Source organism: Podarcis filfolensis (genome assembly GCF_964270895.1).
Source record: "Podarcis filfolensis genome assembly, chromosome: 1".
Taxonomy (NCBI): Eukaryota; Metazoa; Chordata; class Lepidosauria; order Squamata; family Lacertidae; genus Podarcis; species Podarcis filfolensis.
This window is the reverse complement of record NC_139604.1, coordinates 4,807,741-4,879,829: the sequence shown is the minus strand read 5'-3', so window position 1 is coordinate 4,879,829 and position 72,089 is coordinate 4,807,741. Positions and strand designations below refer to the sequence as shown.

At 41.3% G+C, this 72,089-nt stretch overlaps 2 protein-coding genes across 15 annotated transcripts in view; one reads left to right on the top strand and one right to left on the bottom strand.

The window, feature by feature from the left end:
* The window catches only part of POFUT2 (protein O-fucosyltransferase 2), a 14,647-nt gene extending 1,734 nt beyond the window's left edge, over positions 1 to 12,913 (top strand). Inside the window, exons 2-10 of the mRNA XM_083631482.1 lie at positions 259 to 509; positions 1,509 to 1,653; positions 3,020 to 3,127; positions 4,257 to 4,326; positions 7,207 to 7,332; positions 7,959 to 8,139; positions 8,899 to 9,022; positions 10,701 to 10,936; positions 12,652 to 12,913. Of these exons, the coding sequence (XP_083487608.1) occupies positions 259 to 509; positions 1,509 to 1,653; positions 3,020 to 3,127; positions 4,257 to 4,326; positions 7,207 to 7,332; positions 7,959 to 8,139; positions 8,899 to 9,022; positions 10,701 to 10,854 (1,159 nt within the window). The 3' untranslated portion in view covers positions 10,855 to 10,936; positions 12,652 to 12,913. The remainder of the gene's footprint in view (positions 1 to 258; positions 510 to 1,508; positions 1,654 to 3,019; positions 3,128 to 4,256; positions 4,327 to 7,206; positions 7,333 to 7,958; positions 8,140 to 8,898; positions 9,023 to 10,700; positions 10,937 to 12,651) is intronic.
* Positions 12,914 to 14,739: 1,826 nt separating this feature from the next.
* ADARB1 (adenosine deaminase RNA specific B1) lies at positions 14,740 to 71,106 on the bottom strand. 14 transcript variants are annotated; one of them, XM_083628976.1, is made up of 14 exons: positions 70,143 to 70,359; positions 55,399 to 55,470; positions 52,453 to 52,488; positions 48,267 to 48,340; positions 44,291 to 45,163; positions 43,122 to 44,031; positions 41,178 to 42,832; positions 36,620 to 36,734; positions 34,338 to 34,506; positions 32,353 to 32,498; positions 31,748 to 31,916; positions 28,253 to 28,434; positions 19,710 to 19,888; positions 14,740 to 18,650 (listed from the first exon to the last, which is right to left on the bottom strand). In XM_083628976.1, exons 7-14 carry the CDS (start codon positions 42,069 to 42,071, stop codon positions 18,474 to 18,476), a joined length of 2,031 nt encoding a protein of 676 aa, XP_083485102.1. In that variant the 5' UTR covers positions 42,072 to 42,832; positions 43,122 to 44,031; positions 44,291 to 45,163; positions 48,267 to 48,340; positions 52,453 to 52,488; positions 55,399 to 55,470; positions 70,143 to 70,359; the 3' UTR covers positions 14,740 to 18,473. The 14 variants fall into 14 exon arrangements, with proteins under 14 accessions (XP_083485102.1, XP_083485101.1, XP_083485113.1 ...); XM_083628975.1 differs by lacking the exons at positions 43,122 to 44,031; positions 44,291 to 45,163 and having other exon boundaries at positions 32,353 to 32,501; positions 41,178 to 42,106; positions 70,143 to 70,368; XM_083628987.1 differs by lacking the exons at positions 43,122 to 44,031; positions 44,291 to 45,163 and having other exon boundaries at positions 32,353 to 32,501; positions 41,178 to 42,152; positions 52,433 to 52,488.
* Positions 71,107 to 72,089: the final 983 nt, after the last annotated feature.

Genomic DNA, 72,089 nt, shown 5'->3' with positions numbered 1-72,089 from the left:
GCAATGGGCATTTCCTTGTTTCCTGCTCTCCCACACCTTCTATCCCGGCTGGCACAAGCAGATGGTGGTTATGACTCCACTGTTCTATTTAGTCCCCACTGTTTTTCACCAGGGGAGAAGATTGTACCCCAAACTTTGTATCCTCCAAAAGCACAGCTGACTGTGTATCTGCCTTATTCAGAACCAGGAAGTCACTGGAGATTACAAATCATGACTTTTCTTTAGCTTTTTCAAGTAACTTTATTTTGTTATTTCCAGGTATCTTTTGTATGATGTAAACCCACCGGAAGGTTTCAACCTCCGCAGAGATGTCTATATAAGAGTTGCTTCTCTTATAAAAACTTTGTTGAAACATGAAGCCTGGGTATTGGTTCTGCCTCCCTGGGGGCGTCTCTATCATTGGCAGAGTCCTGACATTCATCAGATCCGAATTCCTTGGTTTGAATTCTTTGATGTTCCCAGCCTCAGTAAAAACATACCAGTTATTGAGTACGAAGACTTTCTTGCAGGTAAAATATTACTATTAAATAATCAGTATTCTATGCAATCTTGAAGTAGTTTTGTGGTGGGCTTTTCTGCTTGCATTCAGTTAAATGAGGTGTTTGAAATTGATAACATTTCTAAAGCAGAACTCCAAATGAGGATATGTTACCTTCCTCACCACCACTATCTCTCAGGGGGTAGAGGGATATCTACTATTATGAAGGCTAAAATATATTAGTAGGTACATGCTAGCTGTTGCACAATTGCATGTGTATGCCATTTAGCAAATACTAAATTAAACAATAATATCTTATTTGGGCATGACCATAGTTGCTTGGAGAAACAGAAGATACAGATTTTTGTTAATGTGGCACCCATTTTTGCAGTTGGCATAATGGTGGTTTCTGCTCCGGTTGCATCCATGCACAGTTTTGTTCCTGCTGCTGTCTTGCAGACTCCTGTCTTATTTGAAGGGCTGCATCATACAGATGATGGAGCAGATTTGTGGGTAGGACTAGAAGCAATGGTTTAAATTACAAGGAAGGGGATTTAAGCTAAGCTAAACATCAGAAATAATTTTGTGATGGGATGAGTTGTGCGCAGTGAAACAGACTGCCTTGGAAGTAATGTTGTCTCTTTCGCTAGAGGTTTTTAAACACAGTCTGTATGGACACCTGTTGGGGATTGTGTCAGTGCATTTCTTGAATTGGCACAGGGTAGAGGTTCATGCCAACTTTATAAAATCAAAAGGTGGTTTTTATAGAAACATTTGAGATAACCTGTAGCTTTCTTCCGAATCTTCTCCGCATTATTTGTCTTTTTCTGAAGATGCAGTGACCAGATTCACAGGGCTCCAACTCAAACCCCCTTTCTATTAACTGACATTCTGGTTTCTGTAGATAATTACTTTGGAAGTAACTGTATGCAGCTAGATATAATGCTAGTTGCTCCACTTGATATCTGCTGTATAAAATGAAATACATATAGATGCTATACTCATGTGCTGATTTTTGTTCATTATTCAGAGTCAGGTGGACCCTTTATTGATCAGGTGTACGTTTTGCAAAGTTATGCTGAAGGATGGAAAGATGGGACTTGGGAGGAGAAAATAGATGAAAGGCCATGTATTGACCAACTAATGTATTCGACAGACAAACATAAATACTACAGGTAATCTTCTATAATAGTAGTTACATTATAATTACAGCTGGGCACCTAGAATGCAGATATTTTCCCCCCAAGTCCCTAAATGTCCCCCCTGAAAAAAACTTTCATTGGAATTTTTAACATTAAAACAGTTTTTCTTTTGTTCAATGAATATTTTATTACTGTTGCATCAGCATGCTCTTCCTAAATGAAAAATATTTATTTATTTTTAAAATGGACATCTTCCATTCTGTTTAAAATAAAACACAGAATGGTTAACAGCACAGAAATTTAAATAGTCCAAAAACATAGCCACTGCTGCTATTGTTACATAGTAAAGGGACCCCTGATCATTAGGCCCAGTCGTGGCCAACTCTGGGGTTGCGGTGCTCATCTCGCTTTATTGGCCGAGGGGGCTGGTGTACAGCTTCCGGGTCATGTGGCCAGCATGACTAAGCCGCTTCTGGCGAACCAGAGCAGCACACGGAAATGCCGTTTACCTTCCCACCGTTTACCTATTTATCTACTCACGGTGGTATGCTTTTGAACTGCTAGGTTGGCAGGAGCAGGGACCGAGCAGCGGGAGCTCACCCCGTCACGGGGATTCGAACCGCCAATCTTCCGATCGGCAAGTCCTAGGCTCTGTGGTTTAACCCACAGCGCCACCTGAGTCCCTATATTTGTTACATAAATTGTGACATATTGCTACCTATATCAATACTCTGGCCACATCAGCTGATTTTTTCTTACACTTTGGTGGGGATTGTTTAAGGATCAGTTAGCTAGTAACAAAACCACAGTTGGAGTAACTCATGGTTTCAGTTGTCTACACAAATGCAAAGAGTATGGGAATCAAGACAAATTGGAGCTTTTAATACGAAGTGGGTTTCATGATACAGATGCAAGGGAAAGCTGAGTACATTCAGACATGCACTCTCAACTTTAAGAAGGCCAATTTCAAAAAGTTTAAGGAACTAATGAGTGAAATTCCATGGTCAGAAATACTCAAAGAGAAGGGAGTCCAAGATGAATAGGAGTTTCTAAAATGAGAAATATTGAAGGCCCAAATGCAGACAGTTTCAACAAGAAAGAAAAGTGTGAGACATCTAAAGAAATTGGCGCAGCTGCATAAGGAGCTTACGGATGAGCTGGGATTTAAGAATGGTGTGTATAAGAGGTGGAAGAAAGGGAAAATCACAAAGGAGGAGTATACACGAGTAGCTAACAATTGCAGGGTGACAGGCAGGCTAAAACTCAGAATGAGCTCAGACTTGCTAGAGGATAAAATAATAAAAAGATTTCTTTGACTGTGTTCAAATCAGCAAGATTGTTTTAGTTTCTATCATATTGTATATGCCAATCTATTAATGATTTCCATCTTGTTTTATAGGGGATGGTTCTGGGGCTACGAAGAAACACGCGGCATGAATGTGGCTTGTTTATCTGTCCAGGGCTCTGCCTCTGTCATAGCTCCTCTCCTTTTGAACATCTCTGCTCGGTCAGACACATATTTTCTATCTCATATGTTTCCATATTTGCTTTGCGTAGAGAAAGGCAAGCTTTAAACCCACCCACCCCCCTTTCACTCTTAACAAGTATGAAGGTTCGTGTTTTTTGTAATCTCACATTGTAACCTATTGCAGCACCACTAAGACAGAGAAGGAGGAATCCATAAAAGCCCTCAGTTTGTAAATGATTCCCCTCCCCAAGAAATCTTGAACTGTGAAATTTTCCACTGAGGAAAATCCAAATCACCATATGCAAACTTTGGCTAATTTGGATAGGTTAATTTGCTTTTGAAAAAATATAATATCCTAGGTAAAGGTACCCCTGCCCGTACGGGCCAGTCTTGCCAGACTCTAGGGTTGTGCGCTCATCTCACTCTATAGGCTGGGAGCCAGCGCTGTCCGCAGACACTTCCGGGTCACGTGGCCAGCGTGACAAGCTGCATCTGGCGAGCCAGCGCAGCACACGGAACACCGTTTACCTTCCCGCTGGTAAGCGGTCCCTATTTATCTACTTGCACCCAGGGGTGCTTTCGAACTGCTAGGTTGGCAGGCGCTGGGACCGAGTGACGGGAGCGCACCCCGCCGCGGGGATTCGAACGGCCAACCTTTCGATCGGCAAGTCCTAGGCGCTGAGGTTTTACCCACAGCGCCACCCGCGTCCCTGTAATAATATCCTAGACTGAGAAATTAATGTAGCCTTTTATTTTACTTTCATTTGGTAAAGAAATGAAATGTTAACTGCTGAGCTCGTCTAATACTGTATTTACAATTAACATCCATGCATTCTTACCAATTAACTTACGAAACAGAAAATAAATAAATAAATAGAAAAACAAAGCACTGAAAAATTATCTCCCACATCGATGGTGCCCACCTGTCTTTAATTACAAGCCAGAAACAAGGTGTCCCCAAAGTACGTGATCAACATTTCCTCCACAGAACGCCAATTGTTGAGCTGTCAGGGTTTAGGATTTTCTGGGTTAAGAAAGGTTTCTCAATTTTCACCCAACCCAACCTCCGAAAAAGAAATTGCATCCATGGACATCTCTGATTCCTTAAACTATAAATTGATGTAAGCTATTTTGCAAGGGATTGTACACTTGGTTTTATCATTTTTAGTAGGTCAGTGATGCTAGACCGAGCTGAAAATCTTCTTCATGACCACTATGGTGGCAAAGATTATTGGAATGTAAGTATTTTCTAGCTGTCTTTCCCATATGATCCACTTATTTTTTGCCCCTCGGCAAACATCGTCTCAAGGCATTTTGTATGGCCTAGGTACCATTAAGAAAAGAGAATATATACAACCTGGCATTTTCTAGGCACTTCCACTTACTTCCAAATCCTTAAATGTAAACATTTACTGCAATTATTTTATAAATGATCCCAGAATATTATTTGAATTAAAGGTATGGTAATGCACCAAAAAGGAGACGGGTTTAATATTGGTTAAGAAAGTGAAGTACCTGGGGGTTAATATGACTGCCAAGAATGTGAACCTATTTAAAGATAATTATGAAAAATGTTGGATGGAAGTGAAAAGGGACTTAGAAATATGGTCAAATCTGAAGCTATCATTGCTAGGCCGAATTGCTGCGATAAAGATGAATGTATTGCCAAGGATGTTGTACTTGTTTCAAACATTGCAAATTTTGGACAAGATGGACTCTTTCAAGAAGTGGCAGAGAGACATTTCTAGATTTGTCTGGCAGGGCAAGAAACCCCGAATAAAATTTAAGATTTTAACTGATGCTAAAGAAAGAGGTGGATTTGCCCTGCCAGACTTGAAGCTTTACTATGAATCAGCCGCTTTTTGCTGGCTGAGAGAATGGCTGCTTCTTGAGAACACGGACATTTTGGATTTGGAAGGTTTTAATAATGTTTTTGGGTGGCATGCATACTTGTGGTATGACAAGGTCAAAGCGCATAAATCGTTTAAAAACCATATTGTCAGGAAAGCACTGTTTAATGTGTGGATAAGATATAAAGATTTGCTTGAAAACAAAACCCCAAGGTGGTTGTCACCAATGGAAGCTAAGGCTCTGAAAAAACTCAATATGGAGGCAAATTGGCCGAAGTATTGAGAAATTTTAGAGCAAGAAGGAGATAGATTAAAACTGCAGAGCTTTGATAAATTAAAAAACAAAGTACGAGATTGGCTTCACTATTATCAAATAAGGGAGATATATAATTTGGACAAAAAAAATAGGTTTCCAGGTGGAAAAATCAAAATTGGAAACAGAATTGTTAGAACCTAAAACTAAGAACCTGTCAAGAATTGTATAACTTGCTGTTGAAATGGAATACACAGGATGAAACGGTTAAATCTGTTATGATTAAATGGGCACAGGATGTTGGACACAACATTATGTTTGCTGACTGGTAACAGTTATGGACCACAGGTATTAAGTTTACGGCATGTAATGCCTTAAGAGAGAATATTATGAAAATGATTTACAGATGGTACATGACTCCAGTCAAACTTGCAAAAATTTATCACTTGCCCGATAATAAATGTTGGAAATGTAAAGAATGTGAAGGTACCTTTTTTCACCTTTGGTGGACATGCCCAAAGATTAAGACCTTCTGGGAGATGATTTATAATGAAATGAAAAAGGTATTTAAATATACCTTCCAGAAGAAACCAGAGGCCTTTCTCTTGGGCATGGTCGGCCAGTTGGTGTTAAAGGAGGACAGAACTTTCTTTATGTATGCTACGACAGCAGCAAGAATACTTATCGCAAAGTACTGGAAGACACAAGAGCTACCCACCCAGGAGGAATGGCAGATGAAGGTGATGGACTACATGGAACTGGCTGAGATGACTGGCAGAATCCGAGACCAAGGAGAAGAGTCGGTGGAAGAAGAGTGGAAGAAATTTAAAGTTTATCTACAGAAATATTGTAAAATTAAGGAATGTTAGAAAGATGTTGGAATTAAGCTATGTGGTTTTAGCAGAAAAGATATAAAGGATTAAGTAAAGACGAATTGATAACAGGTGAAAATGTAAAGTTATAATATATTAAGATAAAATATTAAGATAAAAGCAAAAAGGGTAAGGATTTGCTGAAACAACTACTGAACTAGGATACAAAAAAGGGAGGTGAGAGGAGGTCAGGGAAATAAGTAAATGAAAGATAAGAGATGGAAAGACTGATTTGTTTTTAACTGTTTTTATTTTTTTGTATTTTGTATTTTTTGTTCTTTTTCTTATTTTTTCTTTTCTTTTTTCTATTTTTGTAATTTCTATGAAACTTTAATAAATATTATTCAAATAAAAAAGGTAATGCACCAAAATTCCATTGAAGGAAGACCTATGCTGTTTTCTCTTATAATCACATTACACATTTTTAAAGTTAACTTGCAGTATATTACCTTCCTGTTATCCAATTGCAGTATGGCTTCCAATGAAATAAATAGGCCACAGTAGTCTGTATCAAATCATAGATTATCCTTACCTGACCAAAACCATCCTTTAATAATCCAAGCTAATCCATAAACTGTTCTCACACTTGGTGCTGCTAATGCATTGTCTTAGTTCTTTATACTTGTACAGTTTACCTGGATTTTTTCCGTCAGGGAGATCCTTAGGTACTTTGTTTTTTATATCCTGTTATATGAAGTAGTCTTGCCAGTTCTTGTTTTGAGGTCATATGCATATCCAGAACAACTAATCCTAATTTATTTAAATTGATTTTGGCAAGGCATTCTGAAGCTAAGAGAGCAAATTTAGCACAGCTTCTAAATCTTCACCTAGAATGAAGTATTTCAAATACTGCAGGATTAATATTTTAGGGTTTTGGTAGAGTGACTATCCCATCCTTTCAGTAATTAAATTTCAAACTGTATTACATAAAAACTGGATTATAGGGTGCTTCCGTAATATGCGTATAAAATCCATCCATTGAATTTTGCTTCTCCAGTAGTTAACTTGGTGTTGTTGGATACAGCTGGTTTAATCTGTGTGGCGCTAAATAACATTGAGACTGTGCCTTTAAAGAATTTTTGTTTTAGATCTTGGAAGAACTTTAATCCTTTATCATTTCATTTTACTTATTTTTTGTGACAGACTCGTCGAAGTATGGTTTTTGCTAAGCATCTTCGTGTGGTGGGGGACATGTTTAGGACCAAGTTCTTAAATTCTACTGATGAGAAGGATAGGACACAGTATTCTGAGGACTGGACAAAGATGAAGGTAAAATAGGTTTGCCTGAATATTTAAACCTGGCTATTTTCTGTTTTAACTGCATTTCTGTTGGGAGTGACTATATGAGGCTCATATAAAGGAATGGAGCCCATGTGTTTTCAAGTGTGATGAGATGTGCTATAGAAAGGGAACATTGGCTTTTCTGGGAATGCTGGTTCTCATCAGTGAATGGGGATTTAAAATAAAAATTAAAAAATCAACTCTCCAGTCTGGTAAACAGTTAAAAATCCAAAGGAAGGAGGATAAGGCAGCTGGGAATTTCTCAAGAGGAGCAAGACAACCAGTCACCCGGTGCAGCATTTTCTGCTGCTTTCCAGACAAAAGCCCCCAAGTGGCTTGCAGGTGTTAAAAATACAGTAATCAGAATCAAAAGAGCTGATGGTATCACCTTTTTATTTAAGAAAGTGTCACCAAAAAGCCTATTACTCTGAAAATAGATGGTTGGTGGGCTGGACTTGGAGCTTTGCAAAGTTCTGCTAAGCATTGACCAATTAGCTTCTTAGACTTCTTCCCTTAACAATGCTAGGGAACGTGTGTTTATCTGCAGGATGTTTTCCCACTGAATCAATGCCATTTTATTTCAGTTTCAGCATGTACTGGTTCTTCTGTGCTAGGTAAAGCTGGGTACGGCCATAGGGGGGTCCTATCTTGGAGCCCACCTCAGGCGCAAAGACTTCATCTGGGGTCACAGAAATGACGTGCCTAGCATCCAGGGAGCGGTGGAGACCATCCGAAGCCTCTTGAAGTTGCATAAACTTCAGAGAGTCTTTGTAGCCACTGACGCCATTGCGAAGGGTATGTAGCTTTTAAAAAAACAAAACAAAACCCAATACTTTAATCTTTTGTTGTAAACTGAATCTACGCAGGCGCTGCAGCTGCTGTGCATATTTATTTGTTCTCCAGTACCTTGGACAATAGGGACGCGGGTGGTGCTGTGGTCTAAACCACTGAGCCTCTTGGGCTTGCCGATCAGAAGGTCAGCGGTTTGAATCCCTGTGACGGGGTGAGCTCCCGTTGCTCGGTCCCTGCTCCTGCCAACCTAGTAGTTTGAAAGCACGTCAAAGTGCAAGTAGATAAATAGGTACTGCTCGAGCGGGAAGGTAAACGGCATTTCCGTGCACTGCTCTGGTTCGCCAGAAGCAGCTTAGTCATGCTGGCCACATGACCCGGAAGCTGTATGCCGGCTCCCTCGGCCAGTAAAGCGAGATGAGCGCCACAACCCTAGAGTTGGCCACGACTGGACCTAATGGTCAGGGGTCTCTTTACCTTTACCTTGGACAATATGTGGGAGGCTTTTGTAGGCCACTAGAAAGGGCTTTGTGAGCTGATGGCTTGCTCCTGAATTAAATGTTTTTACAGGACAGTGATCTACCGCAGTAGATCTTCTTCTCCGGACACCCTTAGACTCCCTTTTTTTACCGTGTGTGCCCATTTCTCTTTATTAAAAACATCAACACTTAAATAAGCAGGAAGAAAATGGTAGTTTTGCTTCTAGTGTGACCCCCTTTAGAGTGGGGACCAGCTGAAGGCCACTGACGTCGTGTCCCTTTTCAGAGACTGAAGAGTTGAAGAGACTTCTTCCAGAGATGGTGAGATTTGAACCGAATTGGGAGGAGCTGGAACTCTACAAAGATGGAGGAATAGCAATTATTGATCAGTGGATATGTGCACATGCCAGGTGACTATGGTTTGTGTGTTGTTTTTGTTTTGTTTTTTATAAATATTTATTGAATTTTCCAATTTTATACAAACACAAAAAGAAAAAGAGAAAGAAAAATATTAAAAACAAATCAATTTCAATAACAGTTTTTCAATAACATGTTTCTTTGACTTCCTCATACCTCCCCTTCTTGTTTTCTAGTTCAAATTGTTAATCCAGCAAATCCTAATCTCTTAACATTCTTAACTAACACCTTATTTTCCAATCAACTTTTTAAATTTTATGACTTAAACAATTTTAATCCCAGTTATTTTTATCATAACAGCTAGAGACCACATAAATTCAATCCAGCATCTTTCAGAGTTCATTAATTTTGTAGTATTTCTGTAAATAGTCCTTGAATTTCTTCCAATCTTCTTCTGCCGACTCTTCTCCCTGGTCGCGGATTCTGCCGGTCATTTCTGCCAGTCCCATACAGTCAATCAACTTCATCTGCCATTCTTCCAGAGTGGGTAGATCTTGCGTCTTCCAGTGCTTTGCTATAAGTATTCTTGCTGCCGTTGTAGCATACATAAAGAAAGTTCTGTCCTTCTTTGGCACCAAATGGCCTACTATGCCCAGGAGAAAGGCCTCTGGTTTCTTCTGGAAGGTATACTTAAATACCTTTTTCATTTCATTATAAATCATTTCCCAGAAAGCCTTAATCTTTGGGCACATCCACCAAAGGTGAAATAATGTGCCTTCAACCTCCTTACATTTCCAGCATTTATTATCAGGCAAATGGTATATTTTTGCAAGCTTGACTGGTGTCATGTACCACCTATATATCATTTTCATAATATTCTCTCTTAAGGCATTACATGCCGTAAATTTCATACCGGTGGTCCACAACTGTTCCCAGTCAGCAAACATAATGTTATGTCCAACATCTTGTGCCCTTTGTTTTACTTTTCTATTAGAGCCGTCTTCATGCATACGAATGTGCTTACGCTAAGGAAGAGGCTTATGGCCAGCTTGTGAGGGCGATTTGCAGGGAGCGAGCATTGTGCCTCCCTAAGCTGGGCAGAAGCTTCCTAGGCTTTGGGAAGGAGGCACTGGCGGAACATTTAGGAGACAAGCCTCGTTGTCCCCCGGTCCACTGACCGCATGCCACTGATTGAGAGTTATGTTTTATATCAAGTTAGGCCAACTTCACTCATACCGTGATACGCAAAAATAATTCACAGGAAAAAATTCAGATTGGCACCCATCTTTAAAATTTGCTTTATCAGAAGTGGCTTCTGCTGAGTGGAGCCACCGGCCCCTCTAGGCCAGGACTGTCTTTTCCAGGTAACAATATTTGTGTAACATTCTCAGCATTGCTGCCTGAGTTTCTTTGACCTGCAGGTGCTCAGGGTTTACCTGCTAATTTCTGCGTATGTCTGTGTTTGACTCAGCAGGCGTAGCATCTTAAATGGTTTACAGTGCAACTGTTTAAGCAACCAACTTTCCCCTAGCTTTGTGAATTAGTTAACATGGCTGTTTCAGAGAGGAGAGTTTGACAATTGGAGGTTTCTTTGCATGAAGCTGGTACTCTTCTCACGGCCCCCTGTGGACACATCGATAGCTGGTGTCAGAATGCAGCCTAACAATCTGATTTCCATATCATGAATGTGCAGCAGAAGCTTCTCTTACGTTTTTCTGTACTCCTTCACAGATATTTTATAGGTACCTCGGTCTCAACATTTTCCTTCCGCATTCATGAGGAAAGAGAGATTCTGGGTTTTGATCCCAAAACAACTTACAACAGATTTTGTGGCGATGAAGAGAGTACCTGTGAACAGCCAACTCACTGGAAAATTGTATATTAAAATATACTGGTCCGTGCAACTGTTGTCTTTAGGCTTATCAATGCAATTAAACAATCATTTTTGTAGAAATAAATTTATTTTGTTTTTTTTTTTTTTTTTTTTTAAATAATATTTATTGAAGTTTCCAAAATACAGAAAGAGAAGAAAAGAAATTATGAAGATACATTCAGAACCTTATTTTCAAACATCCACTTTCTGGGACTCCCCCCTTCCCCCACCCCTACCGTATTCCCCTTTCATATTGTTGTTTCCACAAGTTCTGTTTCTGATTTAAAGCACAATTTATATACCCCATTGTTCAAATTTAAATTTATACAAACCTTATGCAACACCCTTGATAAAAAAAAGCAAAAGATCTCTCCCCATAGCCCACCCCCTTTTCTTTCCACAATGTCCCCCTTTTTTCCCATTAAAGTAAAAGCACACAGAATAAAAGTATAAAAAAAATAAGAAATATATTAGAAAAAAGAAAACCAATTCAGAAAATAGTTGCAAGCCTTTGGATTCTAATTCTCCCTCCCCTTCCCCGGTTTAATTTCCCTTATCCTCCAATCTATGTTTCCAGCCTGGAAGTCTTAAGTCCATCAATCCCATTTTTCCCCCAACTCCTTGCAGAATTATTTCCCATTTTTAGGATTACTTTTTAAAAATTAATTCCTAAATCTTTAAAAATGTCAAATTATAAAATTCCCCCCATTGTTCTTTCAAGGTTATAGTCCAGCTTCCTCTTGTTCCGCTGCTAAAACTTTCTTATTCAGAAGTTTAGTAACTCTACATGGGTTGTTGTTATTCAGGAACAAAAACTTGCGTTCAGTCCCTTCCTTCTTCAGTAAAGTATTCTGTTGTCTCCTTTTAGTCTAAACACCCTGTAGACGAGATTCAGTTTCAGTTTTGCAGCTTTCCCAGGAGATAACCAGTTCTGTGAAATTCCGAAGTGTTGTATTTTTCCCGGCTTACGCCCATCTTTGTAATGTCCCGAAGCTCCTCTAGGGGGGTTGTTGTAACTTTGTTTCCAAAAATCCGATTGTTCTCCGTATTTTCGCCATTTTGTATTCAAGTCTTAACAAATTATATCAAGTTGTAACAAATTTGACCAGCAAGGTCCTTGTAATAAAATCCTCTTTAAAATTCCGACTTTGACAGCTACTTTGACAGCTGTCAAAATCACCGGCTCTTTTCACCAGGCTCACTCCTCAATCGCCCCGGTTCCCAGGGAGGGGGGTGCATTTTCCTTCTCCTTCAATTCTTCCTCCAGCACAATTCTTGTACTTTCCCATCATGGAATTCTTGATTTTAGCAAAGATACCGTTCTTTTTGGGCCTTGGCTTCCCAATCCTTGTTTTAAAATGTCTACAATAGGGAGGGGGACTGACTTCCTTTTTAGATCCCCCCCCGCTCGTCTCAAATCCAAAAAATTTTTCTTCTTTTAAACCCGATTTCCAATTTACTCACGGGTTGTTGTTAAAAGTCCAAATTCTCAATGGAAGAAGTCAGCGCTCTCCGCCGGATGGCATGCGGCTTCGCTCGGCAGGGATGGCAGAGGACTCAAAGCACCACGCTTCTCCCCGGCACCCGATCCGTAGCCTTTAAAAAGGCTCCTTCACGAGTCGGGAGGGCGCTAGCGGTGCTAGCCGAGTCTCCAAGTCCACGGCCCCCGTGGCCGTGGTTTCTAAGGGTCCCCGCATCGCCGGTGCGGTAAAACCCAGCCCCTGCCGAGCCGGCTCCCTCTGGAGCTCGGAGGGAGTCCGCCATTCGGCGATGGCGCCAACCCGGAAGTCCAGAAATAAATTTATTTTGAATGTTGGTTTTTACGTTCTGGTGCTAAGCACATATAAATGGTGGAAGTCAGGTGCATTCAGCTCACTCAGTATTATCAATGACAGGTCTTCTGACAAGATACCAGAATGTCTCCCTTTTAAAAATTGATCATATGATATTTTCTGATGTTAGAAATATTATTCTGGATACAGAACATCAGTTTGTATTATCTTCAAAGCAGAAGAGATATTTTCTGTTTGGCTTTCTATGTTTACAAGAAATAAAGGTTTCTTTGTTTTTATTTAGAGAGTTGTGTGCCTCTTGCCACTCTGTAAGAAGCCTTCACACTGTGGACTGGCAAGAAAATACATACCGTATTTTTCGCACCATAGGACGCACCGGACAATAGGACACACCTTGTTTTAGAGGGGGGAGAACAAGAAAAAAAAATTCTCCCCCTCTCTGCCCAGCGCCCCTTCAGCGAAGCGGCAGGAGGCGCTGCGCAGAGAGGGGGAGAATTCCCCCCTCTTGTTTTCCCGCTCTAAAACAAGGTTCAGGCGGCTACCTTGGAAGCCTGGAGAGCGAGAGGGGTCGGTGTGCACCGACCCCTCTCACTCTCCAGGCTTCAGGTTCCTTTCGACCTGCTCTTTGGGGCTGGCGGGGGAAGCCCACCACCAGCCCCAAAGAGCAGGTCAGGGAGCAGCGGAGAGGCTGCTGCCATAGTCGCGCGTCACCTCTCCAGCCGGGAGAGGGTCGCGGGGGGCTTCTTTTGCCCGGTGCGCGCTCTCCCGGCTGGAGAGGTGACGCGCGGCAATGGAGGCTCCTGCCATAGCCGTGCGTCACCTCTCCAGCCGGGAGAGGGTCGCGGGGGGCTTCTTTTGCCCCACGCGCGCTCTCCCGGCTGGAGAGGTGACGCGCGGCTATAGAGGCTCCTTCCATAGCCGCGTGTCACCTCTCCAGCCGGGAGAGGGTCACGGGGCTATGGCGTCTTCGCTCCATAGGACGCACACACATTTCCCCTTCATTTTTGAAGGGGAAAAAGTGTGTCCTATAGAGCGAAAAATACGGTAGTTGTGTGGTTAGTCTGGGAACTGATCTACCGTAGGTAAATCAAGGAGGTTATATGGATAATCCACCGTCAACTCTGCTTAATATTGTGTCTGCAAATGGAATTAGGTTTATCATACCTCCAGACCCAATACTAATGCATAAATCTCTTGTGTTTATGCTTCTTGCCACAGCTAGAACTGTGAGTGGCTTCCCACTGGAAATCCGACTAGCCTCCTTCTCAAAAGTGTGGGGCATTGCACTGTCAGAACACCTGATACACAAACGGTTAATGGTTAATCAAAAATAGACCACATTTATTTGACTTGGTTTAAGTTTTTCTCCTGTTAACTTATCCACACAGCCCACTAAATCCCCTGCTCAGCAGATAAAATATATGGAGCTTTTTCGATAATTAATTTGAATCACCTTTTTCTTTTTTGTGATCGATTGTATGTGGCATGTGCACTCAGTTGCCATCCGGTTTTCCCCTCCCGTCTAATTTCATTTCATTTTTCTATTTTTATTTGTTACACGCATTATTCTTACTGCATTTTGTATGTGCTTATGTCAATCACCATTCTGTATGAAAAATGACCATAATAATAGTAGTAACAGTTTCTAAAAAAGAAAGAAAGATACCTTATGCAGATTTATTAAGACTACTATTTTTCATGTGTTGCTTTAACAAAGTTCTAGTTATGGGAACAGTACTGGTTACCATCAGGTTTCACCTGCTTTGAAGACCAAGGAATCCGTTACATTGTAAAGCAGAATGAAAGTATGTTTGAAAGCTCACTTATTTTGAATGCTCAAATCATGCAGAAACAGTGAGGTATTAAGCATCAAAACCTAAAATACTTTAAAAACCAATTTGTTGGTATTTTAGGTCCTTTATATTTAAAATGCAACAGCAGGCTCCAATTATAGTTGTGTTCATTTTATTTGTAAGCTTGCTTCATTTAGACATTTGGATAACTTTCGTACATCCCTTTCCCACCTCCCAAAAGGAATCCAGGGGTTTCTCCCCAATCAAGAGTTTGTGCTTCAACTGCAAAGACATGAAAAGAGCCTTTAGAATGGCAAGAGCTTCCTTTGAGGGAAGGCAAAGATTTATTTTTCAAAGCCTGGAGAACCGTTATCACATTGTAACAAAAAACAAAAATAAACCTCCATGGCAGTTATGTGGCAACATCATTAGCTAGGTATTTCAATAGTCCAGTTTTTGTTCTATGAGGAAAGGGGCTGTTAGAGGGAGAAAAGGAAGAGAAACTTGTCCCCTCCTGCCCAGCATATGGAAGCATCCTTTTCATTGAGATGGTACAGCGTTTTTGCCCTTTTGATCACAGAAATGAACATAAAAACACATAAATGGGACTTGTGATTGCTGTTTATGTAAGAGTCTAGTTACAAGGAACTTTTCACCGCACATCCACTGAATTCTTTTCTTGACGGCAGGGGCGACGAACCCACAGACATCACTATGTTGCTGGACTTCAGCTCCTACCATCATGGCATGGGCTGGTGGGTGTTGGGAGTCTTAACACTATCTGGAGGGACCAAGGTCCCTTCCCCTGTTTTACAGGTAGGTAACATTGTTGGCTGTACAGTGCAGCCATAGGAACAGGCCTATTCGATCACAAACAAATAGGTTGCCCCAGTGAGAGATACCAGACGCCCAGGCAAAGAGGAGTTGTCTCTAGGAAAGCTACTAATTGCATGGTCGTGAAATCAGCAATTAGGCAGCTGTCGGCTCCAAATAGTCACATTATGTTCTTAATGCTCACGACCGTAGAGCGCTTTGAGGCACAGACATGGGTTGGAAGAGAAAAAGGAGCAAATCTGGCACACTCACAAATGAGTAAAGCAGCCCATAGGCTACCACTTCTTCCCTTCTTTCTTCCCCAAATAGGGCAGAATTTCCAAAGCATTCACTTTCTGTTTTAAAGTAACCAAAGTTTATGGTTATACCCATAATGGGGAAGTTGAGATTAATTTAAACACACTCTTTAACAAGCAAGAACCAAAAGCCACTGACTGATCTTGGCTTGTTTCAATAAACCATGGTTTAAACCAACTAGAATTTTCATAGGATGGACGTAACAATAGACTCTGGTTAGTTTAGGTAAGTGTGAAGGCTTGCAATCCCCTTGTCGCTGTGCTGGCGAGAGGAGGGCAGAGTGCATGAGGCTCGGGCTCACTTCTGCTCGCCCTGTGACTTGGTATTATGTTCCAAGCAAGCCACTTTGCTATTAGAAAAAACACGCAACACATTTGCTCTCAAGCTATGAAATGCAGCAAATTTGCTATACATTGTGCAATCTTCACACTTTGATTTCATTAAAACCGCTATAGTGAAAAACCTCTCAGCCAGCTCTTAATTAGGGTTGCCAATCAGCCAGAAGAAAGCAACAGTGTGGACAATTTTATTTATTTTTGCTTTTGAGCCAGGTGTCAGAAAAGACAAGGACAAAGCTGCTATTTTCCTCCTTACCTGTGCTGGTTTGGTTTTTAATTTAATCTTGGCTCTGCCCCCAGACCTCTTGACTTGGGTCCACCCTAAAAAACTGCCTCATCAGCGGACTCACTCTGGATTCTACATCATGTAACGGAGAGCTCCGCTCCCAGGCCCTGACCAGGTACCAGACTTTTTTTAATTCAACACTTGGCAAGCCTATTCATACTCTTATCTTTCTTCACAGTTGTCTACAAATTGGCCTTGATCCTCTGAACTGGAATGTGCTGCATTGGGACTATTCACGTGACCATTTTAAGCACGTGGATGTGTTGATTATGTTCTATATAATTCAGGCCACAGTACTGCAAGAAAATGCCTAGTAACAATTTAAAATGCCATATAAATTATTTTCCTTCACATAATAAAATTCTGATTTATTCTATTAAATTCTATATTAACTTATTGCTATCATGCCTTTTTCTCATAATATTTTTTAAGTGAACATATTATATATCTATTTCTTTTTAAAGGAAGAGGAATACCAATTACAGCATAGGGCTTTCTGGACATGCAAAGTAACTTCGTGAAGTTTTTGTAACACCACAATACTATGTAGATAGCAGTACCCAGACAATACCCAGAGGTGAGGAGCTAGCTACCGTGTCTACCTACTACATACAGTCGCACAAATATTTAAAAAATACTTTGAGCTGATGTGATACCTTCAATATGAACATCACATCATGTAGAGGCCAAGATATATGCGATATACATATAGTATTACAACTTTGATTTCTGGCACTGGTTTAGCAAAACATGTAACCATTACTTCGCTTTAAGCATATGGAAATTGTTGAATTTGCTAAACCTACAATACATGCTTTCTTGGAATGTAACTACTGAGATCAAGCCCAAATTTCTACCATGATTGTTATGAATTCCTTCTTACTTTTATTGGAATAATATGTTAGCAATATTGCATGTTTACAATTAATGCTGAGGTATTAGTCCCACCACCTATTTCATTAAGTGCAACTTGGCTTGCTGCATCCTATCACAAATTATCAGAAAGACAATACCTTCTGATACCTTGGCGATGGGCAGGAGGGTCAGATTTGCTGGCTACAGCACCTGGACATTTGCAGCACCCTGCCTCTGGGACAGCCCCTCCTGGCGCCAACTGGCTCTGAAGCGGAAGCAGCTGCCCACCAGGGTCCTGCGCTTTGGCTCAGCATAGGACCTAACTCTCTCAGCCAAGGACTGCTGTCCTTGAGAGATCAGATCCACGCAACATGCTCATTAATGGGAGATGTCATCAATATATATGAACAACGTTTTCAATATTTATTCCTATTATACTAGATCAAACAGATCATTTCAGAATAATTTGGGTTGGTACCCTTATACCAGTGTGTGTAAAAGAGCACAACAGTTTCGCCGAAAATAAGTTAGGTCTCTGAAGCGCACAATTTAAAAATTCTTTTGCCCTTAGTACTGTTCGTGTGTGAACTGGTTTTTGGCAAGGCAGCGTATTTCCTCACAAATGAGTGTTTTGAAATTGCCACATCACTGGTAATATTACTGTTGTACTCCACTGAGTTCCTGTGAAACACAATCCGCCTATTTCTAAGCTGGTTTTCATACATCAAAGTAAAAAGAATTTGTTAGCTTACAAATATTTAGTTTCCAGTTTACAATGGTAAAAAAACAATAACTTCACAATGTGTGTAAATGGGAAGTGAAGACAAGTACTTTAAAAATGGAATAAAAAGTGGTATGTTAAAAACTGGATCACACAATAATAAATACATAAATCAGAGAGACAAAGTTTTCAACAGTTTTTAAAGAGCAAGGAAGCAGGGAAAAATAGCTAGCCAAACTCCAGTCTGGTTTTGTGAGCTCAATTATTTAAAAAATAAAAATCTATAAGAAGCACATAAATAATCTGTCTCTTGGGCTCTAAAAGAACACAAAAACAAACCACTTAGTCAAAGTGTTGTGTAAAATCCTAGGTGGTTTACATTAATCATGCACCTGGTAACAATGCAGTAAAATAAAATTTAAATTATCCAGATGTATCACTTTGAATTGCATTGTGGGTTCCCCCACCCCCTGCAAACAATAGTTCCTTAGAAGGTAATGGAATTATTTTGTATTATTCTAGACTAGTTATTGTATTATCAGTTTTCCAAAGGTTTTAATACTTTAGCAAAAGGAAAAAATGGTTTCAAGTCAGCCTCTCCCCAACAGAAAACCACAATAAAAATCTAAGAGCTGCTGTTTCAGCTGTGTAGATGAAATGTTGACGTCAGGGTTTCCATCCTATCCCCTTTTCCAAGCAGAGGGCATCCATGGATCAGACTACAAGGGAAAACTGATCTTGTTCTATGGGCTTCTCCACCCAGGCGCCAAGTCCTGCCTTTGAAAAGGCTTTGAACAAACACTCCTTGGCCGTTTGATATTCGGCAGCTGCTTGCTTCGTTTCGTGGTACATGTTTGGTTTACTGACATTTGAACGAAGACTGGAAGAAAGCTGGAGAGATTAGAAAGAAAGAGAATCCTGTTACATATAGCAAATATTTTATCATTTCAATATATGATTTTTTAAACTGCGCAACTATAAAACAGTTGGCAAAATAATACCTAGGACGTGTTTTGTTTTCTTCTCTATTTATGAATCAGAATCAAAATCCAAAGCTACGAACCAAACTTCCCATCTCTCCTCTGCCCCATTTTGTGTTTTTTTTAAACTGTAATGCCTACCAACCAAGAAAAATTAATTGGATTTTAATCCCGCCTATTCAGTTGGGAGAATTGGGTATATTTAGCCTGGAGAAGGGCTGTCACATGGAAGATGGAGCAAGCTTGCTTTCTGCTACTCCAGAGGGTTGGACCCAACCAATGGATTGAAATTACAAGAAAGGAGATTCAAACTAACATTAGTAAGACCTTTCTGATGTAAGAACTGTTTGACAATGGAACAGACTATCTCAGGTGGTCAACTCTCCTTCCTTGGAGGTTTTTAAACAGAGGCTGGATGGCCCCCTGTCTGACATTCTTTAGCTGTGATGCAAGGGCCCTCTGGGTACCTTCTAACTCAACCATTCTATGGTTACAGAAAGCCAATGTATTCGGGCACAGTGGCCACCATTCCTGGAGGAACAGCAGCAAATATCCCTTCTTGGGTATGAGTTCTGGAAGATCTTCTCCTTGCCTGGCCTGGGATGGTAGGACCAGCTACAACAGCTGAGGCTGCTAAACAGACTCTTGGGCTGGGATGATGGGGGGGGGTTGAGATCTTGTAATCTTGTTGTGATTTATGTGGAAATTGTTCAGTTTGGTTGTGTATTTTAAAATATTTATTGTTTATGACTATTTTCATCGTAGGTATGCATTTTTCCATGTTCTAAGCCACCTTGAGCTTTGTTTGAACCATGGAAAGGTGGCATACAAATAAATTTATGGGTGCATCAAACTTCTGATACATTCAGCTCTGATACAGCTTGCCCAGTAAATGATAGACTCAAAGCCCAAATGCTTATGCCCTGTTGATACAGATGTGGTGCTGAATTACCCATTTGCCAAAATATACCTTTGCATAAGCTCGCATCCAGCGACTGTACAGAGCATGCTTACAAAGACGGGACGCACGGCCCATTTCGTCCTTGCCTGTTGTAGCATTAATCACTTCAAGACCAGCATCTCCTATGGTCCAGTTTACACTGAAATTAGGTGCTTTTCCTGGTTGGCGGGCTTCAGCATTACTGATACCTGTAAGAAAGAAGAGGGGCTCTCAACAAGAAGAAATATTCACATACCTTTTATAGCTTCTCTTTCCAAAGAAAATGAGTGCAATGTAACATGTCAATCATGTTATGTCACACTCCTTTAAAACAATGGCTGAAAAACTGGAACACTCCTCTTTTGAGGTAGGACATAAAGCCATGAACATTCTGCTTCCATTACTGGAGAATGTGTGGTCAAAATATTCCAACATCATTAAGGCAGGTGTGTTATAAATGGAGAAATGTATGTTAGAATAACATAACATAACCTTATTAGGAGGAGCATTTGCATCACATTTTGGTTAATCTTTTTACAATTCAAATCTGAGTGCAGTTAAATAGCTGGATAAAGGAAAAATGACATTACTTAGTGGTAACTAACAGTCTCTAAAATAAAACTGCCAATATTGTACCTACGTTTGCAAAACAACCCTTTAAAAACCCCTTTCTGATGAAGTGGCAGCAGCTGGCCACTCCATTAGAGCCAATCACAAGCAAAACTATGTCAAGCTCAGCATCATTCGGATGCTTTAATGCCCCCTCTTTCTGAGATGTGGATATCCAGTCAAGTATCACAACTCCAGGAAGAGAAGGGAAGAAAGTATGGATTAACTGATCTTATCTTATTAGCAAACTGCCATACTTCATTTCCCCCACATTTAGGGAAGAGCAAAAAGCAGCACTTCAGTCTTCAAGGGCAACTGGAAAGAGATCTCTATGGAAAAGAAATGGCAGCCCTGCTCTTCACCCCACAGAGCTCCAAGAAGAGAAACGTGGGAGGGGAGGACCAAGGGAGCTTAAAGGCACTAAAGCATAAGAAACAGCCACACCACAAGGGGGGAAATGTGCGGGACCACTTTTATCAGTAGTGCTATGTTATGACAACAGAAATATACCAACAAGCAATGTAGCTATAAATTGCTCTAAGAATCTCTGGACTACATCGTTATAGTCAAGAAGCCGAATGATTTCCCGGTTTTAAAAAAATAACAACGCAAAAAAAGCCCTTAATGCATTTATAGAGGCTGAGAGAATCAAATGGTACAATAATGTTGTCTGAAATTTATAAAATTTATGTCATACAACCTCTGGCATTTTCTGGTCTCCTAGTTTTCAATATATATATATATGTGTGTGTGTTCACATTCTTCATTAGAAGAATGTATTCACTGACAAGAAGTTTTTGCAAACCCCTTAAAGCAGAACTTTATCCTAGGTTAATCAAGTCATTGGAAGTACAGCCCCATACATGTCAACCATGAAGCCAAACTGAGTTCAAAGGCACTTCCTCTCAAATAAGTGGATGCAGGATTTCATCCTCGTTATCTCACAGAAATCAAGAAGCCGTTTGCAAAGTTTGGGTGTGCCAGGCCAGCCCACCCACAGCACGAGACACTGAGCTGGGGCGGGGGCACTTTACACTCGATTTTGATACAATATTTTCTCTTCATACTGAAGTATCTGCTTAACTGGTATCTTAACCGGAAAAGTAACTTTTTAAAATTAATGATGGAAGTTGTGATGTTCTTTGTCCCAAGACCCCATATTTATTTCTGAAAAAAATGAAAGCATGCTATTTCCCTTTCAAAAACTGAGAGTCACATGCTAGTAGCCAAGCTCTGCAAATCAAAGCAGTGGATTGGGCGGTGGGGGGGGACATTTCGGGGACACACACGCTGTTTTACTTCAACTTTCAAAGTAACTGTTCCAACTTTTTAAAATGTATTATATAAGGGGTTCAGTATATACTGTCAAAATGTCCTTGAATGCAAAACGCGGTCTAAGTTCTTTAGATTCCCACCTATCCCATCAGTTGCTCCACCACTGAAATCCTTCTCAGTGAGCCCTTTGAAGCACAAAGGACAACTGCACCCCAGAAGCTAGCCAGAGAAAGCAGGAAATATGATGATGGGACACCAAGATCTGTTTCAGAATATGTTTAAAGTATCTTTAACAGGTATGTCAATCGGTTCTGAAAGCAGCCACCAGAGCAGCAGGAAAGTTATCCTCAACCCTCGAAAATGTTCCTAACCTCACTCTCTTTCTTTTCTTTTCTTTTTTGGATAATTTAATTCAAAAAACATTTATTCAGAAGTTGCAATACAGTTGCAAAACATTTTCAATCCCTATATCCCCTCATTATTTAAAGTGTCCCAAAGACCTTGTCCTCTTCCATGCAACTTGGCTCAGTCCACCCTGTGGTTCCCCCCCTCCCCCAGAAACATATTTGCCTAAAAGAGACTTTCTACTCCCAATCCATATATTCCCCTTCCTCTTCCCAAAGTGACGAGCGATTTTCGAGGGTTGGCTCTTTTTATGTGATGTGTCATGCAGGCTAATGGGCTGCCATGCTAACTGAAGCCAAAGCAACATACAAAAGTGTCTGATGACAAGAAGGAAATACAACCAATGGCAGCTGGGTAGTTCTCTCCATCCATTTTAGTTGATTAGTGTTATAGAAATTGTGACTCAACTGTCAGACTGCTAAAAGACGTGAGTTGCTCAAGTATCTGCAATAGTAAGAGAAGCAACAGTGAGACCTAGCATACCACCCTATGGGTGGAAGGGAGGAGCGATTTCACCAAACTGCTCTTAAATATAAAATTATCCAAAGCACTTTCGCAAGTATGGTCATCCGGAACAGCATGGCTTGAACTATATTCTCCACTGGGAATGCCTATCTGTGATGGATAAAACCACCTTTCTGCTGTCCCCGGGACATTATATGCTGGGCATTTGCTCAATTTGTATGGATTCACCAGAGTAATGTTAATGTACAACCTGATACCTGTTATGGGGGTGAGGGGATGTTATATTTGTTGTTCTATATAAAAAGCCAATATGAATTGTTTCTTTCAGAAAAGAAGGAAATGTTTGTATTAACTTTGTCTTGGAAAAATCCTCGATATTTATGAATGTATATTCCTGTGAAGTGCAGTCTAACAGATAGAGAACAGGAGTGGTTATTAATTCCGATCATCTATTACTCAGTGATCTGAAGATCTTATATCTTATAATCAACAATATCACTTGGAAACCTATTTGGACACATGGATGTCATTTATTAATGTATGTGTTAAAACTAGGTTTGATGAGTTATAATTTTTGGTGGATTATTCTTATTGTTAATGGGTGCTGCTGCTGTTTTTTTGGTCTTTCCCCCTTTTTTTTGTTCTTTTATTATATCTGCATTAAAAAATCCACTAATAAAAATGGGGTGGAGTGGGGATTAGTTGCCCTGAATGGAAGAAAGGGGTGTGAATGTAAGAAGCAGAGGTAATAGACAACCATACAAAGAATAAGCCTGGGGTTACAGAGTTTTAGATGAAGCAGCTCCTGTAGTGACCTGTGTAATGCACAATGTAAGAAAGGAGAAATAATTTCACAAGAATCTGAAAATAAGGGAAGGGTGCAGATTCAAGATAAAGGTGAATGAAGTTGGGTGTGGCTGAAAGGCAAAAGGATGGAACCTGGTCCATTCAGCTCTCTGTATTTCCAAGCTTCACCTGGAAGCCCAAATCCCTGTTATCATAGGACAGTTGTATTTTGAGGGCAACCACCAGGGCTCGTTTTATATGGCCCTCCCTTGCCTGTGACATCTCAGGATATTGGTTGCTTACTTCAAAACCTAACAACAGATAAAGCTCTTGGGGAATATATGCTTCCCCAGGAAATATTTAAATTTAACTCCTCTTGGTTGGCACCCATTTTGGCTAAGTTGTTCTCTCATATCAAGTGGACAGGGAACATTCCTGGTGGATGGTGGTCTAATATTATTGTTCCTCTGTAAAAAGAAAAAAAGTGAGAGATCTGATCCTAAAAATCATAGCCCAGTTAGTCTCTTGGACACTGGGTCAAAAGTCTATGGAAGGTTTTTGTTGAATAAGCTTCAAACCTGGGCTGAGCAAAATGACATCTTAGCTGAAGAACAGGCTGGGACCCAAAGGAAAGGAATGCGGTACTTTGGGCAGAAGCTTGGCTGCAGGCGTTGCCAGAAGCGAAGGTATATAAAAACCAATAAAAGGAAAGCAGTAAATTTAGTTTATGAAAGTCGTAAGAATCAACAACCGGCTACTTTGACAGTGTTTGATGCAGAAAAGTTATGACAGGGTGAAAAGAGAATTTTTAAAATGGTGTTTTAAGTAAATTTGAAGTAGAAGAAAAAAGTCAATGTTGAATAACAGCATGTTATCATAAAGCAAGTACAAAACTATTAATAAATGGAACAATGCAGAAGTAAGTCTAGTTAAAAAGAGGGACCAGTGAGGAATGTCTACTTTTCATCTACATTTTTTGTTGCTTTTGTTGGGAATTTTGGCTTAGCTATAAGAAATAAACCAGCAAGTAAAGGGAAAGTTAGATATGTCAAAAACTGAAAGTACTTAAGGGGTGATTCAGGAAACAGGAAGGTATCATGATATACGATAAATAGATCCAAAACAGAATTTATTTGGTTTTGCTTAGAAGAGGACAAAGATACAGAATCTGTTTGAAAGTAAAGTGGCATTAACACCCGTCTGATTTTATGGCATGTGGCTCACATCCAGTTTAGAGGATCTATATCCTCTCAGTTAATTTTGGTCTAGTTATAAAGACGGTTAAGAAGGAGTTTGTAATATAGAATAATTTAAATATCTCTTAGTTTGTAAGAATATCATTAGTGAATATGTGCATATTGCTGAAGTTGCTTTACCTTTTTCAAAATCAACACACAAAAAGAGAACCCAAATGGAAGTTCAGTTACAGTAAAAAAAGGTGGGGTGGAGAGATATAATAGTTATGCAAATGTGATGTTAGATTGATTTTAATGATAATTGACTGTACTTGAGAATCTGAGAGCAACAATTGGCACACATCCCTCCTAGATGGTAAGTTTAAGGTAAGCAGGTCAAAGAAGGAGTACTTGTTCGTAATCATGAGTTGATTGAAAAAAGGAATACCATAAAATTTCCAATATATCAATATTTTCAATCCATAAATTGGGCACAAGATAAAAGAATAAGGGAATAAATGTTAATGCAAGGAAAGTGACCTCAAACATGTAGAATTTACTGATAAATGTAAATGAATGGAAGAACATGCATTGTGATATACAGTCTACTGATCTAAATACGGAAACAGCGAGATTATGGCAATATATATGGAAGACATTAAACATAAATGAATTGGAAAATTCAAATGAAATAATAGCCAGATGGTACATGACTTCATGGAGGATGAAACATACTTAGTTAGAAGGCAAAACGAAAAGCTGGAGATATAAATATCACAAGACAGATATGATGCAAATTCAGTGCAAATATCCAGTTATTCATACGTGCAGATGGTGGACACGTTTAAGGAAATAACAGGGACAGATTACCAGAATTCTATTGGGATTTATAAATGGAATTAGATCAGAAACAGAAAAGAATGAATTTTTATTTATCAATAGCAAAAATCTTAGCAGCTCAATATTGGGGGTGGGGAGAATGTAGCAAAAGTAATAGAATGGGAAATTGTGTTGGACTCTATTCAATTGTTGTTGGCATCTGTCTCGGGAGACAATGAAAGCATGTGCCTTCGTGGATAAAGTCAAACCCGCAAGAGAGTTATAGCACCTGCTGTGGTTGCATTTAAATCCATGAAATGAACATACTGAAAGACAAATGGGGAAAAGGTAGAAAAAGGTGATCAAAAGCAGGAAAAGATGTTGGAATAGTTTTATTTTGATAAATTTCATTCTGTTTCTCACCCAGTATGTTTATGGATTTAAAGTCCAACAAAATTTCCTATTCCATGACCTTTTGCTACTTTTACCTTTTTAGATACAACAGCAAGGACACTGTTTTAGGTACATTGAAGTATATTAAATTAATGAATAAGTAGTATGAAACTGAAGTCTTTTTGATGCATTAATCAGATTTGGAGATTATTAATGTGTTTTTACTATTGATAAGGCTGCATCCTGTGGCTCTTGGGAGGACAACGGATACATCAGCTCCCCCCATCTCGCTCTGGTGTCATGTCGGACCTCCATCTGCTTTGCCACAAAAACATTTGCAGCCATGCCAGCACCAGAGACACAGTCTTGGTAGGGCCAAGAAAAAGGGTGTGACACCCCTTGATATATTATAATTCAGTGGTTTCACGTTTCACTGCAAGAAGTTCAAGGCAATCACCTGGGGAATGTACCGAGGCCAAAGATTTTTAGCACATTCTGTGTGTCAATTGGCTTATCAATGCCAGAGTGTCTGTGTCGTCCAGCAACTGGTTTTTTTAATTACATAATTATCACTGCCTATATTTCATTTCCTTCTGACCTCATTGCTTACAAACCTCCCTTCCCCAAACGAAGTTACCTGTAACTCAGGATAACACTTCATGCATTTGATGAAGGGGACTGCAGTCCATGAAAGCTTATGCCATGTGACATTTGTTGGTCCTTAAGGTGTCACAAGGCCGTTTGTTGTTTCTGATTTACTAAAGTAATGTGTATTCTTTATTAGACCTTCCTGTTTCAGTATTTGATTTTGCACATTGCCCCAAGTCTGCTTACAAATTATAGGATTTGGGGTTATTAACAACGAAGAAAAAACGTTGGATTTGGAATAATTTTTCTGATAACAGGGAAAAAAAAAGTATAGCTGAACTACATCTTATGTGTACAGAATCATAGAATTGTAGAGTTGGGAGGGATCCAGTCCAACCCCCTGCAGTGCAGGAATCCATGTAGTTCCATGATTGCTTTTGGAGACATTTTTCTTTCCTACAGTGCAGCTGGTTTACAGGTGAGATGTATGCTTGTATTTTTTTTTTACTATTCTTACATAACAGCCCTCTAACAGGCAGTATCTGAGAAGATCACAAAGCAATCAAAAAACAAAACATTAAAATACAGTATAAAACAATGAAAATGATAGAAAATTGATTTAAAAACTAAAGCACAATTAAAACACACTTTAAAACTTAATTTAAAGGTGGGAGGCCCAGTTTTACCCCACTCACATTGCTTTTACCATCTTCAGAAAAAGAATACTGAAGCTTTTTCATAATACGACTGCTTTTACCATCAAGGGGGAAAAGAAAGAAGTACAGGAAACCCACCATTTACGCAGTTCAACATGTGCTCAACCATGCACGCGCGCCTTGTGTCAAACCCAGAAGTGACCCAAAAACGTCACAGAAAGGGGCAGAGTGGAATGGGGTGTTTGCATATATTTGAAACATCATTGGAATTTCACTTAAATGTGTGCTGCCTTGGAATGTAACCTCCACGTAAATGGGGGGTTGCCTGTAGCCACATCTTTTTCCTCTGCAGTGGTAAAAGCAGCTGAGGCAGGAATGATTTTCATCAAGAAGGCAGCACAAGGGTGAAGAAGCTCCTGTCCTATGGCAGTGTCCCTCTTTGAATTGCCACCTCAGTAGCTGAATTGCGGCTTTTTAAAGGACTCGTGCAGGAGCAGCAGGTGCGGTGGGGCAGCAACACACCAAGAAGGGAGGAGTGGCAAGGCTGGGACTGTGGGGCACATGGGCAGAATCAACCTGGCCCTCCTGCCAACCTTGCCACTGCCTGGGCCCACTCCTGCCCTATCCAGTAAAGCATCCAATATGGCACTGTTGAGAAGCAGGTGGAGAAATCCAAACCCTTAATGATATTGCTACATGTTTCCCTAATAAGGCACAGAAGTACATAGCCATAAGCAAGAACAGCACTGGGTGCTCCAAGTCGATGGCTTTTAACTATCTAACGGCCCTGAATTGTGGCCTAAGTCAAGAACCCTCATTACACGGATTCCAAGTCTTTCCTGAATGCCCTATTTATATTTGAGGTAGATCTCTCATTAACAAAAGGCAATGAGTAAAAACAGGGGTGTGCAGACAAACTCAGCCATCAAGGTACCCGTCTTCATACCTTTTCATGATTACTGCAAAAGTCTGTAGAGGACTTTTACGCATGTCCAAATGAACACACTTAGAAACCCTCCCACAAGTGGGACCCTGTCTTATCTGACCTAGGAATGACCTCATCTTCAGACCTTTGCCCAATTGGTCCAACGGTCTGAAGGGGTTTTTGAAGCAGATTCAGTTGAATAGACTGCGAAACTTTCCCATGGACGGAAACCCAGTCTTATCTGGGAGAGTTTCTAACTGTGCTCAAATGAAAGCATTTTCAAACCCTCTCCAGACCTTTGCACTAGTGCAAAGACCTAAAGACCAACCTGCACGTTGGAGACATTGGGGTGGACCTTATGTTTGTGCCCCTGACCCTGTTTTTACACATTGTGGGTTCAGGTGAATGCAATTTGCAAAATTTTGAAAATATACCAGAACTGGAAGAGCTGTTGTTTGCTTTTTATTACATACATACCACTGAGTAAAGGTCTGTTGAGTATATAGAGAGGGGGTAAATCTTCTATCTCTGCTATTCGCTGGTATACTGCTCTGGATAGATGGTCTCCATGGTACAAGCTCCCCAAGATAATGCTAGAGAAGTAAATTGGCTCAAGAAAGAGGGTAAGTAATGCTCCTTGAATACCAAGCACGTTCCATCTAAAGGGAAACAAATGACACCATTTTGAATTAGGCCTGCAAACAAAACAAAAAAAATATGAGTGACTATAGGAGAGGGGGGCAGATACCCTGCAAAAATGGTGATGGCACCAGATGTGTCAGGGTGAGCTTCCTACCCTAGCTGTGCTTCACTGTGTCTAAGGGCAAGAGAATCTCTTTTGAGGCCTAGCGAAGGTAGCTGAGTGACAACAAACAGTGCTAAAGGGCCATCATTCTGCAACTCACATAGAGCCTACAGGCTGTTCTAAGCCAAGGCTCAGAAAACAGCAGCATCCTCCCTTTGCCAGAAGAGGCAGAGGGAGGATTTGCTTCTACTTTTTAAAACACTAGCAGCAGATCTTTAAAATAATTAAAAACCAGTAGACCTCAATGGATAAGAAAAATAGCCATTTGGGAGATGCTGAAAGGTCATCACAGGTGAAAGAAATAGGTGATTCTAGCACAAGTGCTGTAAGGGCCCAATGTCCCCTTGGCTTTCGTGTTTAGAATATCTGCTGTTCTATTCATTTGAGTATCAGAGACTAGGTTCAAATCCCCACTCGGTATTGCATTCCAATTGATGCACCATCATTTGCAGGAATCGCACTGGCCCAGCCCTGGGACTATAAATTGAGCCCATCACAACCACTTCCCTGTTTATATATCCTTTGACAAAAATAAAGCCCCCATGTTAATCTTTCAGAACATTGTGATGTGCAAACCACATGCCACCCCACATCCCAGATTTCAATGTTCCCAGGGCCCTATACCATTCCCCCACTCCCATTGTATACAGTTCTGGGTTTTTTCCACCTTTCTGGCACCCACCAGCTAAGCTTCCTGAATGAATACTACATTTGCATTGTTCTTTTAGTCACCTTCCAGCTCAGTCCCTGCTCTACGGTCATGACTAGACACCTCACATTTAACTAAAACATTTTAATGTTTCAATACAGTAAACAAAAACAAATAAACAATGCAAGCCACCGTCCCTCCAACATTTGTCCACTGCATTTTGAGAAAAGACATTTGCTTTCATATAACACGGCATACACCCACTGAGTAGTTCTCTTTCTTTATTCTCTCTCACTGAAACTCCTTAACTCCCAAACAAACTCAAACCAATAATACATCCGTCCTCCCCCCGCCCCATCTCCCTCTGCCTTCAGGTGACATTCCCACAGGGAGACCTACATGGAGAGGATATATCTCTTCTCCCAACCTTTTAGCCTATCAATACTAAACCCAAGTGTTTTCAGTCACACCTTAATCCCAAATTATAAGTGAAAGATAACTGCAAACTCAGCATTTGCCCAAGCAGTAAAGCTTATCTGAGTTTTATGCTCTTATGAGCAACTGCACATCCATTTTCTATTTAACCATTTTGTCATGCCGAGTCACACTTTCCCCCCACTGATGAGGTTGAACCTGGGCAAAAATGGAGCAAGTCTGCAAACTTTCTGAATACAGCACCCAGGCCCCTCTGAAGGGGAGAGGGCAGGTACTCTTGCTCTGGGAGGGCTAAGCTGGTTGGAGGCCTTTGCCAGGCTGCTTTTTAGTTTGAGTTAAACACTAGATTACACTGCCTCTCAATATTAACTTCATCATAGACAGAATACCTTCTTTATATTGGAAAAAACCTTTAGAGAAGTTTCTTCTAGGCATATATAACTTAAACACATGAATACAAGTACCCAGAGGCTTAAAAGGAAATCTCAGTGCTGCACTAGGTTTATTTCCCTTGTCCTTTTAGTCCTTTTTCACTACTCTCTATGTCCCACACTGCCCTCTGTGTTCTTTCTGTCCCTCTGTTCCCTACTGTGCATGAAAGACAAAATAAATGAGGGAGCTATAGGATGAGGTATGGTGCATAATTCACTGGCCAAGGTTCTCTGATTGATTTGTTTATCAGTCTCAGGGATTGCCAGGTGTAAAACAAGACAATTTTTCTCTAAATAATATAAAGCAGCACAATCTTAACTGTGTCTACTCAGATGTAAATCCCATGCACATCAATGGTGCTTACTCCCATGTAAGTGGGGTTAGGCTCCCACCCTTACTGTGCTAAATATCAGGAAAATCCAGCAAGCTTTGCTCTACAATCCTCTGCATCATTTTAATGCTTGTGGGGGTGGTGCAGGTTGCTAACATTCGTCACCCACACAACCAAGTGATTTGTGTTCTTGCTTCCAGAAACAAGGTGCCCCCCCCCCTCGCATAAAGCAAAATATTGCCCTTGCAAGAATATACCTAGTTGTTTGTTAAAATGGTCCTTTCCCAGTTGGGTGCACATGTAAAGCAACAATTTTTTTGTTTTAAAAAAGTGATTCACACTAAAGCTTGCTAATGGTGAAAAGGTCATGAAAGTGCATTAAGCCCGTCCTCGTGGCCCAATCCAGGAGGCTGCTTTTAACATGGCTTGGGGACCCAATACCCGAAAAAACACCTCTTCTGGTGAGTGGACTGGACTTTAAGGGCATCTTCGCAGACTCTCATCAGTGCTCCCTCCTGCTGAATTTGGAGAATGGCAACAAGGGGAACAGCAGTTTGCCTGCTTTAGTAGACTTCGGAGACACGTGAAAACTTTCCCTCAAAGTGTTTTTAGCTGCAGTATTAAGAGTAGCTGCTTTCACAGTCGGTGCTTTTAATATTCTCAATGGGGATTTTCTGTTCATTTAATCTTTTGTTTAAATTGGAATTTTGTTAATTAATGCAGTTTCAGTATTTGCATCTTACAGTACTGTATGCTGTGCTTTAACTGTAAGTGACCTAGAAGTATCTTGTGTTAAGTAACATCTACATTTAACAAAGAACAACGATAAATAGTTAAGTAAGAAAAAGCATGAACTCAGCCCTTTGTTGCGATATTGAGTTTGTTTGCTTGGGGGGGGGGGGTGTCACACTTCTCCCCAATCCAGTTGTATTGAAAACTTGGATCTGTCAATCAATTTCATTTGGCAATTCTTACTTCTCTTCCTGGGGACACTTTTAACACAACTTCTCAGTCTGAAGCAGGAAATTATCTCTATGTGTTGTCTCTCTTTCCCCTCTTTCTTTTCAACCACTCCATTTAATTCCCCCTCCCACCTAGCAGTCAGTTTTTTTTCCTTTCAGACTTTCTGTGCCATTGAGTCTCCAGTCGTCTGGGGGGTTTCCACCTCCCTAGGGTGTTGTTGTTGTGTTTTTTTGTTGTTTTTTTGCTTTAAGAGGTGCCAAGTAAGGTGTCTGATGACATCCTGACCTCCATGGTGTCACTGACCTGGGGACCCTCCATCTAGCAATATGGAAGTTGGACAGAGGAGAAACAGTTTACCTGGCTATCTTATCACTGCACGACATAGTAAGCAATCTTTCTCCCTGTAGGACTCCATCCCACGTCTGGATTGTAGTTGTAGATCTGACAGGGATTGTTCCTTCCCCAGATTCGATTTTCGTCCGTAGCTGTCCTCTTGCTTTCCGGTTTGGATGTCTGTCTCCCTGATCTAAGTGACAGAAGCAACCACTGTTCATGCAAGGAAAAACGATGCTTTCTAAGAAAATTCAGCCCTGTTTTCCATTACTCATTTGGGACGACAGCAATTAGGAAAAAAGTGGTGTGAACTAAAAAAAAACTTCTAGAGTGCTTCATTTATAGAAAATCACATCCAATACTTTTTTGCAAGGCTTATTTCACACTGTTCTACATGGTACAACCTTTTATTTATTTTAACAGAATATCCCATTTTCAAACTGAAATTTCCAATATGGCTTACAAGGAACAATAAAGCCATGATTAAATGATCCATAGATGCATAACAAATTAATTCCTCCACAATCTTTGTAATGTATGAAGTGGAACTGAGGTGTTAACTACGAAAGCTATTTTCAATAAATTGTTTTCTCTCAAACATCCCCATTACTAGGTGAAACTTGTCCTACCTTCTTGTGCTGCTTCATGTGGTGAGAAAATTCGAGCATCGCCACAAGGAGAGGTGCTGATATAGAGATGAAACTGTACATTTTCTCTCAATTTAAACCCGCTTCGTTCTGATTTGATAAAAATAGATTTTTGCTGATCTTCCTTACTACTGAAACAAAGTCCAACAATGTTATTAAAAAGGTGTTTTGGTTTTTCTAATTACAACAAGCAAGAACCAAAGTTTACCATAACTTGATTTTAACTCTTATGGTGTAATACTCTAACTGAGTCTAGGACTGCTTTTTCTTACTTAGCTGAACATTTTGCTGAGCAAGTTCCACATATAGCAGAATGTATCTCAGGAGTGAAGCTTCAAAGTAGGGTCCAAGCTCCTTTGTCTAACAACCTCAAGGAGCATCTTAATTTATCTAAGTTCTCCCTTTTCCATTCATTAAAAATTGTTGCAGAGAGAAATATAGGTATTACATAAAAGTGGGAAGATATACAGTTTAAGAGCACTGTTTTGTATCAATCAAGGTAAGTCCAATTTGCTCCAAACATGAAAATTTCATTTAAGCCAAGGTTATAAGTTTTGTATGGTTGTTGTTGTTTTGCTTTGTTTTGTCTTTTGCAAGGGCAATGGAATAAGATATCAAATATATACATCTGTTTCCATGTCTTATTGATCCATTTATAGTGGAAGCGTAATTAAATGAAGTCCCTAATTTGTCCAGAGGGATTAATCAGCAAAAGCTCAAATTTCCTGTGATTCACTTGGAAGATCTGAAACCTCACTATGTAGTAAATCAATTGCTGCAATGTTGGCATAGATATTGCAACAGTCAGGTATAAAACTGTTCACTGTCATATACTTTTCTGTTCAATATTACCTATCTTAATTCTTTTCATCATTGCATCCTGCCTAATGGCCTCTCCAAAAGGCTTATTGAATAAGACCAAAGAGAACATTTCTGGGCCCTCCCCGAATCAGGAACTTTTTGGATCTTATACTATTGACATTAGCCTGAGCAGCTGGTTGGGCATAAAAGACCTAGATAGCCTGGAAGAAGTCAGGGCCAAACTGAATAACTCATAATAATTTTATGACAGTCTCCAAGACAAAAGGCTCTCTGTGCCAAGTGACAATTCTGTGAACAAAATTTTTTTTGTTTACAGTAATGAAGTATATTTAGAGATAAGAATATATTATCTGCAATCTGTTTATCTGAAATAAATTTTGATCATAACTGATACAAAAGCTACTTATTATTTTGAGCTTTGAGGCTATTAAGGATGTAAACATGTTACCTTCCGCATTCAGGAGGGAGGTTTGTTGACACATCTAAACTGGGGTGCCCTCCCTCCCTTGTTTGAGTACGACTGTTATTTTTGCTTCCCTCCAAATATAGGAAATCATCCCATTTTGCCTCTACATACTTTAAGGCCCCTAAATTAAAAAGCAGTTTCCAGGATGTAGCAGAGGGGGCCACTCAAAAGGAAACAGATATTTTAAAAATCAATATAAACATATAGATTTCACCCAGATGCACTTTATTTTATTTATTTGTTTGTTTCATATAATTTCTAAACCACTCAGAGGGGATTCCCAGCTATTCTTCTGGTCACCAATTCTGACTTTTAATGTACACTTCAACGTAAAACAAACCATATGCTTCCAATTGTCAGTTCAGCATATGTTAAAAATGAAATCTTACACATTATGAATTCTTTGAAAAATAAAAGGGCAGGACTGCACCAATCCAGGCCAAAGATGTAAAGAAATATTTATACTAATGCTAGTGTCATATCCATGTTCCAGAATAAGGCAACTAGCTATCCATCTCTGCTGATATTAGGACCCCGGCATCACTTCTCTGAAGCTGCAGGTCATCACAGAACCTCACAGGATCACATCCCAAGACTGTAATCCTAAGCACAATGTGATCAATGGAACTTTCTTCTATGCTTAAAACTGGGATGCAAGGGAATTGCTCTTTAAACTTACCATAAGAGCAGTTCAAGTTGTGTATAGAGAAATTTAAGCAAGCATCTACGTGCTATAATTTCTGCATGGCAATCGTTCAATGCAAGACCACGATCACTCATATATTCTCCATTAATGCATTTTGTTCCTGTAGAAACACTTATAACCTGAGCATCTTTCACATCAGTACCTGGGAAGACAAGTTTTAAAAGGGAAAGCATATAAAGATATTTTTAGAAGACTTGTTTGGTGAAATATGGTAGCCTTCTTGAATGTCTTCTTGAAGGTGTGGCTTGGGGGACAATACTGCACTAGATGATCTTCAGCTACATCCTAGTCGTATATATTCTGAAGGCATACTTGGGGTGGAAATGAAGTCACAGTAATATCTGTTCATGAAACTTGGGTTGCCTTTAAACTACATAAAAATTCAGCAAAGTATTAAAAACTACAGAACCCCACATTTTGTGGTTTGAGTGTCAATTACTCAGTTTGGGGGTGGCACAAAATGCTGGGTTTGTAGCACAAAACGTTGGCATCAGTTTGGGGGAATCCTGAATTTGTGGGTAACACATTAATGAAGCTCTTCTGGAACAGACATCTAGTCTTGCAGGTTCCTCTTCTTGGTTTGTCTGTGTCTCTCCCGCCCCCTGCCAACAAACGCCAAGAGGACTAGGTTGGGAGACTCTATCCACCCACAACGGCAATATTGCTCCATTTTCTATGTGCCTCTTTATCCAAACACCAAACCCTCCTCCCCACTCATTTACCTGCTTTGTACAAAAATGAAACAGATTTAAACTGCTGCTGCCACATGAAGTTTGAGCTTAAAATTGGGATTCTATTTCAATCCACTAGAGATTTTAGATAACCATTAAAGCAAATGTTTTACTTTACTGGGACAGAAGATTCAATTCTAACAAAAAAAAATTCCTCCCTTCTCAACTTTAGTATGCTAGGAATCAATTTTTTAAAAGCTAAATTTTGATGCTGCGTACTGTTTGCAGAACACTAGAAACCATGGTGAGATTGGGTTTCTTTCCAGAGACATTCTCTGAACACTCAATGCCCAGCCATATACACCTGGCATCCTGTATAAAAGAAAGGATCAGACCCTCAACTGGAAATTCCAGCCTCCGGCCTACAGTTATTGGTTGCTAAAAGGGAGAGAGAGAGATTTTTCTCCCTCTTGCATAACACTAGGATATGAGCTCATTCAACGCAGCTGAGGGTTCAACCACACTTCTGCTTGTCCTGTGCTGAGAAAGCACAGGGCTGAGCAGTTTTCTGCTTGATCTGCACTTTCTGAGTGTTTCCAGCCCTTGCCCCACTCCTTTCCCATGGGCAAAACCCATTCATTAGTTTTAAATAAGAACTAATGGCAATCTGCAAAAAATCCAATTACCCTTTGCTCCAACGGAGTGCTAAACTGTGGTTTTCCCCAGAGGAAAGCAGGAGGGCAAGAGGAAGTGTGGAAGATCCAGGACAGACAAAAGGAACATAGTTAAAGTATCGAATTCACTACCATAAGATATTGTGATGGCCATCCATTTTTACGGCTTCCGAACAGCACGTGCACTACCTGCCGTGCCTCTGACTACAAGTCAGGAGAGGGCTGTAGTGTCTTGCTGCATGGTCCCTGTGAGAACCATGACAGAGCGGCAGCCAAGTCTCATCAAGCCCAATGACCATTTTCCCTTCCTTCTGATCCATGTGGGTACAAATGATGCAGCCAGACTCATGGAAGATGGAGCAAGTTTGTTTTCTGCTGCTTCAAAGTGTAGGATCCAAATGAATGAATTCAACTTTCAAGAAAGGAGACTCCAGCTCAACATTAGGAAGAGGCTGCAGAGCTTGCCTCACAAGAGGGAAATGAATTTTTATTAAAAATGAAAGCTATGTTTTTTGTACAAGTACACACTCCTAATATTTGCCGAGAGAGAGCGAGAGAGAGAACCTAAAAATTTCACTCCTCTGACAGCACGGCTTCTGTCAGTGAAATGGGAAGAGAAGCCATTTTCAGTGCTTCCTCCTCCCACCTCTAAATCTGTTCCCCCACCATCTAGAAGCCTCAGCACTACCTGAGCAACACCTCTTGATACAACCTGTTACATTTAGAGACAAGTAGTTTGGACTAAATTTCCTAATCCTATTTTATGAATGAAGAGATCTCAATATTTTAAAGCAATAGAAACTATATATAAAATGTAAATATCCATTCACCTTTACCATTTTATTTTGTAAACCAACAGAGGGCAAAAGGCCAAATCAGTGGGGGAGGCATGTTTTTGGTTTGTTTTTACCTGTTGTCATGACTACTCCAGATAGCACTTTTCTGCGTGCATGGGGCGATGTAAAATTATCTGTCAAATCGCTGAATTTATCTACCACCAAGCGTGCAACAGCATCAGCTAAAACCTGCAAAAATCAGACAAATATATTGGATAATTCATCAAAACAGAGCTGCCTTTAAAACATTTCAAAATGGATTTAAAAACCTGTATGGTATTTTTATTTAATTAGTTATTAAAGTTCTATACTGCTGTTCATCCAAGGATCACAGGGAATCTTTGTAATATTTACTAGAATTGATTGGTGCTGTTGTTTCGAATTACTGCTGATTCAAAGTGTTGAAGAGTTTATATCCATGCCCTTCAGGCATCTCTACAAACTATGCTGTGTTTTATGGAAGCCCTTAGTGCTGATCATGGAACAGATAATTTTAAATTCAGGGAATGAGGCTGCATGCACAACATTCACAACATTCAATTTTTAACAAGGCTCTAGCCTTCATTATGAGATCTTCTGTAGAAAATTTGAGGTATCTAAGATGGTATTTCCATGGAATGCATCCATAATTGGCTTGTAAAGCATATTCAAAGGGTAAGAACTAATGGAATTCAAACCAGAAAGTTGTACCAAGTGGTGTTCCATTGAGGTTGGTCTTGAGTCCATTATCATTCATTACATTCATAAGTGACTTGAATGGAGTGAACAGTACCGCAACCAGATCTGCAGAGAATGCCAAATTTGGAGGGATTGCAAATACTTTGGTGGATCATGTAAGTTTATAATATATATATTTATAACTGAAAAGCATAAACTGAACATATTAAATATAAATATATAGAAAAAGACACAGAGTCATAAAATGGTAACTCTTTGGCTAGACATTAAGACAGGCAATAAGGATTTTGAGATTAAAGTGAATTATAAACTGAGTACAAATTAAACGTATGCTTTGGGGTTGATAGTGCCAGTAAACTGTGGCTTGTATGTAGAATTATACAAATTTATGGGTGACATGCAACTGAGAAGAGTCCTCGTTGCTTGAGGAATAGGTTGGGGAAGGGTTTAGATCTAGGATCTCCTGTCTCATAATGTAATCTTACATTGCCTGACCCTTAAGGATCCCTTGCATTATGTGAGAGCTGCATAAATATACCTTCTAAATATACCTGTTATAATAGGATTCAAATTTAATTTGCAGGAACTTTTAAGCCTCGTTAAAAGTGTTACAAAAAGCACTCACTTTAAGAACTGGGCCATTGTCGGACTTACCAACAATCTATGATTGATCTGGAATATTCTAAATTAACATTATTGAAAGAATAAAAACAATTGGTATTAGTTATAGAAGTTTACAATGTGAAACGGGTGGGGAACCTTTTCTAGCTCGAGGGCCGCATTCCCTTCTGAGCCACTTTCCAGGGGCCAAATGCCAGTGGCAGGCCAGACAAGAGGCAAATGTGGGCAGAGGGATAAGTAAAAGTTTCACTTCCATCCAGTAGGCTAGTTTTCACATGCTCACACGTCCCTCTCTATCCTCTACTCAGGCAAGCAAGTCCTCAGAGTTCCAATCAGGCAAACACACTCAAGCAGCATGTGCGGGAATGGTGGTGAGGGGTGTGGCCTGAGGAAAATGGGGGCGTGTCTGGAGAGGGGGCAGGACCTGGGAGGAGTCTCCCAAGACCTGATGGAGGAGGCCTGCAGGGTTCCCCACCCCTGATATCAGAGGATTGTTACGGTATATTAGAGAAATTTGTTTTAAAGGCCGAGTACATTTTTAGGAAGGGACGCGGGTGATGCTGTGGGTTAAACCACAGAGCCTAGGACTTGCCGATCAGAAGGTCGGCGGTTCGAATCCCTGTGACAGGGTGTGCTCCCGTTGCTCGGTCCCTGCTCCTGCCAACCTAGCAGTTCGAAAGCACGTCAAAGTGCAAGTAGATAAATAGGTACCGCTCCGGCAGGAAGGTAAACGGCGTTTCCGTGCACTGCTCTGGTTTGCCAGAAGCGGCTTAGTCATGCTGGCCACATGACCCGGAAGCTGTACGCCGGCTTCCTCGGCCAATAAAGCGAGATGAGCACTGCAACCCCAGAGTCGGCCACGACTGGACCTAATGGTCAGGGGTCCCTTTACCTTACATTTTTAGGGGGGGTGTTAAAACATAAGCATAAAGTGAGTGGAAAAGTTTCATGTAAATTCTCTCTGATTGTTTGGATTCCACTACCACTCACACTATCATTTACACAGCACTCTTAATTTATAGTCACAGCAGCCATACGTAGGCTATAGCATGGGCACAAAAAATAGTGTGACAAATGGAATTAAGGTCACTTAACATACTACCGTGTATTTCCATGTATAAGATGACCATTTTCGTGATAAATTGGGGGTCATCTTATACCTGGGTTAATGCGGTAAGTAAGCAAGGGCTGGTGGAGCTGCGGCAGTAGCAGGGGACGGAGGCAAGGGGGCCGCTTGCCCGCTCTTCTCGGTTTAGGAAGAGTACGTGGTGAGTCCTCAACAAACTTACAAAAGATGCTCAACAACTGTTTTTGCAATTTCTCCAAAAAAATCCCAACTTTCTTAATTTTTAAATTTCTTAATTTGGGGCTCCCCAAAATACACGGAAAGATACAGTATTTGCCAGGAAATCAATATGATCTATGTCCACTTTCATTCTTTTCAAACTGAATCAGGAGCTTTATAGGCTTCAAAGAGTTTGTATAAAAATACTCAACAGCTATTGCCTCTCCATATTCCCAAACCTGTGGCTAATGTATGCAGAAGGAAGAATGAGACGACAATCGGAGGAGGCGGTGCCTGCAGACAGCTGACTCCATGAGATCTAGAAGGGGGCATCAGAAGGTCACTTCCCACTGACCCCTCCTGCAGGATCTTGTTCCCTAACCCCTGTAAGTTTTCCATTGTTCTTTCTACCTCCCCTGAATTCCAGTACGTAGTTGCTCTGACTGGTCATCCTGGTTGCTTATTTTCTCTCTCTCTCTTCATGTTGCCTATTTCTGACCTTCAGTTGCGATGTGTGGTTAATGGTGCTCAGGCAGTAATGTCTGATAACCTCAGGTACCACAGCATTGTGCAAGCTAGGTTTGGGAATCGGAGCAGTGTGGGGTTCACCACATGCTTCCTTTGCAGGCCTGCTTTGACAGCACAGGTGTATTGTGTTCAGCTAAGACAGATCTATGAGCAACACTGCACTGAACTGGAGGAATTAAAAATGCTACCTACCACAAGTTTCTTGATCCAGCAAGATGGTGGAGGCAATGCTCATAGTTTCATTGCTTCCAGGATCCCTAGTCTCCCCTCTACAAAGGCAAGGTAGCCATACAATGGGAAGATGAGTGGCACCACAGAAAGTATGAGCACTAATTTCTCTCATAAAATTGCATGTAGCACTGCATTCTATAAAAAATAGAGCAAAGTATACTACAGTATATGGACATTGTTAGAATGGGATCAAAACCTGCCCCCAAACATTGGAGTGTCAGGAATAGGGACAAATTTGTCTCCTGCAGAGACCATGGAATAAAATAAGGAGTGGTATCCAACTAAAAACTTCTGTTAGCGCAACAACTTTTGGCCATGCAATAAAACTTCCTCTCCCTCTCCTCTCCCCACATATCCTCCTTAAATCTGTTCTGGGGGTTCCCTCAGTCCTTCAGAGCAGATGTAGGGAGGGAGCAGGAGGAAAGGAGTGGGAGGGAAGCTCCACTGAACAGGCAGAAGTCCTTGCACTCAGGGAAAAATATGGCTGGGCACTGCCCAAGGGTTGAACCATTAACAGGGTCCAGTGGGTGGGTGGCTTTTTTCAACTCCACCGTGAGCAGTTGGGGGAGCAATGTGCCTATGTGTGATTCTTTACCATCTTCCTCAGAAGAAAATGACAGTCTTTCACCTCGAGCGAGAACTTTAAAGGGGTGCCCTCAGGGTCTGTGTTGGAGTAGAGGCAAACACTAGCTATTGAACAGACTTGTCTCTGATGGTAGAGTTCCCAGTGTATGGATGGGGCGAAGGGGGGCTGCTACTAATGTCAGAGGTACAGCGGTATACCAGTGTAGTTAGCCCTTAAAAGATGTTGTTGCCTAGGTAAGTCACACCAATCCTTGCCTCTGTATATCCAGTTATGTGTAGCAGAACCTCCTTTTTGCAGAGCAGCACATTGCTATTATACAAGGCAATGGTGGCTCATCAGCAAAACAGCCCTGCTGCATTGGAAATACGTCACCTTATAATGCCAGGGAAATGCTACAGTTCGTGACATTGCAATGATGTGCAGTTCATGTATACTGCATTCTGCTTCACCTGCTCATTCAGTCAAATCATACATTAGGTTAACTTAATTTCTCAGGAAGTATAAAATATTCTGCCCATTCACAGCATCAAACATAAGAGAATTAGCAGTCTAACTGGATATTTTGTACCCCTGCCAGAAATAACCCACTGAAGGAACCCAAATACAACTGTTTATGCACTGCTAAAACGAAAGGTTGTAACTTCAGTATTTTTTAATTAACTCGTTAGCCCATTATAACACATAAAGGGAAATGTTTTCTCACCTGAGGCAGGTGTAACTGAAGTCCTTCACTAGGAATAGGTTGGTGAGATGGTGTTTGATCCAACTGCATGTTAAACAAGGATGCAAGAGCTGACTGAGCAGCCCGTGCTTTTGCAAGTTTTTTGTTTCTTCCAGATCCTTCAAACGTTTGGCCATCCACTGACACAGCCATTACAAAATTCTTAGCGTGACTCTCTCCACTTTCTGAGAGAAATTCATACTTTAAGCCTGGTCGAAGTTCATTCAGTATCATGACTGGATTCTTCCCACTTGTGGAGGGGTATGGTGATGGAGCAGGGAGAGACGACTGTACAAGGCTACAGGCCGCAGAAGATGACAAATTATAGTCTGCACTGGAGCTAAAGGAACCATCTCCATTGGAATCCAGATAAAAGGAAAGATCAGACTGGGCGGGGTTTTCAAAGCCATTGAAGAGGGTGTCTGGGAAATCTGCCTGATCAGAGGTGAAGTCCGTATTTACGGAAAGAGTTCTTCCCATGGCGAGATGTGCTTCGGAAGCATTTGGAAACTGAACAAAGGACCTCAGGGCCTTCTCAGCTGCATGGAGCTTGGCTTTCTTTTTTGTAGGGCCGGAGCCTTCAAACAGCTGCCCATTAACCTCTACTGCCATCACAAAAATAGGGGCATGAACGGGTCCTGTTTGGGAAAGAAGCTTGTATTGCAAGCCAGGCTTGATTTCATTCAGCTGCATGAGAGCATTTTTGGGCAAGACCGGCCCTGGTGTTTTCTTCCTTTTCTTTGTGCGGAACTTGGCGTGGCCATTGCTTCCCTCTTCCAAGGGTCGTTTCCTGCTGCTAGCGCCACCACCATTGGAGAGCTGGTTCCCCTCTCCGGCGCCTTGCAAACTCCCATCTTTAGGTGAAATGTTGTCCATGTTGCGGTTCTCTTTAACATCAATGCTGCCTGAACCTGTGGTGCCCAGAAAGAGTAACTTACAATGCCTTCGTTGCAGGACCTTGTAAATGTAAAATTTACAGATTCCTTTATCTATCTTTGCAACTGGTTAAGTGATGTGTGCTCAAATATTAATATCTTTATTAGGTATATTAGGTGTAATAGGCAACTCAGAAACATACACTGAGTAAACATTCAGACATCTGATATTGGCATATGCTGATAAAAAGTTTTAATTCTGCACCAAAACACCTACTAGTATTTATATGTTAAATTACCCTCCCTAATTCTAAAAGAAAAAGAAATGAACCAGTAACTGGCAACATGTTATAACCCCAATTTACATTCATTTAATATCCAATTAACCTCAAACATCAGAATCCACAGGGCAATCACATAAGATTACCTATGCAGGTAATATCAGGCACCTGCTCATCTGTATATTGAGGAATGTGCCTCTTCCTTTGAAAAAAAATGACTAACTCAATGCATCTTATTGAGAAAAGGAGAATATACTATTTCTTGCCTGCAAACGTTCAAGTTATTGACCTATACAGTAAAACCTGTTTTGTGCTTTATGTGGTAGTCATGTTACACAGGTGCTCCAGAGCAGTCAACTCCAGAAGTAAGCTGAATGCAGGATCGCTGTTTAAACAAAGGGCTGGTTCACAGGTGACACTAAAGAATGAAGTTTCTAAACCAGAAACTTCAAATCACAGGTTAAGAACCAGGCTTGTTTAACTAATCCAGGCATAGGCAAACTCAGCCCTCCAGATGTTTTGGGACTACAATTCCCATCATCCCTGACCACTGGTCCTGTTAGCTAGGGATCATGGGAGTTGTTAGCCAAAAACATCTGGAGGGCCGAGTTTGCCTATGCCTGAACTAATCAGAACTTGTTTTAAACTACAGTCTAAACCAGGATATTTTGAAAATAAACGCTACAAAGTCCTTCTGCCAGCCATGCAAGAGGAGAAGGAAGCTCAGACGCATTCCAATTTGTGCACCTAGGGCTAAAGTATGGTTTAGCATTATGTGCACCACAGCCCTGTCTGTGGTTAGCTGAGTAAGGGAAACTGAAAGTAAAGGCTCCCAAAGTCCTCTTCCCAGCCCATGCGCAGAGTGCTCCATGGTGAAACGTTACATCTGAATGCAGTGAATATGTGGAAGGCAAACTGGGTGAACATGTTCTCTAAAGACATTGAGGAAGCAAGAACATGGCGGAAAGCCAAGTCTCTAACACTGAGTGCTCACAGGCATTTGACACCTGCATGCGTGGAAGTCCCTTCACCTTGATTCTGAATGTGCAACTGCCAGAGGGCAGACCAGAAGACAGTGGCATGCTGGAGCAGGGCCAACCTCATGTGCTGGGTGGATGTTTGAGGCAGGTTATTGAAACACCCTTAAATTCATATCCCTGAATATACAGTGGGCATCTTTCTTATAAACCCACTATCATGTAGCAGGTAAACATATTCTAAGTAAATAGTATTTATGACATTTACATTTCTAAACACGAATCCCAACATACGCAGTGGAGTTCTCTGTTATAATCTCACTGTCATGTAATGTGCAAAGGTGTTCCATTTACAGATTGTGTAGTGGACTTGAAGATAAGATAGATCTATCTATTTGTAACTTTCAGCATCCATCTGAAGGTACAAACCTGGGGGGATGGAACAGTAAAATAGGGTCTTTAAAAACCCCAGCCTCCACCCCAACCCCATGGACACAAAGGTGCTGTAGAAGGATGCACACAGACATGTGGGAGAGGGTACTTTTCTTTCAGCTCAATTCTCCCACCCCATGATTGCTTCGGCCGTGGAGGGGGGCCTCCCTTCACCACCAAAGTTGGGCCCAAGCCCACTGCAATAATCAATTATTGGAATCCACCCCACCCCCCAGAAAACCAATTCTCATACCTTGTTCATCAGCAATTACTGTATTTTTTGCTCCATAAGACTCACTTTTCCCCTCCTAAAAAGTAAGGGGAAATGTGTGTGCGTCTTATGGAGCAAATGCAGGCTGCGCAGCAATCCCAGAAGCCAGAACAGCAAGAGGGACTGCTGCTTTCGCTGCGCAGCGATCCCTCTTGCTGTTCTGGCTTCTGGGATTCAGAATTTTTTTTTTCTTGTTTTCCTCCTCCAAAAACTAGGTGCGTCTTGTGGTCTGGTGTGTCTTATAGAGCGAAACAGTAACGGTATATGCCATTTCCTATTGGAACCCCCTGCTGTTACAAACCGCTGCTCAGCCACAGTCACATATAAAGCTACTAAATAAATAAACAAGACACTACTTTGAAGCAGGTAGATGGAATATGTAAACTTCAAATTCTAAAAGGCTAGAATTCCAACTGTCCTACTAACCAACTAGGCACCTTATCATAAATACAGGCAATCTTCATTTTGCGCGGGGCTATGTTCCAGATCCCCGCGCGTGTCGGCGGGGCCCGCGTAAAGCGTTCTGCCCCTGTCCCGTCCTCATTCCACCCTTTTAGTAACGTTTTAGTGACGTTCTAGGGTCACTTCTGGGTTGGGCTCCGTGCATGTGTGAGCGATTGCGTGTCAGTCGGGAGTTGCCTGTATTAAACATAAAACTTTTCAAGAGCTGTATATTCAGAATGCAAAAAAAAAAGGTTATTGGGGGCAGTAAACTTATTTGACTATATCTGACTATATTAAAATACTTAACTGAACATTACATTAGATTGACATAATACTTTTAAACACTGATGCCTTGGTAGTAATAAAGAAATTCATTTTTCTAAACACTTTGTTACAAATGGCAAGCTTCTTTAAACATGCCAAACATGAAGCAATACAATTAAACATAAAATAAATTCTACTTTGCCGAAGAACCCCACCCAATCTCAGATGCCTAAAACATATTCACACCTTTGAGGAGGCATGATTGAGATTCAAAATTTGCTGCTCTGGAAAGTATATTTAAATTTGTGTTAAATCCTACAATTAAAAGCACACAGACACCACTTCACCCAGTTGACAAAGTTGATGGAACAGTTATTAAATTTTCATTTATAACATCCTCCAGCAAAAGCTCGATAAGTTACTCCTTTCGGTGCTCAAAATAACAGAAAATTAAAAGAGAGTGGATAGAAACATACAGGTTAAAAAGAGAAGAAATAAATGTAAAATAGTGGCAAATAAAATGAAAGGAATCTATAGTTTTTCATATTTTTAAGAACTATTTCCTTTGAAACACATTCTGTTATATCTTAAATTTTACCTCAAATTGAAAATTTTATATGTGTACAGACATAGCCTTTTCAGAGCAGTTACATCTACACAAAATGCTATTAAGCACACGGTTGATATTATTTGCAACATAGCAATAGCAGCAGATCAGTCATGCAGATTTATTCCACCTTGATGGATGTATTTAAGACTGATGTGTAAGGTGAATATCCTAGAGACACACATTTGCGAGTAACCTCCCCCTTCAAGCATACATGACCGGAACCAGATTAACAAGCAATTCAGTTCCTTAGAGAAATTTATAAAATAGATTGTTCAAGATGCAGGCTTTTCGTTAACCAGTCTTGAAATGATGAAGACAGAACATTCACAAAAAGGGACAGTCCTTGAAAGAAGCTAAGGAACATAAATACCCAGCCTGTTGAAATATTTGCTCTTGAAAATCATTTTCCAATTAAGCATAAACTTCCATTTGAAAACTGTAAATTCAAACATGATAGGTTTCAGTTTTTTTAAGTCCACTGCTCCTTTTCTTTCTTATTAAGTGCTGAGGCTTTCAAAAATGCTTAGCCGCACACTTTCTTTCCAAAAAGGAGCTTTTGTGAATTTTTGGCCATTTGATTTGCAACCAGGGCAAAATTAATTGCCAGAGCTCTAGTGTCAAATCACTAAAATGACAGCATAACTGTATGATGTTTTCAAACAGTTCATGTGGGTTTTGGGGGGTACACCCCATCCTACACACTTCCTCTTTCTTTATGAATTATTGTTAGGGCCTTTAGATCCTTAAATAGAAGATAAGGGATTTGCAAAATGTGGTACTGAATTAATTAAATCAGGAGCAGTCTATGAAAATGTCATATAAATGGAGATAGTCATTTTAAAAACACAAAGTGTGGGAAATACTTTTGGTATTTCTCATTTCATCAACTCAAGAGCAATATGCATAACATCCACATCATCCACAGTCTTCAATCATACAAAGATGTGATTCCTTATGTATTCAATGACCAAGATGCGAAGAGCTATTGAGCAGAAATGCCTAGCAAGATTTTTACTTTTATATTTAGAACAGTTAGCATCTAGTCATAGAATCGCAGAATTGTTCTCTTCACTTTGGTGTACCATGTGTACAAGGCACAGGCTGCAAACTCCCTGGGTTTGTAGAATTAATTGTGTGGTTCTTTGGATCTTCATCAGTATATTTTTGCTCTCTCTTGTATTGTACAGACAAATAAAATGCAAAAAGGGGAATTATCGCCCCAAGAGAATGACTCAGGCTGGAGATAGACAATAGGCTTTTTCAGAAAGTCAAAAATGGCATGGTGGAGGCAGGATTGCTATGGTATAAACAATTGTGCAACATTTGTTGGTGGCAGAAAGAGGTATACAATTTCCGGAGAGGTTATCCTGTTAGACTCTTGCAGAAAAAACAATGAGTCTTGTGGCACCTTAAGGATCAACCAATTTACTATGGCATGACCTTTTGTGGAGGGCAATCCACTTCATCAGATGAATGAAGTACATATATGATAAAACGCTGACACCCTGCTCCAGCGCCACCAAATAGGGTAGCTCACTGGCAACAGGCACACATTCATGTTAATTGCCACTACCTGCTTGTCACCTAAGCCAGGGCTTGCGGGAGTCCTACTGACATATGGAGTCTACTCAGAAGTAGGGAACTCCCCTCCCAATCTCCCATCCACTTTAGCCCAGTAACACATCTCAAACAGCAAAGCAACATGGGGGAACAGTACTTGAGTGTTCAGAAACCCGTACGGCCAACAAATCAAAAGGAGTATAATACACTATATGAGAATATTGGTCTATCAAAAACTGGGCAAACCAAGCCATGTGTTAAACATGCTTTCCTTCTTTTTCACATATGCTCATCTGTATCAGCCTTCTCCAACCTGGAAGGCTGATATACACCAGAAGCAAGGGAGGTGCCTGACCTATGGTTGCATCTATGCCATACTTCCACAAGAAGGAAAATGCTAGCTAAAATGTTCCCAGAATAAAAAGAGACAAACAATCATGACATTAATCACAGCTGTTGAAAAGTGCTAGGGTCTTTAAAATGGCTAAAACCAGCCAAAAAACCAAAGGGGTATAAAAACCCACCTCGTGATCCCAAATGATACTGAAAATATGGTGTTACTGAAGTCTGGCTGGTTTCACAAAACCATTGAAGGTGCACATTTTAATTACGTGCCCAGGCATTGAGTACAAATACTTTAGCACTTAGTAGTAAAGGCAGATAAGAAGGGATCATTAACCCTAATACTTTTGGCAGGAAATTCACATATACATCCATGAAAAATTGCTACCTTGTCTGCTGTGGTAGGTAAGCAGGAACCAGGTATCAATGCACATTACCCAGGAGCATGTATTCTAACGGTAGTGAAGATCTGCTATGACATCAGTCCTACAGCCAATATTCTTAGATATTCTAGAAACTGCATTTTAAAGTGAAAACTGACTTAGAGGAACGGAGGATGAAAGTTAGGAAGGTCAACAATAAAACAAAAAGGTGTGACTCAGTGACCACAGAAATTTAAGCAAGACTATGCACATCTATTCAAAAGTAAACCACATCAAATACAGTTAGGCTTACTCTCAGGAAACTGTGTCTAGGACTACCACCTTGGGCTTAACTTAGTGGGGCTTAGCTCTGAGTAAACATGCATACCGTTGGGCCTGCACACCCACTGAAGACAACAGCTCCTATGCACATGAAGAATTTAAAACTCATTAATTTCAGTAGTAATTCAGTATTCTTTTTCCAGGGCTGTGCAAATTATTATAACATAATTCTTTCCATAGAATAAAAGTAGGGAACTCCTCTGAATGTCAGGTGGGATTAGAAGCAAAAGATGACTGACTTGAAAAGGGCAAGCACTAAGCAGCTGCAGAAACAGTAATGGGTTTAGCACTGTATAACATGAACATCTTACTCATATTCTCTTCATCATCTATGTCCATTGTGAAAAAGTTCTTCAGCCTCTAGACTGGTGTAGAGAGTTTCCTTCTGGAAGACAAAATGTGGAATCTTAGTTATCTGTATATTTTGAATGTTTCAGCTTGCATGATTAAGATGTCTGAGAATTAGACCAAAGTAGCTAATTTTCCAATTTACCTCTGACCTGTTTTTATCCAGCTTGAAGAATTTATTATGTATCCCACACTTTCTTAAAAACAAGGGGTAGGGGTTTTTTTTACATGAGATTTCCCCATTTTTATCCTAATAAAAGCTCTGAGGTAGAAACTCAGAGGGGATTTGAACTCAGAGACTTCTGGCAGAACATTATAACCATTAAGGAAGGGGCAGCTAACCATCTCCAGGCCAAGGCCACAATGAACCACAGCCAGCTTTCTGGAGGCTGAAGTGGGGGTGGCAATAATGGCTGTTAGCTGCCTTCTAAAAGGGGATGCACTGGAACTGTGATGGGATGGTGAGCTGCTTGTGCGTAAAATCCTGATCCCTCAGCGTTTGGCTAAGTTCCCAAACCTCTGTCTGTGATGGAGCTCCTTAAGCATGGCTCCATCAATCGCTCGTTGAATCGGACAGTGGGCGTTTACGGAACTTCTTCCAGCATAAAAGCTCCTTAACGGAAACGCGTCTTCTGGACTCTCGGCGTGACAGTTTCCGCCGAGGAGTGGGTGTCCCTACGGGAGGTCCTGAAACCTCCCCACTGTTCTCGCTTGAAGTGTCTCTGAGCCCTCCCTCCGACTCACTTTCCCTTGGAACTCCACTTCTCCCCCTGCTGGTCCCCTCCTCCGCTGAGTGGTCTCTCTCACCCTCCATGAGCCCTTTCACCTCCTTCGTCTCAGATGACAGTTCCCTGACAGGAACTGTCATATATATAGCCACAGGTTAGCAACTCCTACACTACACCAAGCAGATTGCATGATCAGCCCAGAGCTGCACTGCCTTCCTTGCTCCTGCTTTCCTAATTCTTTGTTGAGCCAGTGCCAGGGCCACTGCTGCCAAATGTGTGACTTTTGAATCTCTGAATCTACCGATCATTATCTGATATTGAAAAATACATGCATTAAAGACAATTAGCAATATATCACATCCATACCGGGTACTTTCTTGTCATACGCGGCAAGATGCCAACTATGCCTATCCTTGGTTGCTTAGAACAGTATTGTTATTGTATTTTCAATAAAGTGCAGCTAAAGAAAAACAGTCCATTCGCAGAGGTTATTACAAAGCATACATAGCTTGATACACAGAAGAGATAGGCTTAGAATCACATAAAGGCATGGTAAGCCTAAGAGAAAAAAGAGAAATTATGCTTTGCTATGGTGCTATGAAATTGTTACTATTGTGGGAAATTTAATGCTGACAAATATAACTGTACATAGACTGCCATTAACCAGGGGGTTAAGAACTGTAAGGCCTTTATAGTCTTGAGCAGGCTGCAAGGCTCTGATTGGTTGAGAACCTTCTTCTCTCCAGGGGGAGAAATAAAAAGGTCAATTTGCCTTTTTCAAGTAGTAGACTCCCAGTCTGGAAGGACAGGGGTGTCTGCTGTGCACACACATAAAGCATCCTCATGCAAATTTCTGTATTTTGTTCCTGTGTCTATATTTCACACAGCATTGAAAAAAGTAAATCTTTTTATGCTCAAGTAAAAGACTGGTCTGATTATTAGTGAAAAGGGGAGAGGCAGGGTAGCAAATCCCAGGTGCCCAGATAGGATTCCAAATAGGCTTAACAGCCTTATTCCCTGCTCTATTGCTATGCAAACTATTAAACTCTACTGCAAAAGGCTTTAAAGAGAGTCGAGCCTCACAGATTTGAATGTAGGTCCATTCAAAGTTATCTAAGGATGTCCAGTGAAATGAGTGCTGCAGAGGTTTTTGATTGCTGACAAATTTTTACTACACTTAGTATCCTATGGACAGAGTCACTTATATGATGCCCCAGCATAAAGTCTACTTTATATGTTGCAAAGAAAGTGATTTAATCTTGTTGCCAAGGGAGCAGATAAAACTTTTTCAGCCTGACTGACTACTGACCTAATTCTGCAGCCTCTCATTCAAACTGTGCTCAGAATCGTTTCTGCTTAAGAATAGCAACCCTGAGTGTCTAGGGGGCAACATGACTAAAACATTACTTATCTTTACAGTCGAAAGCTCTTCTGTAGCTTGCCCCTTACACTTATAAAATGTATTTTCTTATACTACCTATGCTAGTTAAAGGTAAAAGTAAAGGGAGCCCTGACCATTAGGTCCAGTCATGGCCGACTCTGGGATTGAGGCGCTCATCTCGCTTTATTGGCCGAGGGAGCTGGTGTACAGCTTCCGGGTCATGTGGCCAGCATGACTAAGCCGCTTCTGGCGAACTAGAGCAGCACATGGAAACGCCGTTTACCTTCCCACTGGAGCAGTACCTATTTATCTACTTGTACTTCGTGCTTTCGAACTGCTAGGTTGGCAGGAACCTATGCTAGTTAGTTGAGATAATTAGTTGAGGTAATTGCAGTTCCAGTGTCTAATTGCATCAAAAGTTATATTGTTGTTAAAATGGTTGAATTGCTTACTGATTATGATTTCTGTTGCCTTTTCCATCTATGAGGTCACCACATTTTACATCCCAACATAACAGTTTCATGATTCTTATTTATAGCTAACCATGAGCCTCAGCACGCCAAGGCAACCTTAAATGGATTTTAAAAACACCGTGCTAGATGATAAATGACAGCACTGAGCTCTATAAAGATATGTCAAACATTAAGTAAACAAAATATGCACAGTACTCTTTAAAAATTTATGGGTGGTATTCATTTACTTAGAGTAGACAAAATGAAATTAATGGGCCTAACTTAGTCATGTTCATTCATTTCAATGTATCTATTCTGAGTAAAACTTAGTTGAATGCAATCCTATGCCTATTTAAATAGGAATCACTAAAAAAGCATTTTTATCAACATAAAAAAGCATAATGTGTCTTTAGAGTAGAAGGAGGATTTCTTATGTATGTTTTGGAATAGATACCCCTTGGAGAGTCACAAAGCTATTTCGCATAGTTAAATAATAATAATATTTGCTACACCATTACACAATAGTTAATGAACAATGGTATGACCGGCAACTCATATTCTGCTATTTTATAAATCTCATTTTTGTCATTTTCTCTCCATGAAAATCCAGCATGGAACACTTCCAGGAAAGTCAGGGTCTTCTGGTTAACAGGCTACCTGATGACTACATGAGACTAGCATAGGATTCTGGAACTAAGGATGGATGAACGTGCCAATTTCTGTTTCTCTTAGTTTCTAGTTTTTCCAATCTTAATTTCAGTTCTCCACATTTCCACAACAGCCTGCAATTTCTTTATTTTTTTTGGGGGGGGGGGGTGATGAAATCCTCATGAAAATTCATCAGCATTTTAGTGTAGATTTAAGAAGACAAGAATAGCCAATGGCCCATCTAGTGCAGCATCCTGTTCTCACAGTGGCCAATGAGATGCCTGTGGGAAACGCAGGAGCCCTCTCCACTTCCTCCTTTCCAGCAACTGGCATTCAGAAGCACTGCTGCCTCCAACTGTGGAGGCAGAGAATAGCCATCCTGGCTAGTAGCCATTGATAGTCCTCTCCTCGTTAATTTCTCTTAAAATACACATTTCTGCAAAGCAATTTTCCCTAATACAATGTGTTTTGGTATATTATTTTCACTAATATATGCACAAGTTACCCTAATATATACATTTTGTACACATTACTTGGCTTGAGAGCTGCACTGAAAAATTCAGAAAAGTGCCCTTTTCAAAGCTGGGCTGAGTTTTGGTTTGTTTTTTGTTTCAGAAAGTGTGAATTTGGTAAGTTTGCTTTTAAATGTAAACTGAATCCAATTTATTCCCAATCCCTGTTTGTAAGTGTGGTTCCTCAAAATGGTTGCTTGGTGAGACCAGAATCCATGTATACATGATAAGTTATTCTGCCTAATGACAGGGACACATAACATAATTATACAGCACAAGACTAACCCTAGAAACTGTCAGTAATGATGCCAAATCTGGTTTCCAAACCTATCTACCAGGAGTGCAAACTCACTGCTGGGAAAGGAGAAACTACTATAGAATCTTATCATCATTTAAAGAAGTTCTTACCTGTCCTAATGGTTGCTTACCTTCTCTGAGTATAAATGCCCACACAGGTCTTCAACCTAGTAAGAAATACAATACTTTTAGAATCTAAAGAAGAATGCAACACAAATTGAATGAATGAAAGAGGCACAGTCAAGTTTGTGTGATTATATAGGGTTGCCATACATCTGGACATATCCGGAATACTGCAACCGCAAGCAGTGTCTCGTTGGAAATTGGCAGAAAATCTGGACATATGGCAGCCCATGTTGGCAGTGTTGTTTTTGCCAACAACTTTGGCCAAAAAAAGCAACAAAAAACTCAACAACTTTTCTGTCCGGATTTTCACTTTCTGAAATATGGCAACCCTAGATTATTTTCATGCTAATGCATTACTTAAGTATTTAGTCTTTAGAAGCAGGTATTTGGTAGCATGACAGGCATGGCGGGGGAGGGGGAGAGAAGAGTTCTATGATCTCTAGTCTGTTGCTGCTGGATAATGGAAGAGCGGTTCTTTTATTACAGAAACTGTGTCCCAACACCACAATTTGTAGCTTGCCCCGCATTAGACTAAAAAGGAGGCCATGCATCCTCTTTAATGAAGACTCAGGTGCATCATCTTCCCTCCTCTTATGGAACCCACAGCTCAGATCTCATGGACACGACAAACCTGAGTTGCACCACTTCATTCTTACATCATTAAATATGCTTCCATACACAAATATTTCCTGCATACAGAAAGCTACCATAGCAGAGAAAAGGCTGAGCTAGCACTCTTTTTCCTGGTATACTAGCTTTGTATCCAAGATTATCATAGTACTTTCAATATATTTTTATTAAGACCCATCAAAATACCACAAAACTGTGAGCAAATTCCAGTTTTCCAGGACTCTTTATCAAGCCATATGTTGAACAAAGAAACTGGGTGGGCAGAGGGAGATAAAGTATGGGGTTTTTATTCCCAAGTCAGCAGTTCTTAAGGTGGGGTCATGTAAACATAACTGGATTTTATTTTAAAAACAGAAAACATTCACTGCAGTCATAGAATCAGAGTTGGAAGGGACCCAAAGGGTCATTTAGACTGACCCCCTGCATTGCAAACATTAGAAGTTGAAATTATACATATGCACTGACTTTCCCCCTATATCTGGGGTGTTCTGTATAATCTGTAGGTGCACAGTATCCTTGGGCTGCCAGAGACCAACTTGGACAGTCAACAAAACTGCACCAGCATAAGGCCTTGACCCATGTTGGTGGCACCCTACTTGCTTCTCTTCAGTCTGGGCCTTACTAGATGGTGGGGAGGGGAAGAGGCTGGCCTCTGAAGACATGAGCTGTGAGCTGCATGTTCTGAGCTAGCTTTTCTCACTAATTCCCAATAAAACTTTTAAACAGTAAGGCTAGTTACTCCTTTGCAGCTTAAACAAGCACAAAGGGGAAAGTGGAAAGAGCTCAGCTTGAATGATATACCGTACTGGCCCAAATAATAATAATAATATAATAATAATTTATTATTTGTACCCCGCCCATCTGGCTGGGTTTCCCCAGCCACTCTGGGCGGCTTCCATAGAAAACCAAAAATACACTAAAATATCACAGATTTAAAACTTCCCTGAACAGGGCTGCCTTAAGATGTCTTCTGAATGTCAGGTAGTTATTTATCGCTTTGACATCCGATGGGAGGGCGTTCCACAGGGCAGGCGCCACTACCGAGAAGGCCCTCTGCCTGGTTCCCTGTAGCTTTGCTTCTCGCAATGAGGGAACCGCCAGAAGGCCCTCAGCGCTGGACCTCAGCATCCGGGCAGAACGATGGGGGTGGAGACGCTCCTTCAGGTATACTGAAGACGCACCCCAAATAAGCCACACCTTTAAAATTGAAGGGGGGGGGAGACAATTCCCTGGCTGCTGTTGGCCTTCCCCTCCTCCCCCCACGGCTCCAGGGGAAGCTTGAGAGCGGTGAGCAGGCTGCGCACCGTTGCCCCGCGCTCCTGGGCTGCTCTTGGGGAGGGAAGCTACCGGCAAAGCGTTGCAACTCCCCCCCCCCCCAGAAAGCAGCCTGGGAGAATGGGGCAACAGCGCGCAGCCCACCCATTGCCTCCAAGCCTCCCCAGAGCCATTGGGGGAAAGGAATATAAGTTGCACTCTAACTTTTCGCTGTCAGAATTTGGAGAAAAAGTGAAGCTTTTATTCGGGCCAATACGGTATTACCTGTAAAGGGAAATGGAAGGATAAAGAAAGCAAAACATATGCAACCAATTACGCATCTCTCCGTCTTTGTCTTTGTCTCTCAGTGGAAGACTATCCAATACAAATTACCATCCCATCCCCCCAAAAAACGAAACCGAGAGCAAGCTTGTTTGTGCAGGTTGAGAACAGACACATTCTCTTGCCCAACAAACTGTTGGACTGTGTCTGTCTCTCTTCTAGGAAATATGGGTGATAAAGTTAATGGAGAAGCAGGCAGGCCCACAGGGTTTCCAGAGGAGCAGCCATGTTAGATTGTCACAACAAAAAAGGAGGAGGATCTTTTGTTATAGCAGAAGCTTTTGTGGACTAGAATCCACCGTAAGATGCATGAAGTTGTCCGCAGCTGGCAAAGGAGCTTACATTTGTCTCTACAGTGAGGTGTGTACCTAACATGACAATTCATGCTCCTAATGAAATAGACAGTCCACAAAAGTTTATGCCATAATAAATTTGTTAGTTTTAAAGATGCCACCTGACTCGTTATTTTGTTCATTCTGCTCTCCTCTACAAAGCCCCTGGTTCTACTGCTTAAAATAAAGGTTTGGGGTTTTTTTAAACATCATAAAAAGTACAGTCATACCTTGGCTCTCGAACGGAATCCGTTCCGGAAGTCCATTCAACTTCCAAAAACGTTCGAAAACCAAGGAGCAGCTTCTGATTGGCTGCAGGAGCTTCCTGCACTCAATCAGAAGCCCTATCAGACGTTCGGGTTCCAAATAACATTTGCAAATGGCAACACTCACTTTGCGGTTTGCGGTGTTCAGGAGCCAAAACGTTCGAGTCACAAGGCGTTTGACAAACAAGGTATCACTGGACTGTAAAGGGAAACAAAAGGGGGGGGGGTTCAAATATATATCATTTGTAGCCAGAAGATGGTGCTGCTGTTGCAGTAAAAATCACCCACGTGATTCAGACCTGTCAAAGAATAGAGCACTGTACTACATTGGTAGAAAAGGGGAATGTAAATGCCTTACGGGTCAACGAGACCGCCTTTACACTTGTGCATAAAATTCTAATAGTCATCTTAATTAACTACTAGAAACAAAAGGAATAGCCAAATCCAAATCTTCTTTAACCCAAATCCATCAATTATACAAAAACAAAAATCACTCAGAGCATGATTTAAAACAGCACAACCAACCTTACACATTACATAGTACTATTAAACAGCAGCATATTACAAAGAAGTGAAATGCTACATTTATAACTTAACTCAAACCCCATGTTATCTGGCTTTATTCCCTCCCCACTTCCATGGTCCTGAATTTTGCTGGGCCATTCCATTTTTTAATAGAACTAGGACAAGGAAGCTGGCAGGATCAAATACGCTCCTAATACGTCAGCAGAAAGACCAGCAGGTCCCCTTCCTCCCCAACCCCTATAATAGTTCCAGTGGTGTACAGAGCTCAAAAACTTGCCACAGTTCAAGAAAAGAAACAGCTCTGTGAGTGCAAAGGAATGCATACTTGGAGCAGTGTATTTTTGTGATTAACCATGTGTCAATCATCACAATTTTATATTAAGGAGGGATTTAAAAATACAAATACAGTGCTGAAAGGACACAAAACCCTAGAGAAATACCTTGAATGCTTTCACACAAAACTGTGCATGAGTTTGAGGGAGGCCCTCACCCATCACCCATCTCTGGTTGCCCTTCTCCTTCCTCCCACCATTCCATCCTTGCTCTCCAAAGATAACATTACTTTGCTCATCCTTAAGGCTGGTAAAATGAGGAAACACCTATCTGCCACCAACACACAGTGTACCTGAACCCATGGTTCTAGATTAGAAAGCAGCAAAGCATGCTTTCCATGCTTCTTCTCAGCGCAGCTAGCAAAACAAAAACAGATCTGTTCTAAGTCTGGCATAACAGCAGCATGACAGTTTCCATGTGCCTCTTTCTCTGCCTCCCTTTTGACTTAAACAGGCTGCAGCACTTAAGATAAAAAGGGGAAACACAATGAGCAGTCAAAAAGGCAGCATCTAGATATCCTTCCCTCCCACCCTTTGCTCTGCAATTCAAGTGCTCCTCCAGCTGCACACCAAAGGGATTTCTCCCACATTTAAGATTCAGAGATTATATTGTTATCCTGAGCTGCCGCCCACAAACTAAAAAACAGCAAACCAATTTTAATAACATTTTTATATGTCAAAAACAGAAGCAGTCAACTGGTCGCTCATCAGCTTTATCTGATCCCCAAGCAATTTTATCTGGTCCCTGATGTTCCTACTATACAGGGCCAAAAAAAAGCATTTTATGGCTTGAAGCAAAGGATCAAATAGTGCTTCCTTTCTGCCCATTCCTCTGCCATACAACCCACACATTTTGACCTGATAAAGCTCTTCCTAACAAGTTGATGCAGAATGTGCACTCTGGAAATCCACCAAAACCCATTTCCTTATTATTAAAATCTGATCCTGGTGGATCATAATACAACGTCCAACTAGTCCTGTGCCAATCATGAAAATGCAAGTGCAAGTTACGTCCCACCCAGGCAGAAGCAGCCAAACTCCAAACTCCTGCTTCCCATCCTCCCACCCTATGGAGAGAGCCATGGTGGCTGCTTCAGTGGGTGTGATCTGGCATCACTGTGTATATTGTGATGCAGAAGGCTGTTCTGGATAAATACCCTGATATCACTGGATGCCTCTGTGTCTGTATGGCAAATGTATGTACCAAATGTATGGCAAATGGGTACCATTGCTGACAGTCCCTGATTGGCAGCCTGTGGCAGAGATGAAGATGCACCTCTTTGCCCTGGCCTTTGAAGGAATATTTTTTTTTTTTGAAGGAATATATATATATATATTTGGCCTCTGAAGGAATAGTGACCCTATTCTTATGGTTGTAAATTGTTTTAACTCATTTTAATATTATATTTTCATATTGCTGTAATCCCAGACTTTATGGTGAAGTAAGGATTAAAAATCCTACTATTGTGTTACTAATAAAAATTCAATCAGACTGATTGTTCACCATTTTGTTAAGTGCATGTGTTTTAAAGTATTTCCCCCCTCCTATCTCAAGCTAAGCTGACATAGGATCTGGAAGACTTGCTGCTAACATATAGGTAGTGCACCTGCGAAAAGTTCAGGATTCCTCAGCCCCAATACATAAAGATAATGTTCAGGAGCAAAAACCCATTCTGAGTTGAAGACAGCTATTTTTCAAAGGCTATGTTACAAATAATATTTGTTTCATCTTGTTGCTTTATTTTTCCACTGAGATTACTGAATCATTACTGGATAGTTTATTGAAAGAAAATTCACAAATAAGAGTTTGAAAGATATTTTAACAGTGCAGTTCTAAACATATGTACTGAAAAGGTAGTGCCACTCATTCAAAAAGGCTTACTCCCAAGTAAATGAACACAGCCTAACCACTTAAAATGGATTAAAACATAAACTGATCATCTTCACTCATTTTTACAGGCTTCACCCTTTGCATGAAATATGCTTTCTATTTAGGCCATGCACCCAAAATTTTGACCAATAAAATTATAAAAGAACAGCCATTGCCTCATCTAATTTCTATTTCTTTTCACAGGATTCAGGTAATGCAGCAAAAATAATGTCTCATTGGACTCAAATACCATGCTGGTACATTGTCACTTCTCTGTGGTTTATATATCTAATAAATTTGTTCCACGGTCAAATAGCTCTTATTGTTAGAAAGTTCTTCCTAATGTTTAGTCTGAATCTCCTTTCTTATAATTTGAAGCCATTGGTTCGGGTCCTACCCTCCAGAGAAGCAGAAAACAATCTTGCTCCATCTTCCATGTGACAGCGCTTGAGATGTTGGAAGATGGCTCTTATATCTCCTCTCCTCTTTTTCAGGCTAAACATACCCAGTTCCTTCTACTATTCCTCATAAGGCTTGGTTTCCAGAACCTTTACCATCTTGGTCACCCTCCTCTGCATGTCAATATCCTTCTTAAAATGTCTCTTTTTTATTTCTGTCCTCCCATATTGACAAAACTTGTCTTAATGTAATATTGAGGGGAGGGAATATAAATGCATATGTCCTCAATATGCATTTGTCATCTTCCACGCCATGACTTTCACTCAGCTAAACACTATGCCGGTGGCTTCTGATCTAACTTGTTTGGACAAACCAAAATTTACAAATTGCGGCATCTAACAAATGAGCAACCCTGCCCACCTGTAAACTTTGGCATGGCAGGGATGGGGAAATAAGAATTTGGTCTGCACCTGAAAAGTTTCTCCACCCGATTTAAATACTCAGCTGGCATCCATAGGCAACACAGAACTCTGTGCAGAGTAAGCAGGCTGCCAGCAGGGCAATGGCTCACTCCATCTCTCCTCTGTGTTCATTATAGAACTGAATAAATGTTAGCTAAAGTATGGTGTACTTTGAATGAAACACACCAATAAAGTTTTGCATTTGTCTCTTATATAAATTAAGCAATCACTTTTTGCTGTATTGTTGCAGTAAAAAAACAAGGAATTTTGAGTATTCAAAGGTTCTCCACACCATTCCCCCCACCAACTGTAAGTATGTTTACATCTTACTAGGTCTGAACTTTCAAACTTCATTTAATGCTTAATTTTTTTTCTTTGAGAAAGGAAGAAAAGGAAGAAGCTACAATCACCAAACAGGAAGTAGCTTACATCCCTCTAGAATCTCCAGCCTGCAGATGACCTTCTGCAGGCAACAGATAATAAGCAGTGAATTATATTTTAACAGCTTATGAATAAACGGATATTGTATTTCCTTAAATGATAAAAAATAGGAAAGGAAGAAGTGACGAAGTAAGAGACTTGGATATCTCAAAACATTTAAAAGAATTCAGGCCACATTCACACCATGACACACTTCTCCTCCAAATAATTCTGGGAGTTGTGTTTTGTTAAGGGTAATGAGAGGTGTTAGGAAGCCCCTATTCCCCTCCCAGAGCTATAATTCCCAGAGTGGCTTAACGATCAATCCTTCTTCACAGGGAACTCTGGAAAGTGTAACTCTGTGAGGGAAATAGGAGCCTCCTAACAACTTAGTGTGGGACACGAGTGGCACTGTGGTCTAAACCACCAAGCTTTGGGCCTGCCGATTAGAAGGTCGGCAGTTCGAATCCCCACGATGCGGTGAGCTCCCGTTGCTTAGTCCCAGCTCCTGCCAACCTAGCAGTTCGAAAGCACGTCAAAGTGCAAGTAGATAAATAGGTACCGCTCCGGCGGGAAGGTAAATGGTGTTTCCGTGCGCTGCTCTGGTTTGCCATGCTGGCCACATGACCTGGAAAAACTGTCTGCGGACAAACGTTGGCTCCCTCAGCCAGTAAAGCCAGATGAGCACAGCAACCTCAGAGTCGTTCGCGACTGGACTTAACTGTCAGGGGTCCTTTACCTTTACCAACTTAGAAACAAACTTGTTCCCAAAGTTCCCAAAATCTGCAGTGGAAGCCGTGTTAAGTTTATTTTAAGTTTAAGTTTAAGCACTTAAACATGTAAGTTTAAGCACTTTAAATGTATAGTGTGAATGTGGCTGCATGGTTCCTTGTTTGTCAGAGAAGAGAAACGGGCCTGACAAGCAGAATTGCTAAGTCTCACCTATATTTGATGCAACTCAGTATCCCACACTGGTACAGACACTGGGCTACAACCACAAACATCTCAAAACCAGAAACTCCAGAGTTTGTTCTAACAACAAAAATAGAATCCCCTGGCACCTTAAAGACTAAAGAAGTCTTGTGGCAGAGCCCTGTTCATCAGATGAATCCTCCAATTGTAACACAAAATTCTTTACAGTCAAATCTGGAGCCACCTCTTTCTGACCACAGCACTTAGTCAGGAGCACAAACCATAGCGCAGGAGACAGAATGGTGGTACAGTTTGTTTGCATGACAAAAGCATGTAGACTATCATTCCAAAAACACTTAGCAAACAATGAAAATAACCTGCTAGGTACATGCCTAAGGACTGGTTCTTGTATTATGAATACAAAGCAAAAACCATTCAAGTTGTTTGAAGAGAGAGTATTCAGGTTTTTTACAAACACAAGATCAAACGATGGCACAAGTAAAACTTTAGATGTCAAGGCTAGACTGATTTTTTCCACAAATAGGCCACAATTATAAACTGATACATATTTTGTAAGTGCATTCAACCTTGCCTAGAAACCAATGATGATCCATACAAATGCATAATTCCCTGAAGGCGACTATTCCATAATTTTACATCTTTAAGTGCACATTCATATGCCCTAGATACAACAGCTGGGTAGCTTTAGGGTTTACTAAAGTCCCCCTACACTGCTATACTATGAGATACATCTGCCAGTCCCAGCCCTGATGTTATGTCATGAGAATCAAGTATATCCCTACCACAAAGTGGTAGTGTGGGTATGCCAGAGGGAAGAGCAGATTTACAACAAATCCCATGCTCTCGTAGACCTCACTCCCAACTCCTGTACTGCAACAGAAGAGGTGATGCTCCTTAAATTTCAAACTCCATGTATGCCAGGATCCCTGTTGCCTCCAACCCAGAGTGGTGGTGGTGGTTGTTAATTGAATTTATATACACTCTGGAGGTCTCAGAGCAGCTCACAGAACAAAATCAGAACACAAAATATATAATCAAAATAAAAACAACAATTGGTTGCTACTATGCAAGGCATACTCTGTGCAGCACATTGTGGTGCAGAGTAATGATATCATGGTGCTGTTTCCGCATCAGCAGGCATTAGATCGGCTCCTTTCACACCTGGCTGACATGGGGATATCCCTGGCATGCCAATCTCTGATTGGTGGGAGTTGACAGTGTTTCCATGAGCACACCAGGTGTGGGGATCAGGGTTGTTCTGCTCTGTTTTTTGGTGCTGATAGTGCACAGAATCCTGATTAAGTTATATTGGCATACATTGACTGTCAGATTGCCACAATTATAGGATTGTCAGGTAATAGTGAGAAATCTTCCCAACCTAATGCTTTCTATACCCTGCTTTCTTCAAGATAATTATCTAAAGACTCAGAAAGACACAACAGAAGGCATCCAGTATGAAGCCTAGTGCTGCAATTAGAGAAGAAAAAAGGAAGGAGACATACAAATTATCCACCTATAAATAAATAAGAAATTCAAGATGATTCTGTGCAAAATCAGTATAGCTAAAATAACTTGCATTGCCTTCTGCTGTAAGAAAAGAAGACAGACCAGAATGGAGGCAACAGCATAGGCTTGTACATAAATTGCCATTCTGCAGTTTGTGTTTCAACTGCCTAGCATTCATATATTTCACCAGGTGATCTTATAGTGATCCAAAGGAATAATCACAGATCCACAAAAACAGGCATCCAAGGTACAAATTCGAAGAGATCTTCATGGTATTTACATGGGATGCCAACCAAACCGCCATCAAATCACAGAACAAGGCTGTGGGCACAGCTGAACAGTGGCAAAAAGAGGGCTGTGGAAGGGCTGAGAAGAGGCCAATGGGCCCAAGGTTTCACCAGCCCTGCTTTAGATGGTGCGCAAAACCAAGCTCCATGCCTGTAATCTAATGACTGAAAATACAGTAGCAACAGATAGAAATACTATATCTAGTCAGATATGACCGCAGTACATTTTAATTATTCAATAACCAGTTTTCTGTTGCTCTTGAAAGTAGTGCAAATGAAAAACCTTACTATAAATTATCTTTGGTTGATCATTTATTTGCCAAGTTTGATTAAAAAGGCAGGATTCAGTAATTTAGATCCCCCTGCCCTGCAAAATGGTGTTGCCATCAGCATTTGCCAAACGTAATAATGCCTTACAGCAACACTGTCTTTTGCACTAGTAAGAGGTCATTTGAAAATCAATTGTGCATTCAATTACTTTTCTGTTCCATTTTGAACAGCATTACTTGTTTCATAATCGTAATGGTTTTATCTGTTTTTATATTTGTTTATAATTGTATATTCTACTGTAACCTGCCCTCGGACTTTATGGTGAAGGACAGGTAAGAAATTATTACAAATAAATACTCACTAGTAGCTATTTACCACCATGAATTTGAGCTAAGGCTCAATTGTTTGCTCAATTTATATCAAATGAAATGGGAGGGGAGAGAGTGACACTGTGCATCAAAACAGGACTACAACACAGTCTCCCATGCCTATCTTAGGCTAAAGTCCTAACCCACTTAGCTGAGAATATGCTCCAATGAACTTAGTAGGACTTAGTTCCGAACAGACATGGTTAGCGGTGAACTGTTAGTAATGGAAAATAAATCCTAAATTTGTGCAAATTCATTTTCAACCCCATGAACTATACTGCAAAATATGGCATTCCTGGATTACATTTAAAAGTATAACACTTAAAATATATTTATTTTATTAGTTTGCAGCATTAAGAACATAATACACACATAAAACATCCCCCCCCAATCCAGAAGATGAAATTTAGATAATATATCCAAAATAATTTTCAAGTAATTAGTTCAAGTAATAGTTCCTATCCCTGACAACCATTTCTATAGGATGAAGTACAAGCAGGTCTTCCTATCCGAACACAATGTGTTTTCAGGAAATTGTTTGTTAGGCAACCGTTCTCACAAGGAGACTGATGATTTCCATTGATTCCTATGGGAAGATTTCCAATGAGTTCCCGACCACATAACTTTTATCCCAAACTGATGAAAAAACAAGGAAAATCCTCTGAAACCTTGCAAAAGGAAACAAGGGGGGGAAAGAATGCTTTCTTATTTGTCTGATCTCCCTATTCCACCTGCCATTGTTTCTGGCCAAATGGCTGTTGCTAACCAGTAACACAAAAGAGCAAGGCTTCTTTAAAGCTGCTTATTTGTTTACAGTACTGCACGCAGGTCCAGCTGTTTGGATATGTGAATGTGCAGTGTGTACAGTGAGGATTGGGTACTATTTCCTCATGTTTGGATAAGTCATTTTTTTGTATAACAAGTGTTTGAATAGAGGGACCGATCCTCTCGTTGTACTATGCAGGTGTACTCCTCCCAGCAGTCATTCCTCCTCTGGTCACTACTGTGAGTACCCAACCTGACTGATTGACTCCGATGCTGTAGTTGTCGTCGTAGGGTTAACGTCGCCTGGCTCCGTAGGGTTGACATCGCCTGGCTCCGACCTCATCAGCCGAAAAGGACTCTTCACACTGCTCAATAAGGATGCCCACCTAAGCTCCACAAGATTATTGTGTCTTTCCACGAGATGTGTGGCACCGCCCAGTATGATGACTCCATATGATGCTCAGATGCCTTCCCGATAAAGGATGGTGTGAAGCAGGGCTGTGATCTTGCCCAAACTCTCTTTAGCATATTCTTCTCCCTGGTGCTCTCACATGCCTTCAACTCAACTGAAGACGGTGTGTACATCCATTCAAGGAGTGACAGGGGTCTGTCCAAACTGGCATATGTCCACACCAAGACAAAAATGTCTTATCCAAGAGCTGTTGTTTGCAGATGACGTGGCCTTGACAGTGCACTCCAAGGAAGCTCTACGGTGTCTCAGAAACTATTCTGCACAAGCCTGCATGGAGTTCAGCGTTACCAACGTCCTGGGTCAGGATGTCGCCAGCATGCCATGCATCAGCACATGCTTGAGGTGGTAGATGATTTTGTCTACCTGAGCTCCATCATAACCAGCAACCTCTCCATCGACACTGAGCTGGACAAGCATACTGGCAAGGCAGTATCCCAGGGTCTGGGATAGGGTGACATTAACGACCAATGCAAAAATAAAGATCTACCAGGCTTGCATATTGAGCACACTGCTTTATGGTAGTAAGACTAGTAATGACACCTCAATGCCTTCTACAGGTGATGTGTCAGGAAGATTTTGGGCATCACATGGCAGGACAGAGTGTCAAACAAAGATATGTTTTCCCAAGCCCACATTCCCAGCATGTTTGCACTCCTGTGTCAGCAACGTCTACACTGACTTGGTCATGTCCCAGAATGGAAGATGGCAGGATCCCCAAGGTCATGCTCTACAGAGAGCTGGCTTCAAGCTCCAGGCCCAATGGCAGACAAGCTCTATGTTACATAGATGTCTGCAAACATGACATGAAGGCTGGCAACATTAACCCTGCCTTGTGGGATGCCCTTGCAGATGACCACAAGCACCTGGTGACAACCAGTCAGGTTGTGTATCCACACTAGAGGACAGAGGAGGAATGACTGCTGGCAGGAGCACAAAAAGAAGAAATGCCATGGTGCATCTTCAGCAGCACAACCAGGTGCCTTCATCTGACCCAGCTGCAACCAAACATGTCTCTCTCGTATGTCTGTACAGCCACAGCTCTCCAACAGTTCAACTTTACATCTGAAGGTGCACAATGTTGCGTTTGCAGACATCTTTTTAACACAGAGTTGGTCTACCAATGGGTCTGATGCCTGAAGCCAGATCCCCATAGAGCATGTCCTTACTTTTTCAATTTAATTTCTAAAAGTTCTGACTACTTTGTTAGATGGGAATGCCAGTTTCTCTGTATTGTAAATAGCAGATCAACCAATGGCTACTGATGAATCAGTTTCTAATGAGGACAGTGTCATACTTCTTTTCTGCTTTGATAAGGAACATTAGGTTCCTTTGGAATGACTCTTTGGCTTCACTTTCTGTTGGAACATCAAAGCAAGCATGTACATCATCAATAGAAGGGCCCCAACATCCCGAAAAAAGCACTTGAGAAAATGAGGCTACACTCCTATGCCTATTTTTCTGCAAGAAAGTACCAATGAATGTAACTGGCTGCATTTCTAAACAAACATGCAGAAGATTAAATTGAACTGGACTTACAACGCTAACCTTGCAAACCATGGTTATGAACACAAGCTGTGAACATCCATTAGGTTTTGTAATGTAAAGTAACTTTTGGTGATGAGGGTTCAAACTGTTTACTATGTGCTTTCCGTGATGCTAGCTGCTTTCTGTCTCAGCCCCATCTATGCTGGTTTGGTCCACAGAATGGAAAATGGCAGGCTCCCCAAGGACGTGCTTTACAGAGAGCTGACTTCAAGCTCCAGACCCAATGGCAGACTCTGTGTTACAAAGATGTCAAAAAACGTGACATAAAGGCTGGCAGCATTAACCCTGCCATGTGGGAAACACTTGCAGATGACCACAAGCACCTGAGATAATCAGTCAGGTTGTATATCCACACCACAAACCGGAGGAAGAATTACCACTGGCAGGAGGGCAGAGAGAAGAAACACCATGGCACACCTGCATCAACACAACTGGACACCTTCATCTGTCCCAGCTGCAACAAAACATGTCTCTCCCATATCAGACTGTATAGCCACAGCTCTCCAACAGTTTGACTTCACCCCTGAAGGTGCAGTCTTCCACTGCTTCCCAAGATAGACAAATGCCAACTAGGGAAGAAGAAAAAAACAGGTGCTTTGAGCACATCTATGTGGTGGGAAAATGGCCTACAATATATATACATATTTATTTATTTATTTATTTTAAAAAATTATATACTGCTATCTCATAAAGATATATCAAAACAGTTTGCAACAATATAACAAAACCAAACAATAATATTATAAAAAAGTTAAAAACATGTTAAAAGCAAAAAGAAATTAAAACAATCATCAACAGACCACTGCGGGGAGTATACTCTTAATTGCCTGCATAGGCCTGGTGGAATAGGAAGTGTTTTAGCAGGTGCTTAGAAGTTGGTACAGAATCATAGAACTGTAGAGCTGGAAGGGTCCCCAAGGGTCATCTAGTCCAACCACCTGCAATGCAGAAAGCTCCCGCTAAATCTCTATTGGCAGGGTGCTCCACAGGAGTGGACCTATTACACTAAAGGTTTAGTTTTTCACTGTTGTCATATCAGCCTCACAAACTCAAGGAACACACAAATATACTCCTGCAGATAATCTCGGTGTTCGAGCTAGAATAGAAGGGTTCAGGTGAACCTTGATGTATCCTGGATCAAAGTTGCTTAGGGCTTTGAAAATCAATAAAATAATGGTGAACCTGGCTCAGCAGCAGATAGGCAGCCAGTGTAGCTGTTTTAATAATGGTGTCTTATGTTCTCAACCAGAAGCTCCCACCAGTATTCTTGCCACAGCATTCTGCACAAGCAGTTGCTTCCTAACCAGACCCAAGGGTAGCCCCACATAGAGTGCATTGTAGTAATCCATCCCCAAAGTTACTTGTGCATGGAACAGTGGTCAGGTTATCCCTGCCCAGGAATGGATGTAGTTGGCGAACCAGATGAAACTGCTAAAAGGCACTTGTAGCTACAAAGGCCTCTGGTGACAAAGATGTATCCCAGAGTACACCCAAATTACACAGACTGCTCTGAAGAGATTGCTCCTTCAGAAGGAGCGCAGCTCTCATCCAGAACAGGCAACTTCCAATTTCCTAAACATGGGAACCACCACCCAATGGGCCTCCATCGTCCCAAGATTCAAACTCCCTCTCCCCACCTCATGTCTTGCCAGGCTTTGCCTGCAACAGATCACGACACTGGCTCCTATAACCAACTTCTCCTTAGAACCGGCCTGACTCAGTAAATGCAGCACTGAAGCATGGATTATTATTTATGAGTCATTTTTCTATTAATTGAAATACTAAAGTGATGTATAATTAAAACAACATAAACAAATTAGGAAAATTAGGAAAATTATTGAGAATGTGATATAAAAGTAAAATGATTGTGTTTGTAATTTGAAAAAACAACAACAAAAACAACAATTCATTACTTGACCATAGCCAAGTAATTACTTTGCACCCTTAGATTTGCAAGTGTAAAATGGGAATTAAAGTGATCTACTGAGGCTCCAATACTTTGGCCACCTCGTGAGAAGAGAAGACTCCCTGGAAAAGACCCTGATGGTGGGAAAGATGGAGGGCACAAGGAGAAGGGGATGACAGAGGACGAGATGGTTGGACAGTGTTCTCGAAGCTACAAACATGAGTCTGACCAAACTGCGGGAGGCAGTGGAAGACAGGAGTGCCTGGCGTGCTCTGGTCCATGGGGTCAGGAAGAGTCGGACACGACTAAACGACAACAACTTTAGACTAGAGGACTACTGTATGGATAAAGAAACGTGGAGAATGGAAAGCAACACAGAGTAAGTGACACAGAGATCATTAAACAAAGAAAGGTTGCTTGACTTAGATCTACCTGAAAATCAAGGAAATTATTGGAAAGTAAGAGATTCTAAATACAAATGGATTGCCAGAGTAATATTTTCAACATCCCAACTCCAGTTACATTTTGACCTCACTGAGCATTCAAAAATACAGTTTCTCACACCCAAGTAGCATTCATCTCACATTTAAAATTTTGACACTTTGTGTCGTTCTGAGCTTCAAAGAACTGAAAGTATTCTGTTACCCTGAAATATTTTTAAACAATTATAGACTCAGAAAAACTCTAATGCTGATATATAAGCCTCCCATACATGCTGCTGACTAAAGAAATAGTCATTGTCCCCAGCTTGTTGTTGGCTTTTATTAAATTTTATTATTTGTTTTTAGTCACCCTGAATGGCACAAGGAAGGGTGGAATATAAATATTATAAATAGACACAAGAGTTACCCACCCTGGAAGAGTGGCAGATGAAGGTGATGGAGTATATGGAATTGGCGGAAATGACTGGCAGAATCCGAGACCTGGGAGAAGAGTTGGTGGAAGAAGACTGGAAGAAATTTAAAGACTACCTTCAGAAACACTGTAAAATTAATGAATGTTAAAATGATGTTGGACTGAAAATAAGTGGCATTAGCAACAAAGTTAATAAGAATATGCAAAAATGAATTGATAAATGGATGAAAATATAGAGTTATAATATGTTAAGATATAGAGTTAAGATAAACGAAAGAGGGTAAGGATTTGCTGATTTGATTATTTAAATGGGAATACAAAAAGGGGAGGTGTGAGGAGGCCAAGGAAACAAGCTAATGAGCTTAAAGTTATTAAAAATGGATTTGTTTTTTAATTCTTTTTTATCTATTTGTTTTTTGTATTTTTTTTCTTTTTTTCTTTTTTATGTATTTTTCTATGTCTTCTTTTTTGTATCTTTTTCTTTCTATGTGACTTTTTTCTATTTTGTAAACTTATGTTTTTGTAAAATCTCAATAAATATCTTTTAATATATATATATATTTATTACAAATAAATAAACAAGACATTTATATTCATTTTGCACTCTACCAAGATCCCCAAAATCTTTAACCCTTGGATTTACTCCTTTCATAATAAACAGAAACACATAAATACATTCCTGTTGTCCTGCTATTCCTCAAGAAAAGAAGCAAAGAAATGCCCTATGAGAATTTCTACAAAGTACATGTATTTCAATTCATAATTCGTATTTCCCAATTTCTGAGCTGTAGCTGTAGTTGCCCCTCTCTTGTTGCTTTTTGTGTATACCATAAGAGTCCTTGTTTCTGCTAATGCCAAAGCCGGAATCACTCTTAATAAAGGCCATAATGTTTTGAGAAGGTTTTCTCTATCTGTAACTGTCTCACTGTATTTACAGGTGCTCACGTTTTCTATGAAAGGCAGGGGAATTCTCCCTATTTGTAACTCTCTTTCCTCAAAGCAAAATATTTATTGGCATCAGTGGTAGGTGCACTGGAGAGTTTATTTGAATCTATCCTCAGGAAAGTGAACTAAACCCATGTTTCTATTTTAATCCTATTTTAAACAAAGTTAAAGTAATTTTAACACTGAATACTTTAAGCTCATTTTGATCTTTTTCGCAGCTGAACCAAGACATTTAATCTGACCAACTGTTACTCTTTTATAATCCATATTGCAAACATGCTGCTGACTAAAGCAATAGTCACCGAGCGCCCAACTTGAATCAGCTATCCTGTATAGATTTCTAGAATCAGCTGCGATTCAGGCTCTTACATGTTCACTAGCGAGGGGAAAAGGATCCCCGTGTAAACAGGTAGGGAAGAAGGAGAGCCAGGTGCGCAGAAGCAAAGAGGCAGCTGCCTCCCGGGGGTCCCAAGGAGACGCTCCGGAGTCAAACCGCTTTTCGAGACGCTCAGCGCCCTGGGCGAGGCGGCCCCGATCCCGAGTGGAAAAGGCCAACGAGGCCCGTCGGACTCTCCCCGGCCCCCCCCCCCGCGCCGTGCCCAGCAGCGCCCGCCTTCTCCCTGAGGTGCTGGCTTTCTGCTTGCAGGGGTAGCTTGGGTGTTGGGGGATTAAAAGCAGCCCCTCCTTCCTTCCTTCCTTCCCTGCTTCTTCTCCTCCTCCTCCTCCTCCTCCGCCTGAAAGCGTCGCCGTCCTCCCCGGCCCGCCGTCACGTGTGGACGCGGCCGCTTCCTCGGCGCGTGGAGGAAGAGCGAGCGCCGCGCAGGCCCGGCCGGCTGCCTCCCCGCCGGAGGACGGCGCGCCCGGGAGACGCGCGGCGGACCTTGGACAGCAGCAGCAGCGGAGGAGGAGGAGGCGGCGGAGGAGGCTCCCTGGCGACCCCGCTCCCTCAGGCGCTGCACCTGCCTCCGCCGCGCGGCTCCCCCTCGGCCTGGGACGAGGAGAGGTGGCCTACCTCGCGGGGCGCCCGGCGGAGGCGACCACCGAGACGCTTCCCCGCCGCCGCCGCCGGCGGATCCGCGCAGCCTCCCGCCTCTGCCCCTCGCCGCGCCGGCCCAGTCAGTCAGTCAGTCAGTCAGCCGAAGGCGGGCGCGCTCTCGCTCCTCGCTCGCTCGCTGGCTCTTTCCGTGGCCGCGCCCGGCGCCAGCCCCGCGGGACGACGCTGCGAGGGGAGGAGCCACGGCGGAAGGACCGCCCAGCAGGCGCGGCTGAGGCGCGCATGCGTGGCTGGGGGGGGTGCGCGCCCGGTGCTCTCTGCCTCCCTCCCCGTGAGGAGTCCGCGCGCGAGGCTCTCCGTGGGCGGGAAAAGGGTCTTCCTTTCGGTTCTGGCGGGGAGCGCGCGCTCTCCCCCCTCTTGCGCTCTGCCTTTCCCTCAGAAGAGCCCCCTGCTCCCTGTAATCGAGGATCATCCTGCAGGGATCCCCAGGGGCTCGCCTCTGAGTCCCCACACGATCCCAGGAGCGCGACGTGGAAGTGTGTGGACACCTGCAGAGCTCAGGGATGCTCCTCAAACCGCCCAGAGGCAAAGCCGACGTCCCTCTCGTCTGGCCCAGGAGTCCCGTGGGCGCCGCTTCTCAACAACAAAGGCATAGAACAGGGTATGCAACCCAAGTGAATCACTATTTTAAGCCATTCCGGGGGGGGGGGGCGGCGAGATAAAACCCATTCTTAAACCTTTCCTACTGAAAATGACCTAAAAGTGTTACATTTGGACGGATCGCTCCCATAACTAATGTTGCATCATCTCACTGTTTGCAGCAAGCATATACTGTACATTCTTTTCCATGGTTAACTTTTGTATACTTTCAGAGCACCAAAGCTTTATTTCCTAATTGCTTAGTGATCTGCTGGTGAAGCAAGTTTTCTCCTGACTCCCCTTTGAACCGTCAACATATCCTTTAACATCCTTTTGACACTGATCAATAAGTTACATTTATTTATTTAGCTATTTACCCACAACCTAAAGTCTCCCCCCCCCCCCCATGAAATGTTCCTATAAATGCCAGGCCATCTCTTTTCTCTGCCTGGAGAGGAACAGATTGCTCTTGCCAGAGGTCAGATGTGATGGACTTGAGAGGGCTTCCCTGCTTTCCACCATTCTGTCTGTCTTGACTGCCCCCCCCCACCCCCGTTTCTTTTTCGTCCTGCTTCCTAAACTTTCTCTCCAGGCTTCCCCTATCAGCATAAAATTGGGCAGAAGAAGCTTGGTTCCCCATCCCTGATCCAATGGGGACAAGCAGTTGTAGACAACCTTTAAAAGTTCTCTTCATGTAACTTTAGTACAATTACATCCTCTGTGTATCATTTATATCAGGAGTGGGGAGATGATAAATTATCCTGTACCATGCAGCACTGGTGCCTGCTAGTTGACGAGGCTCTTGCAAATAAAGCTACTGGACTTTAGCAATGTGCTTCTTGTGCTCTTGGGCAAAGTACAAGTCCAGGTTGATACAAAGCAGTTATGCCTTTACTATTAAGAGAACTTCTGTGTGCATTCTTGCTTTGTCAAATTTAAGTCAACTGTCCCTTGATTTATATCAGATCTTCAGCTGTTGGGTCATGAGGCCACCAGCTTTGGGCAAAGCTATTGCCAACAGTTTGGACTCCAGCTAAGGTTGCCCAGACCAAAGGGACCCTCCATTTGGGATGGGACACAACCTTCTGATGAGACACTTGTTTTATCCACAAAGGTTGCAATGTGCCTAGAGAAAAGCACAACCCCTTTTCAATTAGATGCATGTTTCTGGCTGACCATATTCTCCACCTTTCTATAGCTTTATGTCTACCAAGAGAGCTCTGTATAATATGGGGGCTCTATTCACTCTCTGTTTCAATGGCTTTCTACCCTTCTCCCAGAAGCAGAAGCATGTTGGAAACAGATGCTGCAGCAGGGCTTCTTGGT

Bases quoted from the DNA above. Each gene is read 5' to 3' on its own strand.
- ADARB1 (XM_083628983.1), bottom strand. From the start codon at position 48,294: ATGGACATAGATGATGAAGAGAATATGA. The intron at 36,735-41,177 runs GTGAGAAAACAT...TGATTTTTGCAG, and splicing joins TTCAGTTACACCTGCCTCAG to GTTTTAGCTGATGCTGTTGC. The intron at 34,507-36,619 runs GTAAAAACAAAC...TTGTCTTCCCAG, and splicing joins TGGAGTAGTCATGACAACAG to GTACTGATGTGAAAGATGCT.